The sequence below is a fragment of the Corvus hawaiiensis genome, chromosome 26, assembly GCF_020740725.1.
Source record: "Corvus hawaiiensis isolate bCorHaw1 chromosome 26, bCorHaw1.pri.cur, whole genome shotgun sequence".
NCBI classification, from domain to species: domain Eukaryota; kingdom Metazoa; phylum Chordata; class Aves; order Passeriformes; family Corvidae; genus Corvus; species Corvus hawaiiensis.
Genome location: NC_063238.1, coordinates 5,970,870 through 6,042,958, shown reverse-complemented (window position 1 = coordinate 6,042,958; position 72,089 = coordinate 5,970,870). Strand labels below are relative to the sequence as shown.

Sequence of the window (72,089 nt, the reverse complement as noted above, 5' to 3'; positions counted from 1 at the left end):
AATTACAATAATAGTACAATACAGTAACAGAAATGGTAAGGAGAGGGTGAGAGTAACAGAACCCAAGAGAAACAAGGGGTGCCCAACACAGTTGCTCACCACCCGCTGATCAATGCCCAGACCATACCTTAGCAATGATCATCCACCTTCCAGGTAACTCCCCCAGTTTTTACACTGAGCAAGATGATCTGTGGGAAGGGATACACATTTGGCCAGATCAGGTCAGCTCTCCTGGCCATGCTCCCTCCTGGATTTTTGTGCAGCTCCTCACCAACAAATCATGAGACACTGAAAATTTCTTGTCTTAGGGTAACCAACACTTACGAACAGCCAAAACACCAGGATGTTATCAACATTGTCCTCATACTAAACCCAAAAAACAAAGCACTGTATCAGCTTCTAAGAAGAAAATGAACTCTCTTCCAGGCAAAACCAGGACATATGTACAAACTCAAAACCAATTCTTTTTAAGAAAGGGTTAACTATTATTTCTACGGAATAGCATTTTTAATGCAGCAAGGGTTTATGTTTTGCAACATGAGGTGTGGGGATGACTCTTAACATCTTCCTGCCCTTAGGTTTGCTTCTGTGATGCTGACACACTGATTCATTCCAGAATGAGTGATGGAATCTCTGGTTAGGACTGAAATTAAACGTGTATTCAGTAAAGCCTGCATCAAATTTTCTGAGATTTCTCAGTTCTTTTTCTTCTTTTTTTTTATACTCTACAGAATTTTGGTTATTGTCATCAAAAACTGAGCAGGTTCATAATTTCTAATTAAACTTTGACCACTGCCTCCTTTTTTCAACTTTTTTAAAAATTGCACACTTGTAATTTTCCTGACAAGAATCAAATTAACAATTTTGAATTGCCTTGAGCTAATACCAGTCTCAAAGTCCTGCACACCTACGTGGTCTATTTTGCTTGGGATAACTGGCCTTTCCAGATCAGTTGGAAGATTATTTGTAATGTGGGTTTTACACTTAACTAAATATCAGATACCTTGCTTTTTTACTGAAGCAATTTGAACTCAAATATTCCCTAAGGATTCTGGAGCAGAAAATCATTCTTCTACCTCCCACTTCCAATTATGTTGACTTATTTTCCAAAATTTCAGTTCCTGAGGTAGCCAATGTCACATACACCTTGAAGGAAGAAAAAAGTTCTTTCAAACACAGGGCTTTTATTTTTTTCCCCCCATAAATACTATTTTTTTTATTTTATTTTTCTTTTTCCTGAAAGTTGTCATTAATCGCTGCTGAGAAAGGCTTTAGTTAATCAAAACCTACTTTGACACAATGTCTGAAATTTACCTGTTAATATACAATCTCCTACAGTTACTCTGCTCTTCGTCCATCCATTCAAATTCCCTCTATGTGACTCAGAACTGGAACATGATCTTGGCTTATCCACCTCTCAGGAAAGTAGCTTTGTCAGCAGTTTAGACCATCTGAAACAGGTTTCTCTTAATTTCTTCTTTTGGAGCTCTTCCCTTGGATACACTTAATTAAATATTAATTGTCCCCAGAGGAAAAAAAATGGGGAGGGGGTGACTTCTGTTGGGTGGAAAAGGGAAAGTTCCAGTCCCTGGTCTGAAAAGTATGGAATTACACATGCAAATCAGAGCAGAGGAGGGGTTTTAGAGGGGAAAAAAACCTTCTGGGACTCCCATAGGTGCAACAATTTATCTTTTCACCAGTTTGTCTCTCACTGGACACGTTTTCAAAAATGAAGCAACTGGAAGGTAGAGATGCAGCATTAATAGCATGTCTCCCTGGGATTTTTCTGCAGGACTAAGCATATCCTGAGATTGTTTATCTTGAGACAGCCTTGTACACAAGATGTGGGGACAGAGGTGTGTGCTAGCAAAACTGCAGTAGTTTTTTGCATGTACATAATTTGTGAGAGGCCCATTCAAGGTCCCAGGCACGTATGACTTCATCTCCCTGTGTGAGTAACAGCCCTTCACCCCCACTGAGTAAAGGACGCTGCAGGCACACTGTGAGTGTGGAAATCGGACAGGGAATTTCATGTGTGACAAATGAGATGGGGTTTCCTCACCGGCACTACAGGCAAAGCCACGGATGTCTTCATCACATCTGACCTTAGTCTCTCAGAATGGGGCAATGAGAATTGCAAGACATCTGGACAACAGATGTGAAATACAATCCACCCTTGTCTACTGCGTTTGTACCATGATATTGTAAGCAGAGCCCAGGGACATATATCATCATTGTAAATGACTACACAAAGTGAAGGATGACCGGGACTCCAGAATCCACCTCCAGATGGGCAAGGAGACGTAGAGGATCAGAAAAAGCAGGCAAACAAGAGGATGTAGGAGCAAGTCTGATAATTAATATATGAGAAGGAAAAAAACTGTTACTGTAATAAGACGTAAATTGAGTGCCTTTGGACAAACCTTGCTAAAGTGATCATTGTCCATGATGTTTTGTACTCTTGTTTGTTTCTTTGCTTCTTGCTTCCCCTGGTGGCATAGGTGCAAAATTCATCTTGTTTTGGGGTGCTTGGAAATTTATGCAGTTATATGGCTGGGAGGAAGAACTGTTGCCTCTCACCTGGGGCTGGCTGGGAGCGATGACAAATTCAGTAATGCAGCATGGGAAATTGTGATGCCCTAGCAAGCTAAACTTAACACAGTGTAAAAATTAGGACCTGAAATAGGGCATTTCTAACTCTGGGTTGGAAATCCCAGTCCTTTGTTTCTTTTTAGGTAGGCACGCAAGCCTCAGTAAGAGAACAATACCCCATCTTTCTGTCTGCTATCGAAGCATGTATAGAGAGCTCTGCGTCAGAGATAACAATGGAAACATGAGATAAATGAATAACAGAAAATGCACCAATGAACTCCAGCTGACTCAAATTTTCCCTAGAGCACTTTCCCCACTGGAAAGTATATGGAAAGACTGATTTTGAACCATTTTCTTTTGAGTTTATCTGATTGGCTTGGCCTCCCTAGAACTGAAACACAACTTCAAAACAAGTTAAAATGTGCCAGCTTGTAATTTTGCATTTTTCCCACTTTTTTTCATTCTGAAATACTTTGTTGAATTTTGTTTTTCTTAGACATCAAGGTAAATTCAGGGAACACAAGCCCCTCTTATCACTGTCCTCCTGGAATTACCTGAAAATCCTTTTTTGGACAGAAACTGAGTTTTGTCTTTGTTCAGAACACTTAGAAAGCTGTGGGTTTTTTCCTTTTTTCCTTTTTTTTTTAATACATTAATCTATAAAACTGAAAACTCAGTTGCTTACAGAGCTACAAACCAAGATGACCATGCTTCTACACCCCACAAGCCACCAGCAGCAGCCCAGCAGTGTTGATTGCTTAGCAGGTATCACAGAAGAAATTAGCTTTCAAGAAATCTTAGAAGAAAAGTGATATAGTGACTATGGGGACTTTGGCATGGGAAGCCATGAGAGAACAGGATGGGGATTTAAGGGTTGGCAGGATCATCAGGTAAACAGTTACAGGATATAAATGGATTATTGGAGGCTGTCTCTATGTAGCATCTCTGTTCTCTGCTCCTTAATAGCCTTTGTGTGTTGTCATTGATACCTGTCCTTTCTGAGGAAGACAAGACCTTGAAAAGACTAGAAATTACTGAGTCCATAGACACTTTATAAGAAGATGTAAGATACTTTTGTTATCTCGTAAAAATTTTATGCAGGTATTGAGTATCACAAATGTTCAAGCTTCCATTCTGTCTTCCTATGAGGGGCTTCTGGGGAGGGTCTTTCACAAAATTCTGGAAAGCAAATCAGCAACATAATGAGTTGTAATGTCATGTTTTATTGACTTCCATATGCCAACAGATTCAGCTGAATTCTCACATAGACAGTATTGGGCGATAAAGACCAGAAGTTTTATATGACATGGCCTGTCATGAAATTTTTAGAAATATAGGGTGAAATTCCCTATTTTTTATTATATATACTGCACTTCTAAACAAGCTATTTAAAAGCATTCAAATAGTCTCATTTTTCATTTTAATGTCACATCTCTTCATACTGCTGATGTTATGTGTAATATTAGATCAGGCTTTACTCTCACACAGATTAAGAGTTGGTAGCAGGAGATATCAGAGAGTAGGTAGGAGGTTATCTGCGTTCATTGTGCTTATATCAGTAAAAAGAGTTTGCATTTAGCACCTCAACCAAAGGATAAAGATCAAATGTATCTACTGAACTCAGTGAGTTATTGATCAGCAGATTTAATTCAACATGCTAAGCAAAAAAGTTGTATGAGGAAGGCAGATGTTATCCTGTCTACTACAATATATGTTTTAGGAGGTGAAAAGATAAAGAATTCACCTCCGTCTACCCAAAAAGCCTTTCAACAAGCCACTAGAGGAAAAAAGTTTCAACTTCTAGGCAATTAGGTTTTTATTCACCAAGCAAATTTCCTTATATTATTACCATTCAATAAGCCACCTTTTCTGACTTTCTGCCTCTAGCAGGCACCAATATGGAACTCTGCCAGGAAAAAATTACACAAAAAACTTGTACAGCTATTTTCCCATGCTGTGCTATGAAAGGTGTAGAAATCCTCCCTGACACAGGTTTTTTTTCACTTATATCCAAAAACATACAGCATATTTTCACTTGATAATCTACAGGAGCTTATAATGGACAGAAAACCATGTGAGAATGAATAGAGTGGATGGCAACTCTGCTTCAAAGTCAAGAAAGGCTGATTAGAATTCCCTGTGCAGCTTTCATGAAGCTTCTTTCTGTGCAGTTTTTATGACATTGTCTCTCATTACGTGCTCACATACAGCTCTTTTCACAGGGCACGAGTGCACTCTGTGCCTCGGATGAGCGATGATCACTGACAGAGGAATTACTTCATGCTTTCTGCATTGCTCAGCATGCATAGCACATTTACTGCATCACACCAAGGCAGAAAGCATCTCTTCACTGCTCATTTCAGTCTGTTCTTCTCTGCATCAGATTTCTTATCTCATCCATTCCTGGCCCCACTTTTAGTCTTCCCATCTCAGTCTCAATTTTCCCAGTCAGGCTCAGCCTTATCTGGTCTCCAACTCCTGTACACCCATTCCAGGTTGATTGACACTGCAGTTGCTTCAAGCAGATGGAGCCTTTGTTAAGGTAGAAGAGATAGCTTTAAGCTAATTAACATAGGAAGCATTAAGAGTGAAACCTGCTAAAGCCCTCAGCAAACTCTTCGTAACCCCGTAGGGCTGAGCCCCATGTCACCAGTGTTCAATGCTGGTACAGCAGTGCAGTGCCCAAGGGCTGCCTCACCATTTCCAGGGCCAACTGCTTTCAGCTTCCCTCTTCACATCTGTTTTCTCTTTCAATAATCAAACCAGTTTGGACTACTCTGCATACAAACTGGGATGGATGTCATCATGGGGGGTCCTGAGATGTTATTTTCTAGACAGCAGCAGAAATGGCAGCAATATTGCTATTAATCTCTGTCTCCAAAACAGCTCTGATATCCCTTTATAGCAAGACTTCTACTTTGCCTCAAGAGCAGAAATGTCAGTCTGTTCAGTCTAGGTAATATTCACACATGCTGGGTCCCAGACTCTAGCTCAAAGGCAAAAGCAAAGCTGTTGTGTCACCTTGCCTTGACGTTCTGTGGGACATCAATGCAGAAAGCAGATGCTTACAAAAGTCCATTCATCAGAGAGGAGCTCTGTCTCAAGCTGATTCTGAGCCAGCAGCTCTCAGCATTGCCCAGCTAACAAACATGAACAGGGGCTTTCTGCAAAAATGCAGCGCAAACAGGAATGCTTGGGGCAAAAGAATACATGATAATCAACATCAATGCACTAAATGCTTATATTCAGGATGACATAAGCTCATTTTACATTTGCTTACCCAGGACTTACTGTGTCAAAAGAAATACTGAAAGACGATTTTTTTCCAGCTTTTTCATAAATTTCAGTTTCCAGCTTTTATTATTTTGTAATTAGTCATGCATGATGCTTTCATAAATGCTATACCCAGGGAGAAAAGTCCCTAAATAATCCCTAATGTAGTCCCTCAAAGGGAATTTGGCAATCACCTCAGATAATTAAACGGTGATCAAATGACTGGCTAAAACTGAGATGCTCTGCAGCCTCCCAGGTTTTCTGGTAAAGAGCTGAGACATGTGTTGCCCCTATTACCCAGGGAGGACATCAATCTGCTGGATGGTGTTGAAAATAAGACTCTTCCCTTATCTTCCTACCTTGCAAATACAATGTATGTTTGACTCTATGCTTTATTGCTTCCATTCTCATCCTGTAAGGTGCCCTGAGGCCTTATGCCTCTTCCCTGCCATGTATTACTGCACAGCTGGGGCCAATGCAGTTCAAGGAGAAGGGATTACCCTGGTGGGTTGCCTGAGCCTATTCTCACCCAAAGACTTACTTGAAAAGTTTCCATCCATCTGTTTGTCAGATTTGGGAGTCAATTAGCACTTCCATTTGTAGCACCTGTTTCACTTAAAACTTGGGGTTTTTTGTTTATGTTTTTTCTTGTGGTCACAAAATTTTTTGGCAGGTTTCAGCCAAGCTTTGGGGGAAATTTTTTAGAACCTTCTAGCCAGATATTCATACGTATGTCTAAACCTGCTAGTTCAGGTTCTTATTTTCAGAAGGAAACTGATAATGACTTTTGCATTCAGCAAGACACTGCACGAGTTGAGTTTATGGGTCTTTCCCATCAATTTTTATTCCCACTGGTTTTTTTCTCCATCTCTAATGTGCAAGCTGATATACTGTTAACTGTATTGAGATTGCTGATGTTTACTCCAATTTATGCTTGACCTGATGGAAACCTCCTGTTTCTTCTCTGTCAAAACCACCAGGACTCCATCATGGACTGTCAGCATGAGTTCCAGCTGCATGGATAAGTCACTAAGTGAAATCAGAAACTTCATCCACAAACTGGCTGTGCTCAGTGTGTGGCAGTGCAGCCCCTTCAAGCTGGTGGTGACCATGTCCTCCAAGAACAAACCAGTTCAGAAATATGTTAAAGACACAATCATGCAAAACAAAGCAGCTCAAAGTCCATGATATTCTTTAGGAAGCACGCTGGGAATCACTCAGGAACTCTGTCAGGTTTCACAAGTAGATCAAAATGTCTGCCATGGTGGCAAGTGGAAGTCCTGGAAAAAGACTGTCCTAATGTTTTCTACTGCATTTATTCCTAAGTGTCAAGTTACTTTCTGTACACATATTTGAGCATATGAAATGCCTTGATCCGCCCATTACTCTCTTCAGTAGTTTCATTGTTGGAATACAACAATGTGCACTTAAATTGCAAATAAAATTTCTCTACTAAAGAAAGAAAACACCTTTAAACTGAAAGAGTGGAGGTTTAGATTAAATGTTAGGACAAAATTCTTTACTATGAGAGTGGTGAGAACAGGTTGCCCAGAAAAGCTGTGGATGCCCCATCCCTGAAAGTGTTCAAGGCCAGGTTGGACAGGGTTTTGAGCAATTCTGCTCTAGTGGAAAGTGTCCCTGCCCATGGAAGGGGAGGTGGAACTGGATGATCTTGAAAGTCCATTCTATGATTCTATGATTGATTCTATGATTGATTCTATGATTTAAGAGTTATTTAATAACTGCATGCTGTGAGAGGTTATTTGTGATCTCAGGCACAAGGTCATACAGACAGAAGTATATGTTTATATACATACTTCTATGTAGAAATGAATTCTACTAACAGCTAAATGCTCAAATATCTGTTCATGATTCTTCGAGTTCTATTAAGTGACAATTCTTTTTTCAATTGCTAAACATGAGCTCGCTGTTTTCACACTATGAACTCCCTCTGCAGGGAGATAGAGACTTCCCATACAGTAGGACAGAAAATGTAAACAGTGACTAATGAGGACAACATGCGTTTACAGCAATCTCAAACTCAGTTTCTTTAATTTCCTTTGCATGAACTTTATCTATGCAGGTTCTTCCTGTCTTCAAGCAACGAAAATATTGATCTGAGAAAGAATAAAAGAAGTATTCACATATCAAAGGTCATAGATACAAAGGATTCACAAATGCTCTTTAATCAGACATCAAGCACCTAAAAACCAAATAAGTTTGCTACACCATTTTGACTGAGTATTCTGTTTTTAATCTGGACAGACTTTGTGAGGAAAATCCTTGTGGCCTTGGTTTCTCTGCTGAACTCAGGAACTAAGATATTGTACTGAAGCCAGTTATAATGTTATCATTTTTCACTGCTACCAAGCATGCCAGGCCACTAGACACAAGTCAGAAACATCTGCTAGATAGCATGTAAGTGAACATAATTGAAAGGAAAATATTCTTAGGTATGTGTCCTAGCTCTCTCAAGAAATCTTCCTCTCTTATTCTCATCTGGGATGCGAATGATGCTGGTGTGCTGCTGCGCTGTCTCTGCCTGGGACTGTGGGGACAGCCAGCAGGCACAGCTGGTGGGCAAGGGGAGCAGGTCAGCTGCAAGAAAGGCAGCAAGAGGGGAGGCCAGGGTCAGGGGAATGGCCAGGGGCTGTGACTTCTTTGGGCTTCATGGGAGAAAGGGCCTTCAGCATTTCCAGTCATGTTAGCCCGAATTAGCATGAGTTTAGTTTAGTTTTACTCCTTCTTTGGGGGTTAGAGGTGTACAAAAGAGAATGCAAAACTGAACGAAATGGACCCCGTCTACAAAAATCTACTGAGGAAGGGAAAATTTATTTTTATATCTTTACACTCAGAATGCTTCATCAAGTAGATGAGAAGGTGTTTGCTCTAGTTTAGACTTTGTGTCCTAAAATTCAGCCTGTGGAGACTAAGAATCCTTTGGCCAGCTCCTTCATTAAAAGAGGTGGTGCAGCTTTACCTTAAAGTTCTGGCTGATGCCAGATTGCTCACAGTTTAAATACCTTTTGCTTAATATTGTGAAGGAAAGATACTGAGGCAGTGGGTGGGTACATTTTTCCTTAGGGATGTGGTATAATGTGATCAGAGTACTTTTCAACTGACATTAACTATAAGAGCTAACTTGTCCTCTGTTGCCTGTCTGCTCAATAGAGAAAAACAATTTGCTTGAGAGAACAATTCACTTTATTTTATGAGCAGATAAATGCAACCCAGTGGTTTTTACTCTACTTCCACTGACTATGATAGAGCCTAATTACTGGGATTTACATAGGTAGGTGAGATGAATCCCACAAAAGCTATCTCAACTTGAAAAATGTACATGGGTTTTGTACAGCTCCTCAAATCCAAGATGCATCAGGAGGTGCTTGAAATGAAGCTGCAGGGTGAATATAGGCATGTTCCTGCATTTTTTTAAAAATCCACAGCCACGCTTCCTAGAAAACTGAGTGCAAGATTCTTTCCTTTTATAAAATGTATATGCTTAATTTCCCCAGTAATATATGAAGCTCTCAGTCCTGTCTCTTGCTATGCCCAAAATGCTTGGCATTAGGATAAAGAAAATAAGTGCCATTTGTCTCTGAAACAGTCTTCCATTCCCACAAAGCAGTGTTGGCCTGTGGATTAATGCTGGGCAATTTGGGAGATGTGTGAAAAGTACCAAAGAAAAGCACTCCTTACAGCTGCAATCAGTCATGATGCTTTCAAACACCATAACCCAATAGCAACTTTCAGTCCAGTTCTTCCCATTCCCTTTATAATATCTACCCAGATGCCACTATGCTCTTGTGTGTCCTTTTCTCATCCTTCTGCTCTCCCACCACTATTTTCATCTGCTGTTAGTGGCAGTGCTGGCACAGCCCTGTCCCAAAAAACTTCCTCTTGGCACATGGGAACCCCCTCCTAATGATCTGCTTCCCAGTTGCTTTGGAAAGAGAAAAACTAGAGACTTGGCTGAGCCACACACACCAAGAATTACAGCAGTTTGAGAGTCTCTAAGTAGAAAATATTTCAACAAGACTGTGCTAAGTCTCAAAAACACATCAAACAGAAATGACTTTCTGTAACAGCATAGTCCTGACAGAGTTCGGTTTTGTCTACATGAGACATATCAGCATCTCGTAATACAAATGAGAAAGTTTTACATTACATCAAAATCACATTTTCTAAACTCAAGAGTGTGCTCTGACTGAAGGTGGCATAAATCTCAAGTAATTTCATTGCTATAATTATTCTAGGTTTAAGGCAGTGTAATAGGGAATAAAATATATTCCAGCAAGCATTGCAAGTCCTTACTTTAATACCAAATTTTAATTTTATGGAGAATTTTAACTAACGCAATTGAAAGAGGAAGATGGAACTAGAATGTGGAAATAAGTCACTTTCAAATTAATGTATTTATAATGGCTTCCTCTGAAGCAGCTTGTAAGCAATGCAACCACTCATCCAGAATGGGTTTATTTTTCTAACTTTAGCTATTGTTGATTTAAATACCATTTTAGTAACAGTGAAAGAAAACTAACACTTCATTCCTTTTTATTGTGATTAATTATTCCACTATTTCAATATATTTTCTGAATATTTCCTGTGTTCGATTCTAATATCACTTACATTTTGTTTTCCATTACTTTAATTTCACTAGCCCTAAAGAAATTATTCCAGATATTTGCCAGGATAATTTGGAACATAAGCATTATTTCATTTTAAATAACCATTAAAAAGTTAATTTTTAATAATACCAATGTTATTCCCACCTCCTCTTATTTATTCTGAAAACAGGAAAAACCTAGAGACTCCAAGGAGCTGAACAGCATGCAAAGCATGATTTAAAATGCAGGTCAAAATAGATGATTTTAATGTGGTTGAACAACCAGTCCAAGAGAAGCCATCAGGACAACTCCATTCAAAAGAGTCCTCCAGAAGGCTGGGTTAAGGCTTGACCATCAACCCTGGGATCACATAATGCCATTAACATCTAAAAAAACCCAAAAAACAAAACAAACCCAAAAAACTTTAAATCACAAAAATCTGAAGACAGGACTGAGCATAGTGAATGCTATGGGGTATGCTTGATTCTGCAGCTCTGAGACATCAGCTACTGAGCTAGGAGCCTCCTTCGTCTCAGCAGAGGTGCTGAGTTGAGCCTCTACAAATAAGAATTGTTTTCTCAGGAGTGAAAAACTCTTTTCTCAGGAGTAAGCCTCTCCAAAACGTCCACATGGCAACATTACCTAAGTAACATTCTAGACCCATGCTAAATTTACAAGGTGCTCATGGCAAGGGATATGCAGAGAGACATCCGTGTTTCAATGATACTTCACCAATAGTTAGAATTATCAGCAATAACAAAACCGAAAAAATAATATCTCCTTGCCACAGCCCGTGGTGTAAATCAAATCTCTCCTGATGGGAGAGCGTTTTTGAAGTCCTTGCCAGGAGTTAGTTTGAGAGACAAACAGAGACTTTCAGCCTTCACTGCTGCTAGATAGTTGTTTATTAAGTCTTATCAGAGAAACAGAGTCACTAGCATGACCCAGACATAGCACAGAGCAGAGAATGCAGGAGAAAGCCCAATTATCAAGATTTACACAGCCTTTTAAAGATAATTTAACCAATGGTTACTAAAAATTTATATTATTTTCGCTTTCCTACCAATTATTCAGTAACATGGCCAGGAACTGTGGAATTTTTTGTCCAATCTTCCCAAATTACTTTTGCTGCAGAATATGGAGTAGTAGAAGAAGAAGGTTTGAAGAACAACAACAATCCTCCATTTTGATGTTTGATGTTTTTTGCTCTTATCTATTTACTACAAAGAGAAGCCGAAAACCTCTAAATTTTTCACCCTGTGACAATCTTACATAGTAGTCTATCACCTAATTCACACCATCGTATTTTCTAGTTCTTCTCTGATAGTTAGCAATTTTTTCCATGGACGAAGGTCAAAACAGTGTTGTTCAGGGGGGTAAAAACCCTTCAAAACAGGCAGAGAAATATTCTCTGCACTCTGGGTTCCTACATCCCCTCATGGATATAACTTATATCTCTCACTGATGATATACTGCCATCCAGACTTCATTAAATATACACTCTGTATGCAAGGATGGAGACTCAATGATTTCTTTGGGTAACGTCTTCCAGAATTTGACCACCCTTATAGCAAAAAAAGGTTTTCTTCTGTGCAGTTGGAATATTGTGTGTTCTAGTTTGTGGCCACTACCTCCTGCCCTATCAGTAGTCTTTCAGGTGTGTCAAACGTACCACACAACGTTCATTTATGGAATATTAGAATGCTCAGACCTTCTTTCACAGAATGTCAGAATGCTCAGGCTGTATTTCAAAGAATGTTAGAATGTTTTATCTTCTTTTCCTTACGTTTATTTTCTGGTATGACCTCCAGTTATTCAACACAGACTTATTTCTACGACTGGATTTCTCTGGCAATTCAATTGCCTATCAAATAGAGCTCTTACACACACCATCAACAACCCAGGGCTAGATATGCTGCAAGGTGAAAGAAGCAAATTTATTGAACTGTGGTAACAAAAACCCCCAAAACAAAAGTCTACCTCTTCAGTCTTTTCAGGGACTATCTTTGCTGAAGTCCTACTAATTCACACACAGTGATTCTTTTCTTTTTTGCTAAACCTTCTGCTGCTTGTGGAAGGTTTAAGAATTCACCACAGTACCCAATTGTTAATGTACCCATCTTTTCACTGTTTCCAATCCATCTCACCTATGAGATGCTTCACTGTGAGATGGGATATTCCCACTAACAGCTTCCATTAGTATTGACTGTTGCCCACATCAAATGTTTAATGTGTGCTGTCAGGTTTAATCATGTGTTTGCTTGAACAAGATCCATTATTGTCTCTGCTTGTATTGCAGAGACAACTTAGTAGGGTTTCTCACTTCACGGATTATTGAATCTTTTTTTGATGTACTGTACTGTTTGTAGCCTAATAACTACAAGCTTTTAATTATTAAGGATCTTGGAGAATTCTGAATGGTACAAGATAAAGGTTTTTCAGTCAGCACTTAGGACTAACTTGCTCCAGCATCTCTTGCCTGCCCTGTGGAACAAATCTAAAATACACAACACACGGAAGCATCAATGACTGTCTGTGTAATACATACATACAGAGAGATCCCTGGAGCACCAGCTAAACTAGTTTTGGCTCAGGCAATGTAGTGTGACAAATTTACACATGGACATTTGCTTCAAACACTTTCCAGACAAATTCACCTCTGTTGAGCTCCATCACCAATATGTTAAAGTGCTTGTTAAGATTGCATGCAGCCCTCTGGTTATTGTGTTGATGGATGATAGCTTTCTACTGCAGGAAGAGATTGAGTGCCTAGGGCTGATTCTTTCACGCGCTAGCCTTATTTTTTTGACCAAGAAGTTTTGTTCATATGCCAGTATCTGTTGGGGTCCCTCCCCTGCCATGGAGCCCTGGGAGAGGGGCCCTGAGGGCACAGACACGGGGTTTCCCTGCCCCTGCTCAGCCTCGTTCCCATTGGTTGGTTTGTGTTCCCTGCGCGGGCAGAAGGACCCTTGGTCCCGTGACTGGAACAGTTCCTCGGCAGAGCCCCGGCCATGCGGCTGGAGAAATAAACATCTCTGAAACAGCTAGCAAGAATCTGTCTGTCCATATATATTTCCTTTCCACGGGACTCTTGGTTTGATATATGCGTGTTGCAGTATCCCCACTGCAACAAATGGTGGAGATTTGAGAGCAGAACGATCCCCGATCCCTAAGCGACTGATTTGTGTAAGTAAACCCTGGAAACTTTGGATTCCTCTTCTTGGTTTTGCTTTGCTATTCCGTATCTAAACTATGGAGGAACGGTGGGAAGACTCTTGGCTCTCAGAGCCGCATATGGACATTTATCTTAAACTAAAAATGATTCTTGAACAACGATTTGTGAATTTTAGCTTGATTCAAGCTCAAAAAGAACTGAAACACTTCCTGGCATGGTTGTTTAAGAACTTTTTCTATGTTTCTTGGGATTTAATTCTTACCAAGGGCTTTTGGAAAACCGTTTGGACACAGTTAATATTGGAGTCAAAATATATGCCGATGGAAGAATATTTTCGTGAATATTATTTAATTACTGAGACTGTTGAGCAATGTCAGCTGTGTCCTGGCGAAGGGAAGCCTGGCGCAGGGACCGTGCGGCCCAGGCCACGTGCGCCGAGCGCTCTGCGAGCAGCAGTGAGGCAGCTCCCGCGCGCGGGCGGAGCCACGCGAGCCGCAGTGTCGGTGGCGGAGCGAGGCGCGGCGGGACCCGGCGGTGCCCGCCCGGCCCCGTGCAGCGCGTGGTGGAGCGAGCCCCGTGAATGCCCGGCCGAGAGGGGCGGCGCGCGGGCGGCGGCAGGCGGCGATGGCGGTGGAGCGGAGCCGCACCCAGCCGAGACGCGCGCTGGAGCCGGGCGCGGGGGAGTCGTCGCTCGGGGGCCCGGCCGAGACGTGGGTGCAGCGCCCGGCAGCGGCAGCGAAGCTGCGACCAGAGGAGGCGACGCACGGAGAACTGAGCGGCGCGGCCCGGCCCGGCCCGCACAGCCCCGAACGCGACCCCGGGAAGAGCGCGCAGGCACCAGCAGCCCCGACAATTCCAACACGGGAGCGACCGAAGGAGAGAGCAAAGACGCAGCGAGACAGAAAACAGCAGCCACTCGGAAAAAGGAAAAGATCATAGTAACTAAGATCTTGGGGATAGTAAAATGGTATAATGTTAAGCAAAATTATGGTTTTATAACAAGGTGTGACAACCAGCAGGACATATTCGTGCATAGAACTGCTATTAAAAAGAATAACCCTGAAAAATGCATCCCAAGCTTGGGAGATGGAGAAGTCGTGGAATTCAAAATTGTTCTAGGGAGAAAAGGATTACAAGCATCGCAGGTCACTGGGCCTGATGGTGTTCCTGTAAAAGGCAGTATATATGCAAAAAATCGTAGTCATGTTAGACAATATCTCCATTGTAAGCCCTCCCTACAGTCTCCCTTTCCTAATCCCACCTTTCCCTTTTACCCTATGTCCTATTACCCCCAGTGTATTCCCAATCCATTTTTTCACCCATGGTTTCCCTCACAAAACCATGCTTTTGCCAATTGTTTCCCCAAAAATCCCTTTCCAATGCCGAGTGGGGGATGAAAAGGGGGAGGGAAGAAGTTAAACCCTCTCCTGCCTCAGTTTCCCCACAAAGCATGCTCAGAGTCCTGTCTCCCTTCTGTCAGCCCTAAGATGTTCCACAGAATCTGATTGGACATTTAAAGACTCAGGAGGGTGGCTTGTTTTGTCTTGAAACTGTTCTTGTTATGTTTATCCAGTTGTTTTCATTCTCCTTTTATTAAAATAAAACGGGTGAGGTGTTGGGGTCCCTCCCCTGCCATGGAGCCCTGGGAGAGGGGCCCTGAGGGCACAGACACGGGGTTTCCCTGCCCCTGCTCAGCCTCATTCCCATTGGTTGGTTTGTGTTCCCTGCGCGGGCAGAAGGACCCTTGGTCCCGTGACTGGAACAGTTCCTGGGCAGAGCTCCGGCCATGCGGCTGGAGAAATAAACATCTCTGAAACAGCTATCAAGAATCTGTCTGTCCATATATATTTCCTTTCCACGGGACTCCTGGTTTGATATATGCGTGTTGCAGTACCCCCACTGCAACAAGTATCTTAGCAACAGCAGACAGTCTGATTCTACTAAGTTCACTGTTTCCTCCCTGGGAAATTAATATGATGATGACATCCCAGTTTAACCTTCTATTTGCCTTTTGGGGTATGGAATGTCAGTTTATTTAGTGTTGTCCACTGCAAAGCAACAGCTCCAGGAGCAATCAGCCCAGAAGGGTCTGAATAATGTTCCTGTGATTGGGACAGCAATCATTATACCAGAAATACAGCACCAGTAACACAAGTACTTAGGTAGACTAAGTTAAGTTTGCAACCTAAGAGTTTTAATGTCCTGAAATTAGGGACCAACAATAACAAAGTAACCTGCAACTTCATGAAATATCTTAAAATGCATCAGCAAGAAATTAAAAGTTTCTGGAAATTATATATTACTTAGACTACAGAGGAAGAGACATAAACTCTGTGAGAAATTATATCTGTACAGCAGTAGGACTGCAGTCATGTTCAGCAAGGTACTCTTTGAATTCTTTGGAAGACAGGATTCATATACATATATATCCAAATATTTTGTGCTTAAGCAAAGATTAGAAACCAAGCATAGACTACATTTCCTTCCAATACTGCTGGCTCATCCTTTAAGGTTTTCTCTTATGGTGTGGAAAGGCACTGATAAAGTTAAATGAAAGAATAACATGACCTATTTTAACTAATTATTCCTTTAGGGTCCTGCTTTAAAAAATAGTTTTTTCCCTGCCTCTTTGTCATCAGCATCCGAATGTTCAAGGTTATGCTGCAAGGTATGCACTGAGAGCCCAGCTCTGCAGCCCTTCTTTGCAAGTCATAAGGAAGAAAGCTGAAGAGTATCTGGGTGGCACTGGTCTAATGTACACGAGAAGCAAAAAAAAAAAAACCAAAACACATATTGATTCCAGGGTGATAGGTTCTTTTTCAAACATGAATATGGTGCATAATGCACTTTTAATGTCTGAACAACAGTGTCCGTCTGTCTCCCTTTCTTCTTGTTCAGCTTTTCCAGCTACATCTAGAGCTTGGATCCACGTATTTGGTTGTACTCAGTTCTAGCATACCCTAACACTTTTGTGTGACTTTCAGCACTACTTGTCTCTGATGTTAATGCAAGAATCTGGCTGTTTGGAGACCTGCCCAGTATGTGCACTCGTATGGGAGTGTGAGCCACATCAGCTTCAAGAAAACTAGTGTCCCTCCTTCTGAAACTACAACACACATTTCATGCCTCCCTGGCTGTCAACTTGCTTCAAAACTCGAAACATTTGCACCCTGCGATTGAAGAGCAATCACAAGAGGCCTTCATAGTCAACTGGCAACATTTTAAAATTGGAATTCTGAATGAAATGTGTTCATGGTCATCCTGAGACTACACACTGTAGAAAGGTTTAGCATAAGATGCAGAGTTTTAACAGAGGTGTTCATATAAATATTTTTACTTACAAAAAAAGTGCCTTGCTCATTCACTTGCTGAAAAACAGGAAGAAAGAGGTGGGACTTGCAAGCAAAATCCTTACTGTATTGGATTCAATGTGTTTGAGGCTCTCTAAGTGTCTTGGAAGACTTTAATTTTATTCCAGAGAAATGCTGTCATTAAGAGAACATTGGCAAAATTTTGTTTGCAATTACTCTTAGGAGTAAAAGTCTGATAAACATGGGCCAATTGCAGAAACTAACTAGGACAATAGCAAAATAAGGAATACATTTTTATGAGGACAAAAATAATTTTAAATAGACTTTTCAAGCTCTTAAATGTTAAAATATATGTATCAATCAACAGTATTTTCTTTGACTAGCCAGGAAAAATTGTTTAAGGCATCAAATTTTAGTCTCTAAAAAATTGCACTTACTCATACTGCTCAGGAGAATATTAATAATAGAAATCCATATTTCTGGTCTAAAATATTTTGTGAGGATCATAATTACATGTAAAGATAAAATGCCAGTCTGCAATGTTCAAACAAAATATAGTTATTTTGGAACAATTCTATGATTAACATCTAAAGGTACTTGGGAAAAACATCCACTTGACTGATGCAATTGCTGCATGCAGTTCTACTCTGCTTAACAGAACATTGCATTTGAACACAAAAATATGCTTTTTATGAGCATGAGAACATTGCCTCATATCTGAGAGCACATTTTTTGCTTCTGTGGGAAATGAGATCCTGATTTTGTGCTGCTCCTATCCTTAGCCTACTATTTTCAAAATTATCACGGAACAATGTGTTCACGCTCAAAAAATGACAAAGGAAGGCAGTCCACAGTTTGACTCTGAGAAAAAGAAAAGACAAATAAGAACTCCATTGTTTACATATATTTAACTGACATGAAGCTACATGAAGATAGTGCACGGTTTTCTTTTAGAAACAGGGATCAAGACATTGCCTTCACAATACTAGTAAAAACCAAAAGAACAGCATTCTAGTACATATGGATAATGATTTTACACAAGCAGAAGGATGGCATTTTTAACAGAGTGGATGTTACTTAGGAATGTCACAGTAAAACGTTTGTTGCGACTTCCAATGATAATTACAGGGACAAAAAGTTTCCTATAAATACTTGAGAACAGAACACACTGCTACTTTACACTCATCATTCTTCAGCTAACGTTCTCCTTTCGTCCCACTGCTCCTTTTCATCTGCCTAGTCTAACATTTAGAAAAAGTACTAAAAGGACAAAACAGCAATTATTGTTTCAGTTATGTCTTCCAGGAGAGTCCTTAAATCTCACTTGTAATATCCTAATTTTCCTAAATAAAGTAATACTAAATTATTATTAAAAGTCCATCTTTGAGAATTAAGTATTCTAATCAGGACTATATTAGAAAACAGTGAGACATAAATATTTTTTATCCCTATTGAAGAAGGGGCAGGCCACTCAGGAAGACTACAATGATATCATGAAGTTATGCAGAGAGAAAATTAGAAATGCCAAAGCCTAACTAGAATGAAATCTATTAAGTGAACAAAAGATGACAAAAAGCAAAAAAATGTTTTTAAAAATACATTGGCAACAAAACGAGGGCTAAGGAGTATCTCCATCTTTTTTTCTATGCAAGGGGAAACACAGTGGCAAAGGACAAGGTACAGGCTGAGATACTTAATGCCTTCTTTGCCTCAGTCTTTACTAGTAAAGACCAGTTATCCTCAGGGTACCTAGACCTCTAAGCTGGAAAGCAGAGACAGGGAGCAGAAAGAAGTCCCCATAATCCAAAGGGAAAAGGCCAGTGACCTGCTACACTACTTAAACACACAAAAGTCTATGGGGCTGGACAGGAGCCACCCAAGTGTACTGAGGGAGCTGGTGGAAGCGCTCACCGAACCTCTTTCAATTACTTTTCAGCAATGGGGGATTGCTAATGGGGGATATCCCACATCACTGGAGGTTAATAAATGTGACATCCATCTACAAGAACTGTAGAAGGAGTATCCAGGAAACTACCGGCCTGTCAGACTGAGCTGGGTGCCAGGGAAGGTCACAGAGCAGACCATCCTAAGGGCCACCATGTGGCGCATGCAGGACAACCAGGGGCTCAGGCCCAGCCACCATGGGTTTGTGAAAGGCAGGTCCTGCTTGACCAACCTGATCTATGACAAGGAGAACTTTTTAGTGGAATAGGGAAAGGCTATGGATGATGTCTATCTGGACTTCCTTGAGCCTTTGGCACTGTCTCCCACAGCATTCTCCTAGAGAAAGTGACTGCTCATGGTTTGGATGGGTGCACAGTTCACTGGATAAAAAACTGAGTGGATGGCCAGGCCCAGAGAGTGGTGGTGAGTGGAGTTAACCATGCATGGCTGGTCGCTACTGGTGTTCCCCAGGGCTCAGTACAGTCCTGTTTAATACCTTTATTGATGTCTTGGATGAGGGGATTGAGGGCATCCTCAGTCAGTTTGCAGATGACACCAAAGTGGGTGGGAGTGTTGATCTTCAGGAGGACAGGGAGGCTCTGCAGAGGAATCTGAAGAGGCTGGACCAATATGTCAAGACCAATTGTATGAAGTTCAACAAGGCCAAGTGCCAGTTCCAGCCCCTGGGTCACAATAACCCCTTGCAGCACTACAGGCTGGGGCAGAGTGGCTGGAAAGCAACCCAGCAGAAAAGGACCTGGGGATGTTGATCAACAGCTGGCTGAACATGTGCCAGCGTGTGCCCAGGTGGCCAAAGAGGTCAGTGGCATCCTGGCCTGTATCAGAAACAGTGTGGCCAGCAGGACCAGGGAAGTGACTGTTCCCCTGTACTCGGCACTGGTGAGGTCACACCTCAAATCCTGTGTTCAGTTTTGGGCCCCTCTCTACAAGGACATTGAGGTGCTGGAATGTGTCCAGAGAAGGGCAACAGAGCTGGTGAAGGGTCTAGAGCAGAAATCCTGTGAGGAGCAGCTGACAGAACTGGGGGTGTTTAGCCTGGAGAAAAGGAGGCTCAGGGGAGACTTTCTTGCTCTCTACAACTCCCTGAAAGCAGGTTGTAGCCACCTGAGGGTCAGTCTCTTCTATCAGGTAACAAGCAATCAGACAAGAGGGAATGGTCTCCAGTTGTACCAGGGGAGGTTTAGATTGGATATTAGGAAAAAGTTCTTCCCCAAAAGGTTGTCAAGCATTAAAACAGGCTACCCAGGGAACTGACAGAATTACCACCCCTGAAGTCTTTAAAGAAAATGTGGATATGTCACTTGGGGACAAGGTTTACTGAACATGGCAGTGCTGGGTTAATGGCCAGACTTAGTGATCTTAGAGGTTTTTTCCAACCTGAACAATTCCGTGATTTTACGATTCTGTAATTCTATATATATTTCACATAACACAAAAACCAGCATTATTAATATTAACAACAAGGTGAACCAGTGGCAACTTAATTAAGGGAGCATAGAAGATAAAAACCAAGATATGGGTGTGGCAGAGAGGGAAAAGCCAAAAGCAACTAATTACCATGAGTTTCAAGAAAGGCTAGGGTTCAGAAAACCATACATAAAGCCTACGGTTCCAGGGACACTGGGGCTGCAAAAGGCATGCCAAGTGCACCAATGCAAATTTTGAGGACTTTTGCCAGGAGCGCTGAATCACCCCAGACTTTTAGATTGCCTTCTTCAAATGCACGCTTTATGGGAAGACCTGGGGTTTATTACTTCCTTTTCAGGTAACCACCCTCAGATATTCAAAGAGCACAAGCACTTTTCTTGAGGGTATTCACACTCCTTTGTGAAGCTATACTGGAGCTGCAATAGGAAGCACAGGGGGCAGTTTCACAATGCAGGACAGGGACAACACTTAAAAGCCTTTAAGTGTTCTTGACTCTCAGTCCCAGCCCATGACATGACACGATATCCAGTTCCTTAGGACACAGCAACTTCAATTAGGAAGAAAATCAAATTTGCCATCCAAAAGAGCAGTTTAATACTGAACCTGCATGCTATGCCCAATGTTTTCTGTTTGCTTTGCTGGGTTAGCTTTCAGATGGATGAGCTCCCCAGTCTGCATGGAGGAGGTGGAAACACAGCTGGGGATATGTTGCAGAGAGATCAGGCAGGTTTGGGCTTGTACCAAGCTAAAGAGCTAAAGGTGGGCAGCACCACACAGGGACATAAACCTGCTTCAACTGGCTCAGTTTGCAGAAGAGCTTCATGATTAGCTGTGCTGGTACAACTAGGGGAAGAGGTGTGTGGGACCAGAAATAAGCATGGCAAGAGGAGCAAAAACTCTCTTCAGCTGTGATTGCCACCCAACTGCTGAGGAACTGGTAACATTTACTGTCAATTCTGCAGCTTCCTGCAATTCTGGAAACAAGAGAATATACTGGCTTGTTTTGGGTGGACAGAAAATCTGTGACCACTCTGGGAGGTGCCTCTGTTAACCAGCATGGTGTTAAAATGAACTTCTGCCTAGCTGAGATGGTCTTACCATCACAACCCTTTCTTGAAGGCCCTGTTAGAATCCATCAGCAGTTAAACCTCTCAGGCAATATATAATAGACTTTTAAAGAAGACTCTCCACAAAGCTTTGAAATACAGCTTTTCACAGCCTTGTACTTATATGTCATCAGTTCCTTTATAAAGGGAATGGGTATTTCATGCTAGTGGATATTTACAACTCATATGTAAATGTTGTTCTAATTTGATAGCATTTTTACTTACTTTACATACTTTAACTTCTGCGCACAAGACCAGAAATTACTATCAGGTCATTACTATAATCTCTTTATCTTGGACCCCTAAACTTTACTCCACGCTAAGTTAAGTAATTTATTTGATCAAAGTGTAGGCTGTACTTGACAGCTGCCATAAAATCCCTTATACTCCTGCAGTTTGACGTCTTCCCCATTGCTTTATTGTCAGCACAGCAGTTTCCTTGCTGTCACCAGCAGATTTTTCTGCTTTCCCTGATTTTTATAACACTGTCTCAGACTGCTTTGTACAGCTTCAGTGCAATTCACAAGTGCTGGGCATTTCCTAAGCTGAAATGCATTGTGGTTCAGAGTCTCCACAGCCATGGTGTTCAGTTACCAGTGAAATTACATTTAACTCCCAAGCTGTTTACAATTCAAACAAAAGGATTTCTCTGTATAGCATCCAAAACCAACAAAGTTACCAGCACTTAAGCTTTTTGCACAAAGATCAAATATAAAAGAATCTCCCTCCTCATATATCCTTTGGTGGCAGTCTTCTGCATACCATATAGCTTAGCTTGTATCTACAGAGCCTCTTTTTATGTATCACATAAGTTTCTACCGATAAGCTCACTCTTCTAATCCTCTAAGGGTTCCATACAAATTCAGCCTTTTCCCTTCTAAACTTCTTAATTTCTTACTTATTCAGAAGATATTTCTACACTTCACTTCTTAAAGACTTGGAGATACAATTTTTTTTCAGAATACCTGTTAAGCTTTGTACCTAACTGGCCTATTAACAGATCTATGACTCATAAAAAGAGCTAAATTCCACTCTTTCCCTTTATCCTAAACCAGGTTTGACTGTACCCATAAAATTGCATTAGGTCTTGAAGGAGTACACTAAAAAAAACTGCAGTTAGCTAAGTGCCAATCTGATTTATAAATTATCTGTCCATTAAAATTTGTTCTAAATATTTTGGCTAACCATTTTTCTATCAGATCAAGCAGAAGGTGCCTGTATCAGAATTCCCCAGACCACCCCACAGGTCCCTTCCCACTCCTTGACTCCTGAGCTCACAGCACCTGGCTGCAGCTGCTCCTCTGCAAATCCAGGCTTGGACCCTGCTCCTTCTTTCCAGTCTCACCATAGTCAGCTCTCTTTCCATCACACTTTGCATCTGCTTTCACCTTGGATGCCCTCTCTTCTGTTTTCCCTTAGGCCTTCTCCTGAATCACAGGTATTGCGTTCTATAATCTCGGCACTGCTGCAAAACCAGAACCAAGCCTGGTACAGAGCCAGACTTGCTGTAAGCAGCATTCCCTGGAAACAGCTTAGTGCACTGAGAAACTCATGAGAGTGAGTAGGCAGGAGGGCAAAGCAATCTCTCCTGGCAATCAGACAGTGAGGAGCTTTGCTGCCTTGCTGCTGGCAGAACATCTCAGTATCCATGCTAAGCTGACCTGGAGCAATGCAGGAGACAGGCTTTGCACAGTTCATACCAGGGGACCATGTATGCCCGTGACAGCTCTAGTTCTGTCAGTGTGACCTGCTGCAAGCTCCAGGACTTGGATCCTGTCCTAGTGAGGAATACAGACATAATTCCTACATGGACTGCAGCTTATAGCCCCTTCCTGTATTTATATTTTACAGAATCATACACTTGTTGAAGTTGGAAAAGACCACTGGAGAACATGTAGTCCAACCCCCTCTGCCAAGGCAGAGTCACCCAGAGCAGGTGACACAGGCACAAGTCCAGGTGAGTGAATGTCTCCAGAGAGGGAGGCTCCACAACCTCCCTGGGCAACCTGTTTCACTGCTCTGCCACTCTCAATGTAAAAAAGTTCTTCCTCATGTTGAGGTGTAACTTTGTGTGTTTTAATCTATGGCCATTGCTCCTCTTCCTATCACTGGGCACCACTGGAAAGAGTCTGGCACCATCCACTTGTCACCCACCTTTGGGATATTTACATTCATGAATGAGATCCCTTCTCAGTCTTCTCCTCTCTAGACTAAACAGTCCCAGCTCCCAAAGTCTCTCCTCATCTGAGAGATGCTCCAAACCCGTAATCATCTTTGTGGACCTCCTCTGTACCCTCTCCAGTAGCTCCTTGTCCTCCTTGAACTGTGGAGACCAGAACTGAACACAATACTCCAGGTATGGCCTCACTAGGGCCCAGTAGAGGGGGAGGATCACCTCGACCTGCTGGCCACACTTGTCCCAATGCACCCCATGACATTCTTTGCCCTCCTGGCCACAAGGGCACTGCTGACTCATGGTCAGCTTGTCATTCACTAAGACTCCCAGTTCTCTGCAGAGCTGCTCTCCAGTAGGTCAGCCCCAGCCTGTCCTGGGGTTATTCCTCCTCAAGTGCAGGACCCTACACTTACCCTTGCTGAATTTCATTAGTTTCTCTCTGTCCAACTTTCCAGCCAACCAAGATTCCACTGAATGGCAGCCCAGCTTTTAGGTGAATTTGGAGCCATTCCTTCTCCACAAAGGAAAAGGAAGCATCCACAACAAAGGAGCACACTGCTGTGGGAAGGAAACCTTTGAGAAAAGTTGGACTATAGATACCTAGGAACTCTTCAGTTGGGATGCACTCTAAAATAGAAACATTCATGCACCTTTTTTTGCCTTGTTTGGTCATCATGCTTCACACACTTTTTAACATTCTGCTTTTATTTTACATACTAATTTAAATAAAGCCCTTAACAATACCCCTAAGTTTGGTATGTCTCTGCACAACCCTCCTGAGGCTCTCAGCTCTTCACAGTCAGGATATAAGAAAGAGCTATCCATAACTGGCACTGCTGCTGCGAACAGGATTGGATGAGGTGGTATCACAAACAAAGCAACCAGGAAAGAACAGAAAATGTAAGAAAAGAGAGAGAAATGAGGAAGAACTTGATTGCATAAACCAAATGACAACTATTCATAGCTGTCCATACATACACACTACATCAATCAAATGCTCTGTGCAAAGGAAAGCTACCCCACACTATGAAAGACCTTGTATGGGACTCTGTCATGGACTACCTTCCCAGCACTGACAGGGAAATGCAGTGGCTGCAGCTGGGGCTGGCACTTCCACAGCAGGTTCCCCTCAGGTACTCTGGTACCATCCAACAGCCATCTGCCCTCTCAGCCTCTCAGAAGCACAGACAGCGCAGATCTTTTCCATGCGCTGCAGATCGAACTCATCTCCGAGCCTGAGGGACTCCTCGTCTTTTCCACAGACACACTGCAACTGCAGACACAAAAACTGAGCGGGAAGGTTGCCCATGAATGGTTTCATAAACGGTCAGAGCCACAGAGAAACAACAACCTCTTGCAACACAGCACTTCTGTGGCTGCTGACAGACCCTGTTAACCTGCTTGCGTGGCTGGGGCTGTGGAGGATGTGGGCACTGCCTGCTTTTCCACGAGTCAGCAACGACGCTGGCAAAGCAGCCGTGACAATATACTGCACTGTAAAGTACTGCTGACAAAACACTGCTAGCCTGGACAAGGATGGGAGCTCACTAGTTTATACATTCTTGCCACAGACTCTAAAAGTCAGACACGAAACTCCCTGTGTTCTGGCATGCTCCCCATTTTCAAAAGGAACATTTCCATTAGAATTTTTCCTCACCCCTCATGTAAAGGAATAAATTTGCTTCTGCTAATAATGAACACAGATACTTTTTTATCCTCGTTGATTTCATTTTATGCCTACACCATGGTCTCTGGAAACTCATCTTACAGGTTGAAGCAATAAAGAAACCCTGCCAAAACTATCTTTATACCATCTGCCAAGAGCACTTTGCAAAGATCTCTGTGGTGTTCTGGAGCCCAGGAGAAGTCAATAGCACCCTGGATAAACATGAGGAACCCGATTTTACAGATCTTGGGAGAATAGCATGGAAGATGCCAAACTGCAACCTTTAAAAATTATATTAGTAATTACAGAATAAGATTGCTACAGAGAAACAGGCTGCCAGCATATTGTCTACTGGTTGTGTGATCGCATTCGGTACTGACCAGACTCTTCTAAAACCTGGCACAGATGGTACATACAGTATCACAGAAATAAGGAGCCCTCTGTGCACTGTCCTCTTCACAGCTTACATTACTGTTAATATTTTCTGTCTATGTTTACTGCAGGCATAAAAATGTAAGTAACAAGTAATAAATCCATTAATTTTCTACACCTCTGTAAGGTCTTTGCAAACTTCAGTGGGACAAAAAGCCTAGTATTTCACTTTCTTTCAGTTAAGAAACCAGTTCATAAAGTTGCGGGTTTTCTTCCTTCTTCTGGGTTTCCTCCACGATAGTGGACTTTTGAACAGTTCCTGTTTACTGAACACACACAAACTGTTACTGATAGCATCAGGCAGCACTACTGTTGGCTATTCTGCCCAGTATTTTTAAAAGGGCACATATAAAAACTATGCATGTTTGTAAAGTCTTGCATTCATTGCTCATTACTGACACAAGTCTACTTTGTCTAACGTGAACCCTGTATTGCTGCATAGCTTCTTACCATTAATCATTATATGAAATGCTGAACTGTGAAATCAATATTAAGGAACGTGATCAGTGTATCCTTTCAAGCTCCCACTCTGCCAGAGAAGCAACTGCAGAGGAAAATAACAAACAATAAAACCATCAACTTGTGCCTCAAAAGGAACGGGAAGCTGGAAAATGTGGATGTTCTAGTTTTTGCCTAATAGCACATAAAGTTTAACTTCAGCATAGTTGGAGTAAAATCCAACTCCTGAATCCCATTTCAAATGAAATGCTTTCTCATTCTACGATCCTTTAATTTTCACTCCCGGCACATACATGTGCACTTCAGAGAGGGTGTGATCCTGCAGGACACTGGACATATAATCAGGTAATTGTAGGCCCCATTAAAATGGAAATGCAGAGGAGATGATATAGCAACTTCAGCTTTCAAGGCTGATCTTAATTTTGGTCTTTATAGTTTTCACATTCTTGATTTCCTGAGTTTAACACTTAAAAAAATTTAAATGCAACATCCCAAGCAAAGAGTTATAATGATCCCTAGTAATTACTTCTTCCCACAATCACTACCAAGTTTTGTTTCTACAACCTGTGTATCGACAAGAACATTGCTCTCGAGTAAAAAATACTAATTCAAACAATGCTGAATTAACATAGTTCTTCTGTTTGTAACTTACTGAAAACTACTAAAAAGAATCAGAAACAAGAACAGAAAGAAATCAGAGACTCTTCTCAGTTCATACCCCAGATGTCCATCCTGGCTATGAAGTTTCACACTCCCTCAAAACAACTGAGGTGCAAAGAAAAAGTATAAATTAAGACAGGCAGGCCTTTATCACACCACTTGGCTAAGGAAATAGTGGATTTGCTTCATTTTACTGAATGAGAGGAATTCTTCGAGGAACGGGGTGGCAGAAAGTCCCGAACTTTCCGAACCAGTATGACAAAACCAAGAGATGCTCAGAAGTGACGCTCAGCACCGCTAACAGTGCATCTTCAGAAATTTAGCGGCAATTTATGCCAACAGCGATTTCCATCAGAAAACCCCTTCCCAGCGTGCCGGGCGGGCTTCGGTTCAGGCTCCGGCTCCGGCTCCGGCTCCGGCTCCGGCTCCGGCTCCTGCCCGCGAGCGGCAGCAGCTCCCTCGCCGCTGCAGGTTCCTGGAGCACCTAGAGGGAGATAAGGAAAAAATCACCCCAAACCACCGAGCTCAGGAGAACCAGCGGGCGGTGGACGGTGTGGGCTGCCATGGATGTGCACAACGGGCAGCCGGCACCCCCCAGGCTCCCGCCGGACGCCCGGCGAACGCCGCGGTCCCGGGCAGCGGGACATGCTCAGTGCGCGCGGCGGGCTCCGCCTCCGCCTGACCCGGATACAGACAGCGCTGCCTCGGCCGCGAGCGTGGAGCCGGCGCGGCGCCGCTGCAGCAGCGGGAGCGGAGCGCTCCGGCCGTGCCATGGGATTGTGGTGACTGCCCGGCCCCGCCGCCCGCCCACCCTGCGGCCATGGCCCCCATGGGCATCCGCCTCTCGCCGCTCGGCATGGCTGTGTTCTGCCTGCTGGGGCTGGGCGTCCTCTACCACCTCTATTCCGGCTTCCTGGCCGGCCGCTTCGCCTTCTTCATGCTGAGCGAGCCGGCGGCCGGCGGGCCCGAGACGCCCCACGGCTCCGCGGCCGGCGGCGCCGTGGACCTGCGGGAGCTGCTGGCCGTGTCCGTGCTGGCCGCCGTCAGGGGCGGGGAGGAGGTGAAGCGGGTCCGCCAGGGGAACGTCCTCAACGCCAAGGCGAAGGGGAAGACGCGGGAGGGGGCCGAGGAGCAGCTGACCACCGGCGACCTCCTCTCCAACCGCAGGATGTTCTACCTGCTGAAGGGCGCCTTCCCCGCCGTGCAGGTGGGTGCCAGGCCCCTCCGTGGGGCGGGGGCTGCCGCGGGCCCGGCGCTGGGACCCCGGCGTGGAGCCCCGGCGCTGGGCTGCTGCACACCGGCGCCTCTGCGGTCTGTGACCGCCGGCGGGAAGCGCTGCCCTCCTTTGCGCTGTTCCTGCCCCTCCCGCTGAAGTTGTGGCAGTGCCACCTTATGCTTGTTGCCCTGGGTGTTGGGTTGCAGGGGAAGGAGTTGGAGCGTGTTGCAAGCGAAGCCACGCGAGGTGAAACAGTATCAAATAGTACGGGCATGGAGGGGTGGGGGAAGCACCGAGTCTCGCTCGAGTGGATCGTGAGCTCTGTGGTTAAAGATACGGGTAATTGCACAGCGCAGATTCCGCGTACGCTTAAGATAAAGAGATCAGGAATGCCGTTGTTTTTGTAATTATCCTTCCTGCTAGTTGTCCTTCCTGCCGTCAGTTATGGGGAGAGCCAGGAGTGCGGAGCAGCGATCGAGAATTCGAGGCTTAGGAACATAGCGCTGCAATAATCGAGTGTTTAGCGCTCGTGGCTGTGGGACAGCAGATAAGCACAGCTGTGTTAATACTGTGGACCACTGCCTACCTGAGCAGAATGAGTTTACTTTGCTTTCAGAGGTGTACACCCCTTCCTGCTCTCCCTCACTTCTGAAATCTGGGTCTAGTTTTTAAGGTTGTGCCCTAACCTTTGAACTATACTTTGAGGCTTTTTGGGGTTTGTTGGCATCGTTTCTGCTTTCACTTCAGTAAATCGGAACTTCTGTCTCTTGATGTTAAATTCCTTTATAAATTCCTGTTAAATAGCTTTTTACGGCCATTTAAAATGGGTAGAAAGCCCTAAATTTGGATCTCAGAGGTGTTGATCATATGCTTCTGCTGGACAGGTTGACAGAAAAAGTAGCTAAGTCTGGTTTTTGGTTGGTGAGTTACTATTCAATTTTTAGTAGTTGTTTTGAAAGTTCCACAGGATAAAGTGTAGTTTTTTGTTTGTTGGCTTTTTGGGCTTTTTTTTGTTTGTTTCTTTGTTTTGGTGGAGTTTTAAAGTGTTGTAAAGAACTTACTGCATGTGAAATCTAGAGGAAACGACAAATTCTTCAGTGTTTGAAGTAAACTTGATATGTGACTAATCTTCCTCTACAGAAAGATTATGCAGATTCTGTTCTGAAGATTTCCTGGATTGTCTGTCGGTGACAAGCCACCTTCAGAGGCCCAGTGTTAAAGGAAGAAAAAGTATTGACCCCTGTTCTCTTGCATTATTCGGTGTCCTCATGGAGCTTGGCTTTACAGCTTAGCTGGCTTGAAACCTCTATGCTTTCTCCCCTTTCACAGATGGAAGGACTTCATTAATCTAGATGTAAGAGTTGCCTGTGCTTCTAAAGAAGGCTGGGAGTTTGGTCTGGGCTTGAAGAGTACAGTAAACTGTGTGTTGCCTGTTCTGTGGTCATGTGTAAACTCTGCTCTGGAGCCTGGAATTCTTAGCAGTGACAGTCTGACTTGTGTCTTTCACAAGTTTTTCAGGTGATCTGGAGTTATTCAGTCTGACAGATCAGCTGTGGGATGTTTAGTATTCTAAGAATATGATGGGGATAATAACAGCTTATCTTATGTGGTGTTAAAAAAATACTCGCTAAGCTATGCATACACTGGTAAGGCATTTTGTCTCTTAAAGTCTGTGATGAAGATGTATTCATTAAACTTTTGTCCAAACTAAAATAAAAGCTTTCTTTTACTACTATATACATACATGTGGTTCTCAGGTGTGAAGACAAAGTATCATCTCAATCTACTAATCCATCAAGGGTAACTTCAGAACAGCCCATCTAAGACTGCAGCTCTTTCGTAAAACAGACCTGCTGAGTTTTGGTGTGAATATAAGGATTATAGAGGATTTTCTGAGGCAGTATAAAATTGCATAATGTAAGAAATATCTTATTTTATATCTGTAATCTTATCCCCCTGTACAGAGTGACACTCCAGAATAAAAGATGCTGCTGAAGTCAAATAAACCTCCTCTCCTTGCTAGAGATGATGCTAATAAAAGCTGTCAAACAAAAACTGTAATAATTCCAAGAGTAAGCTTATGCAAAATGCTGATTTTCTCACATCGTGAAGTTGTTGAGCTTAACAGGGGTACCTCAGTATTTAAATTGTTGCCAAATGCTGCAGCACAAAAACTAGGTGCTAAGATATGCTTGTAAAGCAAAGGAAATGGAGTTGTTCAGTCTGGAGAAGGCTTCTGCAAGACATTACAGCGGCCTTTCAGTACCTGAAGGGGGCTGTAGGAGAGCTGGAGACGAACTTTGTACAAGGGCATGCATTGACAGGACAAGGAGAATGGCTTTCATCTGAAAGAGGGCAGGTTAAGATGGGACATTAGGACAAAATTCTTTACTGTGGGAGTGGTGAGGCACTGGAGCAGGTTGCTCAGAGAAGTTGTGGATAACTCCTCCCTGGAAGTGTTCAAGGCCAGGCGGGAGGCTTTGAGCAGCCTGGTTTAGTGGAAGGTGTCCCACCACATGGCAGGGGGGTTGGAGTGACATGAGCTGGAAGGTCCCTTCCAGCCCAAACCATTATATTACTCCATGATTCTCTAAGAATAACCATGGCTTTCCAATGTTTCAAAATAACCAAGGGGCGAAGTCATGCAACTGAAATAAACAAAAGTAAGTGAGCTGCGTTGCATTCCCTGTTTTGTGCTGCTGGACATAAAAAGGGAAAGCATGAAAACAGTCTGTCTGAAGCAGATCAGAGTCTCTTAAAGTGTGGTTATTAAGAGAAGATAGAAGAGTTAGGCTTCTCACTTGCAGAAGCTGAAATAAATCTGGAAAAAGTCTTATAATACTAAGAGTTGAGATTTATAAAAAAAGCCCTTTCAAAATCTGAGGGGGAAAAAATCCCACAGAAAATGTTTGCCTTTGTTCTGTTAAGTAAAGGTATTGTCTGTACAGAGGAACTCCACTGCTGACATCAGCTGCTCTGTTTGATATAAATAGATGCATTTGCATCAGTTAAGACTTCTCAAGCTATGTTAGGTAAGACCGAAGAGGTGCAGCTCAATTGTGTTTTATCACTGTGAAGTAGATTTAGTGGTGGTGTTTTTATATCCCTCAGAACCAAGCGTGAGAAAGATAAGGGACAAAGAGGCAAGTCACTTACTGCTCCCTTGGGTATTACCCAGTGTTGTCTGATTGCACTCAACATCCAGCAATAAATATTTGCATGTGTATTCCATGAAGCATCTTTGTACAGTTGATTTTGAAATATACTTAATGCTAAAATACATGCATCACTTTCTCTTGGTGAGGTTCTCAACTGCAGTTACAGGCTCCTGCATTACCAATATGTTTCCCTCATTTATTTGTCTTGCTAAGAACAAGTTAAAGCTCTGATCCAGCTGTAATCATCCCCTCTGCTTCTTTCATTTTTTATTTACTGTTTATCTTTTCTGGGTTACTGCTCTTCTTTCCTGGTTGATTCTCCATGCAGCCCTATTTATTCCTTGTGCTGACACAGTGGTAGTGTGATAAGGACTGGGGTGGGAGTTAGGTGAGGAGATTAAGGAGATGTTTAAGGCCCTGCTGCTGGGGTAGTAGTGGACTGGGGCGGCATTCTTTCCAAATTCAGTGGTAGACTAGCCGGAAACACTGGTATGTTCTGCTCAGAAGAGCTTCTGTGAAGAAATGATCTCATCATTCCAGAGTTTCAGCAGCATTACCTGCTAAAAGATCCCTCTCAGCATCATGCCTTAGGGTCTTATTTCTTTTAATGTGGCCTGACCAGGGATCAATGTCAGGACCTTGATAACTGAATGTATCCCGAGTAAAAATTTAAAATAAAAGTTATTTAAAAGAAAGGTTATTTAGGAATACCATGGTTCACTTCCCATTACAGCCCATCTTCAGCACATCTGAAGGAGCAGCCCTGCTTGGTCACAAAGGCAGGAATGATTGACAGAGTGTTCCTTAAGCTTTCACTTTGACCACGTTACCTCTTGTCCTCTGACTGAAAAAGGCAATTTTAAAGTGATCCACACAATTCTGCTGTTTTGTTGCTGCTATACTAGAGTTATTTTCACAGGATGCAGACTTCAGTCTTACTGGTCAGATTTTATTCTGCCCTACATTCCCATTTTGAGCTGTTTTGGCTTATTTTTGTTCTAGAGTTGCATCAGCTCTATGTCTTGTTTTCTAGTGTAAATACTGAATAGAGTTTCATCTTGTTTGGTCCCTCTTTTTTTTTATTGTGACTGTGGTGGAAATCAAGTCTTCCTCTGTCCCAGTCTTTCTCTTTGAGCATCTTTTTATGAGTCTTGACACTGTTCTGAATACAAATGTTCTTCTATCTCTTTCCCAATTAAGACTGATGATAAATACTGCATTTCAAGCTTATGCATGATAATGCTGGAATCAGCGTTTGGAATGAAAATTTAAGAACATGTCACTTTTACTTTGATTTTCTTCTAAATTAATCTGGCTTTCGAAGATTAGTGACTCCGAGCACTCCTTTTTTGTCAGGCTATCTGAAGTACTGTCTAGGTTTAAACTCACTGTTTACAAGCTTCTGACCACAGTGCCAACATACCTAAAAAACTGAAATTTCATCTGGGATGGCACACTCTGCAACTGATACTGATTCTGTGTGAAAGATAGATATGTTAAAGAAGTAGGTTTAAAAACCAAAATACTACTTAAGCTTCAGAAATATTGCACTTTAGTGAAGAAGTTCAGTAATTTGTCGTTTCATGTTGTGAGAGGCCTCCTCAGTCTTAGGGCTTTTAATAAAATTAATGTTCTTCTGACCCGGATGATCTTTGCAACTGTCAGTGGGTTTCTAAGTAAAACAAGAAGTGTGAATGTCAATCTGAAATCTCAGTAATAGGTGTCTGGAGATGCATCTCCTAACACGGGTTCCAAATGATGCCAGATGACTTATGCCTACTCTCTTTGCATAAAAATGAACTTAAAGACTGTAACTTTATGCTAATGAGTTCCGTGATTTTCTTTTCAGATGCAATTAGAAGCGTTCATTTGGCTTGTTTGTACACTGGGGGTGTTTAATCTATCAGCTGAGCATCTAGAGAGTTGAATTTCTTAGTGTAGCCACTCACAAACAGTGGAAGTTTTCTGGGTATTATCTGTTTTACTGGTAGATTTCTAATCTGTCCTTATTTGGATGTTTTCTTAAAATGACGAGAAGTGTTGCAACTCTTGTGATGAGCAAGTCATCCCTTTCTCTTTACTAGACTTGGGTCTGTATAGAACTGTAATAGAGAATTTTGCCATCTACTGAAACTACTTGTGTGAGCTAATGAGCAAGTGGCTCTATTTTCCTGGTCTAAAATTCTAGTTGTTTCTGCAGATTACTGGTGGAAACAGTGAATTCTGTGATCCATGCTGATTCCCTCAATTCCACTTTTGTTGTTTTTACCAATCTCTATTCATCGTAAGGCCACAGAAGCAGAGTTGTCATCGGATATGTCTTTATCATTTATTAAATCCTGTTTCTTTCAGTGTGCTTCCTGCTGGCTTAATGGCCAAAGTTACCAAACGAGTTTTGATAAGCACTAATTGAGCTTCTGGACATTTAGGCTTGTCTAGATTCTTCTTTGCACATTCTGTCACCTTATTCCTGCATTAAGTGACTTCTTGTTGCTAAAATAAACAAAGATGTAGTTGATGGTAGAGGGAAACCTCTGTCTGTCTGGACTTAGGTGCCTTGAAAAATGTATGTGTCCATTTTCAGTGTTGTGGTATAATTATAGAAATATTTGTTTTCTGATCAAATGAATGATAACATGAGACCAGTGGGTTTATACCTCTTATTATTTCATACATTTGTATGATTTTATACCTTACATATTTATATACAAATACATTTTATAGTTTTAAACTTAATTAAAATTTAGTACTTTAAACTTACAGTTTTTAAACTTAATTACCTTTTAATAAGTTTGGGGTTTTTTTTTTTTTAGAAAACCATGTGATTCAGCAAGGTCTTCTCTCCTTTCATAACAAAATCTGCCTTGCTAAAACTCTTTGTAAATTGAACCTTGGCAAGAGGAACATTTTTGAAAGGCACGAAGATCACCTGTAAAAGCTTATTTTTCCTTTCTAATATGTTGTGGTAATCTAAGGAGGAAAAGAACCTTTTCAAAAGCAAGCAGCTGGCTTTAAAAATGTCAGTGTATTGAATAAAATTAAGGGGTTTTTTTCCTATGCTGGTAAGGCTACTAGTCAAATTTTTTAAAGCTTAAAGGTATTTTAAATTTACAAAAAGAAGTGGTACTTTGATTTCCCAGTTTGCATTCTTTTCAGAGTTAAGTAACCTAAACTTTCAAGAAGCAGCTTTCATTCACAGTGAAAACTCTTATTCACTACCCCCAAATTTAAAAGTTGGAAGGGAGGGATCATGAATGGTCCTGGGTGCAGGTGAGCTAAGTCTTGGTGTGAATGCACACTGGTCCCTTTGTAACAGATTTTGTAACCAGGGTAGGTTAGATACTTTCCTCAGATACTGGAAATACGGTGCTTTGTGCTCTCCTGGAGCGTTCTCTCCTTTTGAGCATATTTATATGTCCTGACTTGTCAAGTGGGTGTTTACATTCACAAGTTTTGGCATCTGATTCCTTCACACGATTTGTGGATGTACAGATGCTGTGAGAAGCTGAGACAGCTTTCACCTCTGATACATTTGAGGAGAAAAACAGAGAAGCAGAGCCAATGGAGGTAAAACAGTCTGACTTGTAGTGCAGGAGGTATAGGGCTGCTCTTTGGAGCAGTGCAGCAGCAGTGATTGAAGGGGTCTCTAAGTGGGGGAAGTACCAAAGACTGCTGGTCGAACCGCTCTCCCCTGAGCTGTGACATCTCTGAAACACAGTCAAATAAGAGCAAATCAAGTACAGTCCCATGCAGCCACCTCATAGGTACTGACCTTCACACCTTCCAAGGTGTGTAGTTGTGGGTATCCTAGAGCCATAAAATGACTTGTGTTGGAAGGAACCTTAAAGATCATCTTGTTCCAACTACCCTGCTGTGGGCAGGAATGCCTTCCACTAGACAAAGTTGCTCAAAGCCCCATCCAGTCTGGCCTTGAACACTTTGAAGGCTGAGGCATTGTAGCGGGTTGGGTTTGTAACCGGGCGGAAACACCAATTTCGTGTAGTGGTTTGACCCAAAATACTCATTACTGCTTATCTTATGTGAGATAAGAATTAGGAGAAGCGCAAAGCAGGCACCAAACTTGAAAGAATATAAAGAAGTTTATTAACAGACCTAAAAGAGGGGGAAAAAAAATTATATCATACCTTCAGAACTCTCCTCCTCCCCCCGCCTTCCTCCCTTCTCCCACTGACAATGTAAAAAGACAACTCTTGAGATGTTCAGTCTGTTTACCGCTTCCATAATAACCTTGTTCAGTCCATTTAGAAAGAGAAGTCTCTTCTTGCTCATGCTATGAAAACATTATCACAACGAGACAGCCGCCCACTTCCAAATATTGTTCAGTCCATTTAGGAAGAGGAGTTTCTCTGCTTGCATGTGAGTCCCTTCACCTGACTTGCAGCTTTTCCCACAACTGCTTTCGAGGGTCCACTCTTGAAGTTTTTTGGGGTACAATTTTAAGGTTGAGCCGTTCAGAAACAAGAACAGAGGCCCTTCTCCTTCCCTGGGAGCAAAGGGTCTTCCTCATCTTCATCTTTAGGACTATCTCTGGGAGCATCTCTAGGAACTGAGGTTTTCTCCTTTCCCATTTGGAGCAAAAGTCCTCATCTGGTCCATCTCTCCCTGTCCAAACTTCTCATGAAATTACAGCTGCATCAGCATCTGCCTATCTCAGGTGCTTTTGCTTACGAGTTGAACACTCCACCCCCCATATCTTCATGAAATTACAACGGGATACTCTGATATATCATAGCTTCACAACAGACTTTCAGCTTTAAGCATCTCCTCTTTCTCTTCCCTCAGGTTTTCAGCTCTTCACAGCACTAAAAGGGTTAATCTAACCTAGGCTTTGCAGCTGGAATGTGGCTTATCGCTGTTGGTCACCTGGCCTCTGCCGGACAGCAGTGCCGCTTTTGCTGAAATCTTGGCCTCAGTGGAGGTGGGGGGTGCGTTCCGAGCCGCTCTGGCTGCCCACAGCCCTGCTGGGGGGGTCATCCTGGAGCTGTGGCCTGGCCCGGCCTGGCCCAAGAGGGGACTGGGCCCACTGCCCCCCGCTCGGGCCCCGCAGCCACCTGTCCCAGCGCCGGAAACGAGAGAGAGCTTGAGGGGGGGGTTTGTCTATTCTTAAGTGTGGATCGAAGAGGCGGTCACACCTTTAAGTGGCTTAAAGAATTGTCCATATTCAAACTGGCCAGCTGATAGGTTCTATCCGGTCATAGAGGAAGCTGTAAGGAGAACATCACTTCCGAGACTCAGCTTGCTAACCTATGACAGGCATCCACAGCTTCTCTGGGCAACCTGTTCCAGTGCCTCACCACCCTCACAGTAAAGAATTTCTTCCTAAAATCTAAGCCAAATCTCTCCTCTTTTAGCTTAAAACCATTCTCCCTTGTCCTATCCCTATCTGCCCATGTAAAAAGTTTTTCTCCCTATTTTTATAAGCACCCTTTAAGCATTGGAATGCTGCCTTAAGGTCTCACAGCAGCCTTCTCTTTTCCAGGCTTAATAAACCCAGCTCTCAGCCATTCTTCATAGGAGAGGTGTTCATCCCTCTCATCATCTTTGTGGCCCTTCTCTGGACTCACTCTTAACAGGTCCACGTCATTATCATGCTGAGGACTCCATACCTGGTTGCAGCACTCCAGGTGGGGTCTCACCAGGGCAGAGTAGAGGGGGAGAATCGCTTCCCTCCTCCTGCCGGCCATGCTGCTTTTTTTCATGCATCCCAGGAGGTAGTTGGCTGTCTGGACTGTGAGCACACATCCATGATAAACCCCAAGTCCGGCTACGTTATGCTGCTCTCAGTGGGTTCTCCCAGACTGTACTCATGCCTGGGATTGCCAGGTGCACCATCTTGTGCTTGGACTTGTTGAACTTCATGAGGTTCTTGTGAGCCAACTTCTCAAGTTTGTCCAGGTCCCTCAGGATGGTGTCCCTTCCTTCTGTTTTGTCACATGCACTCCTTGGCTTCATGTCATCTGGAAACTTGCTGAGGGTCCATTTGATCTTACTGTTGTAAGGACATAATTATCAGATGGGGATATTGATGCTCTCTGGAATAAAGTGCTGTGCTACCTCATGTTTTTCAATATACTGGATTATTTGCATATTAAAATATAAAATGAGTATTGAGCTGGAGAATTCTGTGGGGAAGGAGAGGGAGTACTAAATTAAAAAAAAAAATTCACATGCCACCAAACACTTTCTAAGAAAAGCATTGCATTTTCATGTACTGATGTGTGATTTTAAAAATAGAAGCTTCTGTTTTGGGATGGGGGGTGGTGGTGTTTGCATATATTTTTTCACTTTAATTTACCTTCGATGGGTGAATTCAAAGGCATAACTACAGTTGTGTTCCACTCTTTCAGACCAGGAAAAAACCTGAAGTTGTGCACCATGCCAGGGACAGCTAGCTGGTATTCAAGTAGGCTTTTTGAGTGAAGAGCTGCCACAAAGACAGCATGAAGTGCTGGTAGGGACTAAACCAGGACAGGACAAAGAGCCACTGTTAGTTTCCCTGAAGTCTTTAAGTGGTCAGGACTGTTGGCTGTTTGTTAGAGCACTGCATTTATCCAGACAAGTTCATAGTATATTGGAGTTGCTTCCTGTGTTCCTGAGCAGATCTGTGTTCCCATCACCAGTGTGCTGGAGGGGAGTGTTCTCTGTGCAGAGGTTTCTGAAGGCTGGAAACACCTGGGTGTTTTGGAAGGCACACCATGGACTGATCCTGGTATTGGTGTTGGACCTCTGCTGCTGGCTTCCGTGAGCAGCATCCCTCATTTGTTATGGAATTCCTGCACCTTACAGGCTGGTTTTGAGGAAGCTCCGTACTGGTCAGATGCAGCCTGACTGCCTTGTTTATGAAATAATGGTTTTTGGTTTTTTATTTTACTTTCCAGCAGTATTCCATGCACTGATTTACATATATTTTATTAAATCTCTGTGTTTGATGCAGTTCTTTGTGAGGAGGGCTTTTAATTCAAGCGTAACTGGGGAAATTTGCCAAAATGTAGTTAAGCATCGTGTCAGTGCTTCCAGAACTTCCCCAGGTGGGCTTTTACACCTTACAGCTATTAGGCAATTAACCCCAGAGCATCTTGCTGAGATAAGGTCTAGTGTCTGAAATATTTGGCCTTGTCACTATCTTTCTACCATAGCTACTCCTAATTTATGAGTGAGGGTTTGGGATTGCAGTGAACTACATATCCATATCGCTTGAGAAAAGTTTAAACTGTGAGGTCATGGCCTCTGGAGGCTGCCAGCAAATGAGAATGACAAATAGGAACATGGAATTAACACAGAGGCATGTTTTCCAGGTATATTTTCCTGCATTAAAAAAAAAGAAAAAAAGCAGGAATAAAAGAAGCTTTCAGTTTTAAGGGTTGGTGAGCCCCTCTCAGGCAAATATTTAGCCAAGGCTACAGAGTAAATGGTCATTTGAATGGAAGTAGTGACCTGGTTGGAGGGGATGGGATTTGTGGGGTTTTGTTTTGGTTTTGGGGGGTTTTGTTTGTTTGTTTTGGTTTGGTTTTATTTGGGGGTTTTGGTCTGGTTTGGTTTTTGGGGTTTTGTTTGTTTGTTTGTTTTACTTTCTCCAGATGGCTGTGCAACCTTCTCACTCTTTCCCCAGTTTTTTTCTAGTGGAATAATCATGTCTGTTGAGAGACAATCATTAAAAATGCTGCACAAAATCTGAACTAGTAGGTGGTGTTTCTCTGAAAACAGTACCTTTCAGGTGGTTTCAGGCTTTAAATTCTAGTGTACTCTAACAACAGGTTTAACAAGATATTCTTCCTTTTGAGCATGGGTTCCAACCCTTTAACTTTTTGGAGGCCCCTTTCTTCTGTTGAGGAAATGGTTTTTTATGATGGTATGTCATGTGCTGCAGTGGAACTTTGACTGCCCAGGGGCTGTGTTGAGACTGCCAAGTCTGTGGAACTACTCATCTTCACTTTGCAGGACTGTTTTCCCTAGGGGAAAATGCAATTGTCAGGTTTATTGGACAGTGACAGATGTTTAATTTGTAAATGTCACAGCAACTTCAAGAGCTCCATGTTTGGCATATAATGCTTCAAATACTGGTTTTATGTGAGAAGACAGCTATGATGTATGGCTGGAGTTGCTGCAGTTCTGCTTCCTTTTACTTTTTGAATTCTCTTGGAGAAAATGGCCCTTAACTCTTGGCTAATAACTTGTTGCAGTTGAGGTCTGTCACATTCAAATGTTGTTTGATAGCTCCTTCATTTTCCTTGTCTTTCCATGTCACTTGCCTCCAATTTTTGGGACAGCTGCATCTCTGGTCATCCAAAAATATTGTGCTACTGCAGTCACAAGGACGTTGTGTTGGGTTTTGCAGATCATTACTCCATTCAACAGATTGGTGCTGTGTGCTCCCCTACTGGGCCAAACTCCACTTGATGTACTGAAATGCCCTCTGGTGTGAAGTAAAGTTCATTAAGCTGGGCAGCAAGTGACAATAGGCTTACATGTGACTTTTGACTGCTGTTTATAAATGTTCTTCATGGGCTATCCTTAGGACCTTACCCCAACCTACCCTAAAAATGAGTATGGGTTGTTACTTACTTGTTTGTGAAATAAATTTGTCTGACAGTTGTGTAGTGGTTAAATTCAACTGAGCTGCTAAAATTTCTAGTTGTAACTCAATGCCGGCAGCAGAAATATATGTACTAAGATTTCTTCTTGTCCAAGTCATGCAGAATCTTCACAATATCTGGTGGTAGTATATCTGTACATTTCCATGTGCATCTACTGGTCTGTATAAATTGAGTATTAGACCCCCTACTGTCTGTGTACTGTATGATTCTCCAGAGTCAAATTGTCTGCTGGCAGTCCTTAAAGCAACTGCATTTAAATATTGATTTAAAAAAATGCGATTCATGCTGTGGGAATGTTCAGTAGGGAGAGCTGCAGCCAAAGCAAGTGTCCAGCTGTGGTGTGGTTCACAGTAAAATTCTGGATTGTGGTTTTGCATTGCTTGTCACATGACCATAATAGCCTGTGAGCTGCTGAAAAATGACTAATTCCTGCATTTGAGGTGAAGGAAGAAAGAGAAAATGTGAGCAAACCTGTAATTTTTCCAAGTGCTTCAGTTGCAGTATCTGATATGTTAGTGCAACTACTTTGTTGTCTCACCACAGATAAATTCTGAGGAGCATGTTGACACAGCTGATCAGGAGACAGTCTCCTGGGATCGCAGTATTCCTGAAGACATAAAGCAAAAAATACAGCCTAAAGAGGTGCCAGCAGAAAGTGTCACTGTCTGGATCGATCCATTAGATGCTACACAAGAATACACAGGTAGCTGATTCTTGTTGACAAATCATGTGTGTAATTCTGATGTTTGCCTTTTACCCTGGAGACAAAATAGTAAGTACCTAAAATGACGTCTCTTGTTAAAGTGTCTTATGTCAAAGCTATTTGTGATTTAATTGAACAAATTGCATAATGAAATTTCTGTGGTTCTTAAATTACAACATTTATATATTCCAACTCTGAAATTACTTTGGTATCCTTGCAACTAAGTAATTGCCATAATAAATGGTGACTGTCAATTATGGATTGTACTGGAATTTCATGTTTCTTTATTTCAGTCATTACTGTGACAACATTAAGTATTTTATATTTTCAGTTTTGCTTATTTAAGGGAAATGCTAAGTAAATATCCTATTTAACTTGATATAAGAAAATTTGTGTTGTAATTTTTCAAAAAAGCATGCATAATTCAGTCTTCCCCCTTTTCCATTGTTTTTGGATGTCACATAAGCAGTTCAAGGCAATCCAACTAAACTCCTTGCTGATAAGTACTAAGGAACAACTGAAAAAATGGGATTGTTTTGGTGACTATTTCATTGATACAATTATCCTTTCCAGTGAATCTTCTTTGGGTTTTTAATTACCATTTTTGAACTGATAGAGAATACGAGGTGAGGCAGAGAAGGGAGAATGCAGGGGCACAGATTTCCATGAAAACATGTGTTGCATAAGACACAGGTGTTAGCATTAGATCTGGTGGCAGTATAGGTTACATCTACTGAACAGGAAAAATTGCTGGAAAGCTGAAAAGTCTTTAAAGTCTTTTGAAAACTGAAAGGTTATTTGAAGATACATCAAAGTTACATAACTGTAAAGAGGCAGAATGTAAACTGGTCTTCAGAGAACAATCTGAATCATCTCCTGTCTGTTTTCCTTTTGTGTTCTGACATCTGATTGTAAACTTGCTCACTTTGTTGTTTTGTCCACAGAGGATCTTCGACAGTACGTCACAACGATGGTTTGTGTGGCTGTAAATGGTAAACCAGTAATAGGAGTGATACACAAGCCCTTCTCATCATATACAGGTACCTTCATGCCTTCACATATTTCCATCATGGTCAGTCATAGTGTTAATCAAAATTTGGTGTTTCAGGGGACATCTGTAGGTATAAATGAGAAAATAGTACTGGGGCAAAAGGGCACTTCAGACCTCACAATTAGAGCTGCAGATGTGTTCTGTGCTGTGAAACCACAAAGGAAAATGCTGCCCTTGTTCAACCTAAAAATTATGCATTTAGAACAAACTAACTGAAAATATGTTTAAGAGCTAAGATCTCTTCAATCAGAGTGCTTATAGCAAACAAAAAAAAAGTTAAACCTGCAAATACCGATCAGTTTCATGTGTGCTTTTAGTCTTTAGCAAAAAAGAGTACTTTTCTCATTTAGCAGAATAACTTGGGTCTGTGATAAATATACCCAGGACCTGCTGTTTATTCAGTGTGAATAAAAAAAGATTGAATTGAGATCTTAATGGCAACTCTTTGTATGTAACAGGCAAGACTGTCTAGCATAGCCTTATTGATTATCTGACATGCTTTAATGACACAACTGTGAAGTAATTAATTCTTTAGTATTAATGATGTATCAGCAAGCATTGCTGCAAGTTTGTCAATTTGCATGCACTTATGAAAGCTTCAAAGCAGTTTAAGTATTCATGGCTTACTGTGTACTTAAAACAGGAATTTCTGTTTACATTTTCTCTTAGGCAATACTGACCTCTAGAGTGCTGAAGTTCTGCAGTAGCTCTGGCACAAAAACTAAGTCTAAATAAAGGCATTTTGTATTTGTTCTCCTTTTTTGGCCCGCTGAGCACTCAACATTTTGTGCTAAATATTTTGCTGTCTATAAATATGGGTTTAATTACCAGTCACTTAAGTATGTGATATATTTGAATATGCTTCAAGAATCTTGGAGGTTTTGGAACACAGTTTTTTTAGGTATCAATACTCATCTCAAGAAATGGGGTTTTAGCATTGCAATGTTGAGAATTTCTCTGCTTTAATAATAGTGAAGTGTGCAATGTTCAGACAAGAAATCAGATGAGATGCAATGAATTCTGTGTGACAAGTATTCATTTTCCAAGCTGGAAATACCAATATGTTTTGAGTCAGATTGTTCCTAATACTACCACACAAATACAGAGCAATAAAGGGCAGTCAGCATTGTTATTACACACAGCTCAGTCTGTTGCCAAACAACCTGGCTCTCTACTGAGATGAAATTGCTGGGTAGTTTACTAAGTAAATGTCAGATTAATGGTTAGGGGATGCCACCTACCAAGCCTGGCTTTGAACATCATGATGAAACAAGTGGGAAGTTGTGTATTCTAAATGCAGTTGTCTGAAGCACAACATCAAATATCTTTCTTTGTAGCACTATCCTCCTGAGCTATTTCCTTCCTTAGCATTAGTATCCTTCTGAACAAAATGACTCCATAGCATTTTTGGTATCTGCTTTAAAGGGTAGTGGGGCTTTTTGTTCTTACATAAAAACATTTTTTGAGGAAATTTCTGATGAGGAGATATCCTTTTAACTTTGGTTAAAAGGTTTCCAATTGCAAGTTCTGAATATTAACTACTTGGGATTTTTCCCTCTTACTCTGTTCTTTGGAAGTATCACACAAGAACAGTCAGGCTTGGGATAATGGCATATGCACCAATGTGTGTGTGGCCTGTTTGTCTTCCCTTGTGTGCACATGTGGATATGCACCGCATCCTCTGTCAGCCCTAACTTTCTCTGTTACAGTAGTGAGAGATATTAAGTCAGAGGTATCGATTACATACTCTTAGATAAGTACCCTTTTATCTTCACACTTAACAGAGATTGGTTTTTGTTAATCTTAGCAGAATTTTTGTTTCTTTTGTAGCCTGGGCAATGGTGGATGGTGGGTCGAATGTAAAAGCTCGTTCCTCCTACAATGAGAAGACTCCAAGGATTATTGTGTCCCGCTCCCATGCAGGAAAAGTTGAGCAGGTTGCACGGCAGACATTTGGAAATAAAACTGTGATAATCCCCGCTGGTGGAGCAGGTTTGGTTCTTTAAGCATCCTATCCAGTTTATTGCTTCTGAATGTTTTAATGGTGCAGCTGTTACTAGGCAAAAGGATGTAACTGTGATGCCTCCTCTTTTTCCTCTTGCTTTTTCATCTTCACATCACTGAAAGCAAGTGCTTGACCCTAGGGACACAGTTTTTCCTGTGTTCGGGAACCTGCATGCAAACTTGGTTCAGACTTCAGGCTGTTCACAAGTCAGTATGTTACTGAAACTAGGCCTGGGGCAGCAGTGTTGTTGTGGTCCTTTCATTGAAACATGCTGATGTATGTTCACTTAAGGCACTGATGCCTCAGTGGGAGAGAAAGGGTTGTGTGACCACAGGCAGAATCATGGAAGAGAATCTGTTGGTTATTAGCTGATAGTATGGTTGATTAAAAAAAAATTAAGAAAAAAGCCATTAAAGTTTGGTACTATTTATTGCATTTATGTCAAAAGAGAAAATTAGTGTCACTAAAGTCCATTTTTATCTGCCTCATACTCATTGAAGGAAGTTTTAGAATACTTTTTACTTATGTGATGTCCTTGTGCATGTTACTGACAGAATGTAAATGTGAGGCACTAGTCTAAAGCAGCAGAAGTTTTAAAGTCCCAGAAAGGCCATGTAAAATTTTATTTTTACAGAAATGTATCTTTCTGTGTCTTTAATACGAAAAGCCAGAGCTCCCTTACAGATTTTTTAGTCAAGGTCTTGCATTGCTTCTTTAGATAATGAATCTAAATGACAAAGAAAGGGAAAGTGTAGCTAATTATAGCAGCTCTTGTCCAGGGCTTGACTCTGTTTAAGAAGATAAAGAAATTAACAGATTAATGAAACAAGAATATTGGTCAAAGAGTTGAAAAACTCAAAAAATTCCATAAAAGAAAGAACACTTTTTGAGCAATTATTTTGTGCTGCATAATGAATAATAAAGGACTGCTTTGCTTTATTAAAGAGTGGTGTATACATCTTCCTTGTATTGTAATAAAAAGCCAGGGAGAAAAAGATAGACTTGAGCAGGGGGTCCAATGCTGGTCAGCACTGGTGTGCCACGACCTTCCTAGAGAGTGTCCTACAAAGAGCAACTCTTCGAGGAGTGATGGCAGGCCTCCCTGGGCAGCAGGTGATCTCAGCAAGTGTAGCAACTTCTCTGCTACAAGTGATTCCAGCTCTTGTGATTCAGCTCTTTGTGAAATCACCCAAGGCGAACTCGGGGACCGAGAGACAGGAGCCTCGTTTGGCAATTCCACAGAGGCAGCTTTTATTGTCCAGCAGCCCCTGTGAAGGGGAGGCCAGGGACAAGGCTCCCTCTTGAGGGGCAGAAACAGGGGCCTTTTATGGGAAAGGCAGGGGGTGGGGTAGAAACCAATTAGCCAACTGGGTACAGGCTATTACCATATAGAAACAAGACATGCTGGGGGTGGTCACTTTGTCACCATGATCCGAGGAAGGTTGCTTATCTCTGGGGGGAGTCTTTTTGCCCTCAAGCCTCTCTCCTCCAAGGGAGTGCAGAGGGCTCTTGTGCCAAGGGCTCACAGCCCCTGCACATAAGCATGATACAGGGATTGAGAAATGAGTGAATAAACATAAGAGCAGAACTATATTTTAGTTTCTGGTCTTGTTCTTTTAATGCGTTTCAACAGGAAAGCTTGGTTTAATTTTTTTTGTTTACCTCTGCCTATTTCTTCTAGGCTATAAAGTGTTGGCCCTCCTTGATGTGCCTGAAAAGAATCAAGAAGAAGCTGATGTGTATATCCATGTCACCTACATTAAGAAATGGGACATATGTGCTGGAAATGCAGTGTTGAGAGCGTTGGGTGGCCATATGACTACCCTGACTGGTGAAGAAATTAGTTACACTGGCTCAGATGGCAATGAAGGAGGACTTATAGCCAGTATCAACATGAACCATAAAGCACTAATTGAAAGACTTCCAGATCTGGAAAAAACGTCACACAAATAAACATGACTGATGGAGACGTACAAGTTGTGCTTTTGGAGCCTCCAGATGCTCTGTCTGAAGAAGCAGCCGTGAAAACCTGCTAGAAAAGATGCACAGCAAAGCAAAGCAGTTTGGTGTGGGTTTGGGGACTATATTTTGCATTGGGTTTTATCAGTGGTGGTATTTAAAAAGAATAAAATAATAATAATCAGAAGTAGGAAGGGGACCGATGGTCTCACACATCAGTTTCCATGTTTTATTTTTTTCAGACTGTTTTCATGCAGTTCTTATACTCAAGGTGCGTTTACCATATATATTGGGGAACATAGGTAAACTAAAGAAAAATCCAAGTTTTTTCATAAAATAACTTGAGTATTTCTCACAGGAGTCTCTTGAAATCTTTTACATCTTACTGTAGTTTTAGCAATTCCATAATAAATTAGGTAGGAAAAAAAGCTTGATTTATATAGGGATCTGATAACTGTAAACAGTCTATCAGGAATCATGACCTCATGTTTTGTATCCCCTGAATGGAAAGCACAAGAAGGTTGATTCAAATCTATATGCAGCAACAGATTATCTTTGACAGTGTGGCACTCTTTCTGCTTTTTAAGAGAAAAAAAGAAATGTTCTGTATTATTTTGACTTCTTTCCTGAAGATGTAAACCAGTTTTAGTTCAGGTGGGTTGTGAATATCGGTGTTTTATTAATCAGTGTAATTATTTCCTTATACCTTTTTAAAAGAAGGCAGCATTTCCTTGTATAGTTTTTAGCAGTTACTTCTTGTCCTTGATTTCTGCAAACAGTGTTGAAGATGCATGCTAAATTTTTCTCTAATGCTTGTTCATCATGTGGTGTTTGTGCCTATAGAAGCAGCCTCTTCCTTCATTACCTTCAGTTATTTTGTTTGTTTGGGTTTTCTTTCCATTGGACAGAGGGAATGAGTTTATCAGAAATAGTAGGTTGACTGGTTATTTCCATTTCCAACACAAGATACAAACTAGCAATTTTTCTACAACCCCAGGAATAGCTTTGTCATTTTAGCTTGCGGCGCACTCTTTTCTGCAGAAAGCTCTTCAGCCATTCCAAACAGCTTGTGCTTATTTGGTTTGTGGTAATTTACAGAGAGAGAGAGACCATTTGAATTTGAATCTGCTTAAGCAAGTTTGAAGAACATGTGGCACTTGAAGTACAGCAGGGTCTGCAAAACTTTACTGAAAAATGTTCTTTGCAATCCAGTACATAGAGAACAGAACGTGGGTCCTTTGATATCAAATGACAGTTTGTTGTACCTCTGTCTCCAAACATGTAGCCATCTGCATTGTTGTTCTCTGCATCCCCCCCAAGGGTTTCAGAAGGTTCAAATATACCTGTTATTTGAATTATCAGAAAATAAGCTGCCCATCTGTCCTCAAGAATGCTAAAATTCTTAGTTACTATAAGATCTTTTCTGTTTAAAGTTTATTCAATGTAGACCTGCGCTGCCTGATCAAAACCCTTAATTCTTTAACTTCTTTCATACTGTTAATGAGACCTGCTCTTCTGATTAAAAAGAAGTTTTTCTCCTTAGGTCAGTAGTGGAGAATGTTTAGATACTGCTTTCAACTTCTAGCTGAAGTTCACATTTCCAAAAGACCTCCCAGATGTTGCGTAACTACAGATACAGACTTCTATTTCTTGAACTCACTGGCAAAGGAGACTGAAGCTTAGTCCTGTGAGCCTTTTGGTGCAGGTAGTTTTTGGAGAACTTCTTTTCCAACATGGACACTATTGCTGCTCTTTGAAAATAACTTTGACACATGTAGATAATTCACAAAGCAATTTAACTTTCAATTCTTAAATTTAATAAATGCTGTATGCTATGACAAATAAGTGATCATGCCCTTTTTAAAAAGGATCTGATCTATTTCAGAAACTTGTTGAGCTTTCAAACTTCAGTGAAAAATAAAAATAACATTTATCAAGGTTTTAGTAATATTTTACAAGAAGACTGCAGCTTTTTGAGACTGATTTTAATGTCTTAAAGGCTAGGTTTTTTTAAAGAAAGCTCTTCTTATATTTATTTGTTAGAGAACATGGATTAAAATTTAAATATGAAAAATAACTGTAGTTAGCCTAGTATAAAAACCTGATTGTGTCACAGAGATCAAATGCACAATATTTAAATGGGCAATTAAGATAAAATGTTGCAGTTTTAGAACCAGCTTGAAATCTTAGGTAAACATACTTTATGAAAATGGGACTGCTTTTATTTTGGGGAATGCTTCTATCACTTCCTTGCATAAGCTGTGATCAGCCTTTCTTTATGGGAAATGAAAAATGGTATGTTATGTACAAGGGCTTATTTGTATCTTAGTTGAAGGCATAGAATAGTGAACAAAAGTATTTCCATAAGTTATTTTTTCTTAAGAAAATGAGGTACCTTAGGAAAAGCCCTCTTATCCTTCCTCCCTCATGCTGGCTAAAATGCCTAGCCTTCCATTAGGAAGACTTGTGCTTGTTTAGACACATTAATATCCTAAATTGCTTTGTTGCAGTGGATCACAATGTTCAGTACCTTTCAAAGGGGACCATTATTGGCCTAATCTCACTCCTGATGAAACTGAGGAGGTGAGAGTGTGCTGCCCAGTTAATTACTCGTAGAGCCTGAGCTCGTAGAGCTTTCCCACAGTTGAGGGCCAAGGTAGTGCTTGTGATCTCCTGGTGTAATTTAAAGAGCAGCTGCTTTGGTGTGAGAACAGGTGAGCAGCTGGTGAGTATCAGTTTCAGATGTCATTTTGCAATAAATGTAACTCTTATGCAGACCAGCAAGTATTCACAAGTGCTTGCTTAGTGCACACGTCTCAGTGCACTTTGTTTGTACAGTGTTAACACTCAGTATATCATTTCTTTGACTGTGTTTACACTCCATTCTAAAACGTTCTGCTGTTCTGGCTTAAATATTTGTTTGGTTTCATCAGTGTGGATGTGACTTAACCTTATGCCCAGAGAGGTAGGAAATCATACCATACCCACATCTCACTGCTGGGCTACAACAGCGTTCTTCACATCTTAGCATTTTCCGCATAAAGCTGTCACACACCATTTTTAGAGATGCTGCTTAAAACAATTGCATGTTGTAGGTGGGTCCTACAAAAGTATATGTTTTTTAAAGATTTTAATTAAAAAAAAAAAAAGTATCATTCTAGCTCCAAATAAAGGGATTAAGAGAATGTATTATTTTAGCATTGGTTTTCCAATGGTGGATTTTTTTGAGTGGCTATTATGATTAAGGTAGTTGCAAGTGAAATTATTCTAAAACTGTATGTATTTTTTCTTTTTCATTCTGCTAAAAAGAGTGTATGGTAGCATAGATAATACCTGGTACTGTACCAAGAGTCCTAGCTTTCATTCCTTGAATGAATGTTTTTTAAATAAATGGACACAGAAATAAATGGGTTGAATATTGTATTTAACTGGTTTTGAGATTAACTTGCTTGCCAGACTTTTACAGATGGATTTAAGAGTTATTTGTTCTGGTCTACAGAGCATGTAATGACAATGAAAATACTTAGTAGATATGGCTTACTTGGATAGTGAATTAACCATATAGGTGAAGCTGCAAAATCATCTAGTGATATTTTTTCATACATTTACTTTTACTCCATGGTTGTTAGAGGGGGCATGTTTTCTAATTGGCTTCAGGTGTGAGAAAAGGTTTGATTTTTTTTTTTTTTTTTATTTAATTTTTTTTAATGGCCAGTGGCTGGAGATCAGGGGTGGGGAGGGGAGTCAGTACTGGAGTTCATCTCTGCTTTTTTATTTATAAATAAGTGTATTCCAATGTCTTTGTAGCATCCTGTTGTCTGTTGGAGTTCTACAACAGTGGTGCAGTATTGTATAATTCTAATTTAATGTGTAAAACAAGGAGTGCACATCTCCCAAGAGCTGTGCAGTGAGAAGTGACTAAGTGTTGCTCTGGGCCTCTGCTGTGTTATGCCAGCAGAGAATGGCTGCTTCGTTGTCTCATGGATGTCATTCCAGTAGCAGTTTCTTTCATAGAAAACTGCTTTTCTAGGCTACTGCCTCTCCAGTTATGCCCAACCTCTTTGTTTTCTGAAGTAAACTAGAGTAGTGGAAAGAATCAGATGGCTGTGCTGGAAAAGTTACAACAGAGGACACTTACTTCTGTTTCTTTATTTTTAAATTGCATTGATTGTTTAATTTCTCTTGTCTTTCAGGGGTTAGATAATGATACAGATAAGATTCAATGGACCACAAATAAATGGCTGTGGGATTTTAAGCCCAAGCAAGAGGAGGGCAGGAAGGACTGCCTCTAACCAAGGCGAAGCTGAATGGATGGTTTTCTGTCAGGCCACTCATGCTGAGCCTTTCTTCAGTGTTTTAGTGGTTTAGGCCCTTTCACGCAAACAGTTACAGATTTGATTTTGCCAAAATATCATTGATAGTCTTATCTTCTAATCTGCTGTCCTCGGTGAAACTGCACTATAGCCACTTCACTGTAATGTAACTCACTGCGACAAGAATATGGTAGCTCCAAGGATTGTGAACCGCACCTTCTGTATGGCATCTCTTGCAGTGATGTCCTAGTACCTGCTGTGAGTGTCTTCCCACCCCACAAGGAGGTCATGCACCCACGTTTCATACTGAGAATCTGTTTTAGCCTTATACGCCGTGGTTTTCAGATGCCACCTCAGCTCTTTCAGCTCTTCTGTGAGAAGTGCTCATCCAGTTTCCTTCTGAGGCTCCCTCTGGAGCCAGTAATTAATGGCCACTTTTCCCTCTTTGCTCTTCCTCTCTGTTCCCTTCTGATCCTTGATCCTTTCTTAGTCGATGTGGACAAGAAAAATGAGAGATCAGAGGTGAAAACAGTCCCAGAATGAGAGAGCCCCAGCAGTCAACTATCCAATTTATCCTGAAACTGTTAATGTTTAGGACTAAGGTCTAAGGTACTGACTGTTTCTACCACAAGTGCAATAGTTGCCAACAAAATAGTTGGAATGTGGAGAAGTTAATGCAATTAGGGGTACTGAACATACAGAAAAGATGCAGGTGGACTAAGGAGAAATTAAACACCCAAAAAGAAGGAGAAAACGGTTTTTCAGTATAATGTTGCAAGCATTTGGCATTTGTGGCCCCTCTGGGTGCAGAGCTTCATTGCTTATGAAAGAGGCTGCATTGGCCCTCTGTGAAAGGCCTGATTTTGTTGAACTCAATAGCAGTATTCCCACTGAACTCAATGTGAGCAGAACCAAGCCAGATAAAACAGGAACAGTAAATTAAGCTAAATTCTGAAAAGCTCAACTTCTTTCAGGAGAGCAAACAACCTGGGTTGTGTTAAAAGTTGCCTCTGACAGCTTCAGTCTACATTTGGAAATGTCATCCCACTGTCTCAAGGTTCTAAGTCTTTCAGGTTTTTGTTATAGTCTACAGGTAACATTGTTTTCTACCCCAGTTGTTCCTTATTTGTGATTCACATTTCATTTTTTCTCTCCAAAGGATCAGCAACACTCCAGCATTTTTCCTGTTGTCCCACCAAATTGTATTAGCATTTTCCAATTGTGTGCCAAATTGAAATAACAATTCTATAAATAAATTCTCCAAAAATACTGATCTCTGAGGGTGTTTTTCTATATTTTGTCTTTCTGGAGGGTATTTATTGTTTCTTTGTGCTCCAGATACTATTTTTTTTTTACAGTAATGCATGCCATGTTGCTTCAGTTGTGCTCTGCCCGTCATGTGTGTGAGACTTCCTGCCTGAGGAGTTATTGGTAAGTCCAGCCAAGTTTATGATAAGTATAGTTCAAGATCCCTGGTTTTGTTTTCATACCTGTGTTGGTGTAAAAGTCGGTCAGTTTGTGAAAGTGAGTGCTTAGAAATCCCCTTAGAAAAAAGAGATTAGAAAAGATAGTATTGCTCTTTGGATCTGAAGAAGTTTTCCTTCCAACATCATTTCCACATCTCTTCCTAATTGTGTGACTTCATTCTGCTCAAGTCTCTTGTTTCCATGAGAATAGTAGTAGCAGGGTAGTAACTACCATTATTTGCCCTTATTCTATTAATGCCCCACTCTTCATAAGTGAAACCATGGAGCAAGTTGAAAGATCCTTTAATGTCCCATAACAATATGGCATTTTGGGCTGTTCTTGGATGCAGCTTCAAATATGTTTCTTCTCACGCCTACCGATGTGTGCAAGACTGGGTGTACAATGAAATTGTCTGTCATCCTGGACTTAGGCAACACATGCCACAGAGCTGTACACAGATGTTCTGAAAACCCTTGATCATACGTGATCTAACAAGACAAGGAAATTGGAGTCTGTTGCAATGCTCTGAAATGCATCTTCAGAGGAGATGCAACCCAGAGGAGGCAGGGTTCTTTCCATCTTGCAAAGCGAGGAAGTGCATGTCTGTGTGCATGTGGTGCATGGCTTGTTGAAAACAGTTGTATGCTTTGGGAAGCCTGAATGGTCCAGTTAGAGGCAAATGTGTGCTCTTTGCTGTCAGCCATTTACATGAGGCTCTCAAACGTGCCTTTGTCACACCTGATCTATCATGTCCTATCCTAGGGCCAGAGTTTTGCAGGTTTCATTATTTAGAGCAGTGTGAAAGGTAATGTGTAAGACTACAAAAACTATACAGCCCATGGTGACATCCTGCTCCTTAACAACATAAACCAAATTTATGGCTCCCGTTTGTCTGTTGGGTCAGCTTCTTGCATATATTGTGTTCCACACCTTCTTGGTTTTGTTTATTCTCTTCAGACAATCATGCTGTCCATATGCAATTCATAATTGTGAGCTAAGCTTGTTGAAAATGCAGTAAGTTTAGTTTATGTTGTGCGTGCCTGAGAGCACTTGTATGTTTCTTTCTTTGTACAGTAGTAAGACTGTCCTGAGTAGCCTTCTCATCTCTTGGCACACTGGCACCCTGAGCACTAAGTCTAGTCAGAGAATATTCTGAGCTGGAAGGGGCCCACAAAGATCATTGAGTCCAGCTCTTAAGTGAATGGCCCATACAGGGATCAAACCCACAACCTTGGCATCATTTGCAGAGCTGTGCTCTAACCAGCTGAGCTGAAGGCTTTTCAGTCACTAAAAGCCCTCCTACTCCAAATGTAATTTCATTTGTGTTGCTACAATAATTAAACTGTTTTTCAGGATAATGCTGCACAGCACTGTTTTGACTTGGTCTGGACCCTAACTGAGTTGCTTAAAGGTATTCTAGGAGTCTGTCAGTCAAAGAGGATTTCTGATCCCCAGGCAAAGGGCTGAACTTCTGCTGCAGAGAATGGAAGTTTGACCTGGCACCAGCAGTGGGTACGGAAGCAGAGATTGTACAGTCGGGAAGCTGGGAAGGGGCTATGGGAATGCTTTGCAATCAGGGCAGTCAAAATAATGTCTTCCCATCATCTCTGCTGTAGGCCCTTTACCTGTCATGTCCCTTAAGTAAAAAGACTCCAAATTACAGGAATTCTTCCAAATTAAGTGCTGTGATCTAAATGAAAAGCACAACAAGCATTGTGCTAAGAGATAATAATTCTGTTAGGGTATGCACAGAGGTGAAACTATACCGATTTGGCTTTTACATTTTAAAACTGCTCATTTTTCTTCCAAAGGGATGTATTCATTGTAGAATTAAGGATGTGTCAAGTTTGCAGTCCTCTCAGCTGAACTCCAGCTGGGCTGGGTGGGTATGGGGCGTTTGTATTGCAGAGGGCCAATAACATCATGCACATTCTACTTCTGCAAGGGGATAGTGTTCAACTAAAATAAATAAAGCAGATAAAATATATTTGAAATCCGTACTAGGGGAAAGGCAAGTGCTTTAACCTGCTTCCCATAATATTCTGGAATCTTAATACCTGAACCTGTTGGAAATACTTGTATCAGCAGTAAAGATTTTAGTTATGTTAGCAAAAATAAAGTATTTCTTGTATATAAAATTTTCTACTGAAACTGAACTGAATGAACCCAGATCTCCTTGCTGCTCTGATAAGATCCTAATCTTCTCTTACAAAAACAGTTTTATGCAGGTGCAACAATGGCTTTTGGAACCCAAATTGCTCTCCATCCTAATTTAGATCAAGAACACTATGTATGGCAGAAAAGCTTTTAGGGCTGTCACTGGGATCTCTAAAGGGCTTGGAACAGGGGGGAGCAGAGGCCAGTAGAGGGCTCTGTCTTTTCATGAATACCCTGAAGAGCCAAAAAGATCTCGGTGGCTATGAGTTTACATGGCTGTTTCATTTTTTACAAAGCAGAGTCTTTCACCATTTTTTTTCCTCACTTGTGGCGTGACTTCAGCTAAGAGGGCACAACTGATCCAATTAGATCTTCCTTCAAGATAGCAAAGAACAGGTTTCTTTTCTGGCCTTTCTTCCACATGAGAGCAATTGTAACCGTCTTTATCTGGAAATGTTACATCTTGAAGCAGCTCCATCATACCTTTCCAGGCTCTTTTGGGCTATTGTGCCAGCAAGAACACATTAATTGTAAACACACTAATATTTTACCAGCTTCTTGCTACTGAAGTTGTTTGGAGTTTATTTTTCTTATCTCTGTCACTGGAATTGTTTTCCTTTGTGCTTATTTCGCATATGGAGGAAAAAAAAGAAGTCATTTTCCCTTTCACCCTTTTGCAGGAAGCTTGCTGTGCTTTCCTCCACAATTGTCTTTCATTAAAAATGTGATATTATTGCTTTGCATTGCCTTTAATTTGCACGGCATGGACTTCTACTGACTGTCACCTCCAGGCCTGTGGAACAGAGAAAAAAAGAAAGATCCGTGTGCCCCATGCTCCAGCTGCCCAGCTAAAGCAGGTGTGCATTGTTCTACACAGATGCTCATTTAGTCAAACCTGAGGCAAGATGAGAGAGAGAAGTGGCTCTGAAAAACATCCATTTGCTGCAACCCAAACTTCATTCTCCCACCAGGATTGTTGCTCCCCTGGTGAAAGCCAACGTAAAAGTGTCTTTGCCTGCCAGGGGGATGGTGCAGATACCAGAAAGTCTAACAACAACAGCAGAAAAAAGAGCTGGGGAAAGATAGGCATCCTAATTTTAAACAGCTAATTTGGGAGTTGTCATTTATGTGTGCAAGTAATTCCTTCTGTTAATTATAGATGGCTGCATATTTAAGTGCAATACTTAAAATGTGAAAATGAAGTTCCTTAGCTACTTTGCAAGATGAAAGGGAATTAAGAAGAGAAAGCTAGTGTTAAGAAAAAGGAAAGGAAAGGAAAGGAAAGGAAAGGAAAGGAAAGGAAAGGAAAGGAAAGGAAAGGAAAGGAAAGGAAAGGAAAGGAAAGGAAAGGAAAGGAAAGGAAAGGAAAGGAAAGGAAAGGAAAGGAAAGGAAAGGAAAGGAAAGGAAAGGAAAGGAAAGGAAAGGAAAGGAAAGGAAAGGAAAGGAAAGGAAAGGAAAGGAAAAGGAAAAAGGAAAAGGAAAAAGGAAAAGGAAAAAGGAAAAGGAAAAAGGAAAAGGAAAAAGGAAAAGGAAAAAGGAAAAGGAAAAAGGAAAAGGAAAAAGGAAAAGGAAAAGGAAAAAGGAAAAGGAAAAAGGAAAAGGAAAAAGGAAAAAGGAAAAGGAAAAAGGAAAAGGAAAAAGGAAAAGGAAAAAGGAAAAGGGAAAAGGAAAAAGGAAAAGGAAAAAGGAAAAAGGAAAAAGGAAAAAGGAAAAGGGAAAAGGAAAAGGGAAAAGGAAAAGGGAAAAGGAAAAGGGAAAAGGAAAAAGGAAAAGGAAAAAGGAAAAGGAAAAAGGAAAAGGAAAAGCTGTTTGTTTGAGCAGCTATCCTCACTACAAATTGAAATGCTTTGAATCACTGAGACTTTCTTGGTCCATGTTCATCACAGGTACTTTCTTCAGTGCAGTGTCTCTGCTTCAGGACTTGGCTGAGTTTTGCTGTGTGTCTGGGGGTGGGCTGAGGGTGGTGGTTCATTGTCTCATGCATTGGCTGGGGTCATAAGAGGCAAGGTCATCTGCAAATTTGCTGAGGGTGCACTCAACCCCACTGTGCCACTGATGAAGGTATTGAACAGCACTGGTCTCAATGTGGGCCCCTGAAGGACATCACTCATCACCAAACTCAATCGGACTTCTGCCCTCTGGATGGGACCATCCAGCCAATTCCTCATCCACTGAGCAGTCCAACCAGCAATTCCATACTTCTCCAGCTTAGAGAGAAGGATGATGTGGGGAACTCAAGTGTTCCAAGTGTCAAAGGTCACGCAAATCAAATATTTAGTCTGAAAATTTCATATCAAAATGACATGAAAAATCATGATGATGACATATTGACAGCCAAGAAGAAAATTTCTATCACTGGTATTTAATAAATCTTACTTTTAAGCCAAAATGGTAAAATTGCTTCGATTAGTTACTTAGGTTTTGGTTTTGTTTTTTTTTTCTTTTGTTTGTTGTGGTTATTTACAAACTAACATCTATGTAAGACCGAAATGAATTAAAAATACAAAGTTCATTCTTTTATGCTTCAGTATTTCAGTATTATATTGCAAATGCCTAACAGACAAAGCGCAGGGAGTTTGCTGGGAGTGGTAATGAACAATTAATACTTCAAAGATGTTTTCAGTGTTGGAGAACCCCCTCATCTGCGTTTGTCTGCCATGCTCTAGTTTGTGAGTGACACTATTGAAAAATGGGACAAATAATGTAAGAAAAGATTTTCAGGATCAACAGTGCAGTCTTTTCAACATCTCTAGAAATATTTTTCTCTTAATGGGAGAACTTTTTATTTCACTATACTGAATATTAAAATTCTTGACAGTAACAGACTGTTCCTGTGTCCTCCCTTTTTAAGCTATCAAGGGATTTGGGGTTTTCTTTACGTTTTCAAAGACAGAGATCTGAGCAATATTACAAATATCATATTCTTTGCCTTTTGTTAAGACTTCAACCTTCACAAGTGTGGAATAAAAATGGCAAGGGACTAAGATCAATATTATCATATGCTTCTGGTTTTAAGTGGTTCATTGTAGTAATCCTTCTCCTATGTCACCATTATGGTGCCCTTAGTTACAGAGTGGCCAGAACATCTGAGGCTCTTCAGATGATGAATTACATCCATTTCCTGCTGCTTCAGTACAGCCATTTTTCCCTAAAAGTTTTGAGCATTAGCCAAAGGGCATAACTGTATTACTGTAGGTAGAAATTCAGATCATCCTCTCTGTAAGGACATGAGGTGGACTCAGACTCTGTTTCCTCCTTGCAGCCCTATACAGAAACCCTTGATATTTACACAGGTGACAGTAGTTTTGTCTCAGCAGTTTTTTATGTCTTGAAGACTCTCCAAAGCATTTTATGATGGGGTTTGACTTAAATCCAAACGGCATTATTCAGCTGATTACTACAATGGAAGGGTTTGTGAGTGCTTAATCAGAACTGCAAATACTTGAGTGCTTTGAAAACCCTTCCAGGGTGAATTCCCACAGAATTCCCTCATAAGAAAACTCAGGATGGGAATTTAAAGGAAAACTAAATCATGACGTTCTAGTTTTTGTCTCAGATGTATGACTGGTTTTTGGCAAGAAAAAACTTTTGAATTTACCTTTGTGTGGATGCTAGAATAGGTATATTTCTGACCAGTTTTTGTCAATAAAGATATTAGATATCTGAAACTTCAGAGACAATGCTGCTTTTCTATTTTCTCTTAGAGCCCTTGGTTGGCTCCAAATACTTTGTGCATAAAAAGGAAAAGGAACAAGTCTGCGGAACAATTTCTGCAATGGTGGAAGAAGATTTGAAGACAAAATCTGGTTTCAATTTCTCTCTTGTTATAAGGCATTAAATGATTTATATCTGATCTAAAAATCGAAACCTTTCCAAATTGCCACTTCCTTTCTTTCCTTCTCAGTTCATGGTACATGACTGCATCCTAGTCAAGCAGAAACTTGTGCTGGGAGATTAACTAGGAGAGGATTGGGCTGATGTTAGGTGAATTTGAGCAGTTCAAGGAAATTTCAGCACCTCTGTGCTATAGAAAGTAGAAGTAGAGGCAGGAGTGCATTTATCTAGAGGTACAGAGTGTCCTCCACTTTGCACTGAAAGGGCTAAATTGTAGGGAATTAGCAACTATTCCTCTTTGGGCTATATGTCTGGAGTCTGGGACAGATTTGGTTTGTGAGCTCATAGAACAATTTGTTCTCCCCTCTCTCCATTTTGATTTAGAAAATTTTGAATAACATTTAGAAAATTTCTTTTAGAATGCAGAATAATGGCAACTTTAAAAATGAGCATGAGTTTATACTTATGTCAATCTTACTAAGCTCATTGTCTTGGCCTGGCAAAGAGGTTAAGGTTTACCTACATTTTTCCTGTTGCACTTTACTCATTTTGAGAGTGCTAAGGTATCACACAGTCACTCAATAAGTGCATGTTCCAATGCTTTTTTTTTCTGGTGAGGTGAAAGAATAATCCTTTTTATAGAAAAGTAAGCTCGGGATGGACATCATAAAATGAGCCAGGATCCCTGGACAAAACACATACAAGATGTATCATGGCCGGTAGGTCAAAAGAAATTATGGCTATTAAAAAATGATGTCTGTCCTTACTATTATTACTGTTACTTGGGCTTATAGCAGGGAGAAGAGAAAGCTAAGAGGTAATTTAATAGCATCTTGAAGCATAGCTACCAAGATATCAGGGTTACACTCTTCTTGCAAGTTGCAAATGGTATAACAAGAGACTTTTGAAAAAACTTCTTTTCTGTGAGAGTAGGATGTGGTTGTGGAGTTTCCAGACTTGGAGGTTTTCAACATCAGCCTGGACAAAACTATAAACAACCAGATCTAGAGCTGGTGATAATCGTGTTTGAGCAACCTCTGAGATGGTTGGACTACTGACCTTTAGAAATTGCTTCCTCTCAACATTTCTTGAGCAGTTAAGATTAAAATGTTCTGAATAGTTGTGGGGAAAGCCCTCTGGCAGGACTTTTATATCCCCTAGTATTACAGAAGAACTCACATGGTTACCACATGGGTTTCACTGCCTCTTTCAAGCTCCTCAAAAGCTGTGAGCGTCCAGCATTTCTGCACATCCTGGTCAGATCATCAGAGGATGTCTGTGGAAGTAGGCAGCTCTCATTTAATGCAAGACAAAAAGAGGTCTGAAACAAAACTGAATTCTAGCACTTTTACTGCTTTTTTTTTTTTTACTGGATTACTAATTGCCTTGTTTGCTGATATTTTTTATTGCAAATTTCTCATCAGTTATTTAAACTGTTCATAAAACATGGCAAGGATCAGTATACATGGACTTCAGCCTCTTTCAGAGATAAACCCTCTAGTGAGAGTCTCTGCAGCGCTGAGTTACTGCCATAAACGGTAGCTAAGCCAAGTCAAGCAGGGCAAACAAATCAATGAGGAAGGAGAACAGGCAAAACTGGGGTTATTTCCAAATTCAGCTGTTTCTTGGTGGAAAAGAATGACATTTAGTAGACCTTTTTGTGTTGTGCAGAAAATATGTCCTGGGCAGAATAGCTCCATATGTTCAGGCACAGGCTTGAGGAGGAAAATGTCCCTGCAGCTGAGGGTCTGCTAGGCTGATATTCATAGGAATATTTGCTCCGTTTTTTCTCTCTCCATTTCTATCAGGCAGATGTAACAGAGAAAACCTTCAGGAAACTGTCCTCAGAGATATCTCCAAATTCTTCAGGTCAGCTCCTAGTCACATAGAGGAAAAGATAGTTTCAGACCCCCTCTTTTCACTCATTACCTCCTCCCCTCTATTCCTTACTCTAACCTTGGTACCAAGCACTGCTCTGCTGTGGATTCACTCTTATTGTCACAGCAGAACAAACCCATCTGGCAACATCTGCTGCTACTGCCCTTCTCTGGCTTCTTGCTGCCTCGAGCACTCTCCTGACCCTGTGCAGAGCTGTTTAATCTCTCTAAGGCAACACAACAACTCACCTGGCAAAAAAACAGGGAAACATTTCAGATCTGAGTGAGGCAGTCACTCAGAAGGAGGACGCAGGAGGCAGCAGCTGAATTGCACTTGCTTGACACAAAACTGCCAGCACGACTCTGACCCACTGTCACTTTGTGCTCATAGCTCCTGAATGCAGTTGTATAATCATATTACTTTTCTATTTCCAGTGAGGTGAAGAAGCCATGTGTATTCTGGCACCTGTGTTATGTCAGTTTTGGAAAATGTTTCACCTTCATATTGCTTGACAGCAGAGTTCAATATACTAAAATTAGCAAAGGACCATGGATCATTTTTATGGCTTCATAACTAGTCTCATAAAAAGACTTATGGAAGATGCTTGTGTGAGGAGGCTTCTGCAACCCTCACAGAGTGGTGCTTTGGAAAAATCCCAGGCTGGCTGGCTGCTCCTAGAACATGCTGCTCTGTTGTTCCAAGATTTGTATTGTGATGTGGCAGCATTGGTGCCAGAAGGATCAAAGAAAGAAGCCTGGACTGCCCCTTCTCTCTCAGCTTCTACTGTAACACTGGTATGATCCTGGGTACTGACCAAAATTCTGATTTTCATAGAGAAATCAAAACATGAACACTGTGAGTTGCAGCTCTAGAGATTCAAATTCATGCCCCTGCTTTGTGATTTTGGGCAAGTCTGCTACCCAGTACAACCAGTAATAATTTCCTGTTCACCTCTCCCACCTCTGCAACATTGAGGGTGCCCAATTTGTCAGAATATTTTCTACATTTTACTATTGCTGATGAGTTCAAATCTTTATTCCTCTGCTCTGTGACAGTCAATTTTAAGCGCTGCTTTTAAATCCATCCATATACTGAGTGTGCGGAGTACCATCCTGACCAACTACTTATATACAGGTCAGTCCAGACAGAACTTCAGCGTAGAAGAGTAGCCAGGAATGTCCCAAAATGTCACCTTTTAGTTATCATAAACCACAGTATTTCTGATGTCCCAGATTTTCTAATTTCTGGCTAGGCTGTACAAACGTGCCCACTGTACTTTCTCAGTCTCATTTCCCACCATGCAGAAATAAAAATCAAGCCTCTCCTCCTCTCCTTTCACATCAGTTAGTGATTTCTTTAGCCAACGATAACAGCTGCCTCTCCTGTTGCAACAGCAATGCAAATGTGGTCTATTCTGGTCTGACAGATCCGTGGTCTATTCTGGTCTGACAGATCCATGGTCTGACTGGTTTTCAGGTTATCATTCCACCTGTTCAGATATGTGTCCACATTGGGATTTAAGTAAGAAATGAAAGCAATAACAGATGAAACAACACATATTATTTTGGAAATACTGAATCTAGTGCAGATAAGACCAAAAAAAAAGTGAAAATGGACAATTTTCACTGTTTACAGAAGAGTAAGAAATTAAGAGGTTATCTGTATGGCAACAAAAACCATTCTATAAATCACTGTAATAAAGGCAATAAAATTTCAGAGATTCACTGGTCAATAGTTTGAAAGCTTAGTTTTTAATTCTGTACTTGCATTCTTTAAAATACCAATTTATTATCTTTCTTGAGATAATGTAACAATTAGCTTTTAAGATATGGTCATATGCATTGTCTGGAGACATGGACTGCTTTCAGATTAATAAGAGAAATTTGATTTAATAAATTTTAGAGAATCTCCCCACCCCTCCAAAAAATTGTAGAGTCAGAGCCATAAGAGAGCAATGAAATTAAAATTCCATTTTTTACATGTAAAAGAAATAAATAGAGGTCATACAAATGCATCATTTATTTACCTAAAGCTTAACACTAGAAACAACAAAAAATAAGCGGACAGCTGTTGCCAATGTGTTTGTTTGGGGTCCTACATAATTACAGTATTTTTGGTCATCAGCTTTTACTCTGCCTTCTGTCTGTGGGTTGTTGGAGATTTCCTTATAAAGATGAGTTGGTTGTTTGAAAGATTCAGCTGCCCCTGGAAAACATTGACTCATATTCCTGGGACCTGGTTCCCTTGTGTGAAAAGGCCACTGCACAGCTGGCTGGACCTCCTATCAAACACTTCAGCACAGACCCTGAAAAGCATCCTCGGGGCTGCCTCCTTTTTCCTTCTGCTTATGGTTTTGGCAGAGGACTAAGGTGAGGAGCTGCACCAGGGCAGGGAGCTGGGGGTGGCTGTCCCACCCATGGGGTCCAGCTGTCCCCTCCTGCTGGCACGGCCATGTCGCAGCGGGACGTCGCACGGATGTCCTTGCCTGGGCTCCACAGTGGCACACAGGGACAGCAGTGCGCAAGTCAGCTGCCAAGATGGCAGTGATGCTCCTTGCAGCCCCACACGTGCCTGGTGCAAGATGAGGCGGGCTGAAGTCCCCCAGCCGCAGGGCAAACCCTGCACCCCACCGTTTCTCTTCCACACAGCTGCGAGCCTCAAGTCTGGAAGTACAGTAACGGGGAGATTTTAAGGATACCTTGCATTGCAATCCATGGTGACAAAAACAGTCTTGAAACAGGTGGAAGATGGATATAAAAATGAATTACTGTAATGAAAGGATGAACACCATTGAAACTGTTTCTGATAATCATCCCTAATTTCCTTTTTATTTTCTTTCTCATTCAAATTTTTTAATAAGAAGTACAAACCTTCATTCCTTTCTATGTTGCTGCATGACTGGTGAGCTACCAAACTCTGCCACAGAGGGGAAGCAGAGTATTATTGTAAATCCATGCTGGTGCAAGCAGCTGCTCCAAATTTCTGATGGAATTAAAGCTGTGTGAGTAAAAGACGAAATTTTGAACCTTTTTCTGCACCAACTTTTTTGCAGTGTTTTCCTCTCCTTATTATTTGTTATGAACGATGAAAAACTACCTGGAAACAGGATGCTTGCATGTTGGTTCCTCTTTTGGACTGTAATGTACTGTTTGGCTTCAGAATCCCTTCGTTAGCCTTGTGCTGGGATGTCAGGATTGTGGCTTAAAATGAAAACGGTTATTTTAGAAGGTACTGATTACCTGTTAAGCAGGTTTCTTTTCTGAAATGGCTGACGAGGAACACAGAAGTTTAATGTCAGTGGAATAGAAGCATGATTAATGTCACACGAACAGGCTGAAAACTGTGACGTCATTATTGCATTATATTTTTTATAGTCAGACCTTTGGGTGAGTATTTGCTAGAACAGTCATCTACAGAGGTGAATGTGACCTAGACCAAGTTCTCTCCATGCAGAGCTTCTCTTAAATAAATCTTTGAGGTAGTGGAGGAACCTGAAAGTTCCTTTAGCTTTAGGGTGATGAGCAAAGGGGTTGTGACAATGTTGAGTCCCAGGTATGTTTGAGCTTGTTGCTTTCCCTTTCTAATATTTATGTGTGCATGCTTCAGAGAGATTGAAAACCATCAAGGATATGAACAGGCTGGAATGTTACAAAATGGAGCTCATTTGCCTTTTCCAAAGAAGAGGAAACTAAAAATACACGCATGGCAAGAGGGATGAATAGAAAAGATAAAAATTACGTAAGTTGTTTCAAGTGATATCTGCTAGGAGGAAGCTGAATTTGGAAACTTGGTCCTACTAATGCCATCAGATTTACTGACGCCATCAGATTAATGTTATTATTCTTTTAGAATTACATGTGTATTGGCATGGAAAGCTAATAATAGCCCTGCTGCCTCTTTAGGAACTGTTGTGTGCTCTCAGATAAGTACAACAAAATCAGTGCTGCAGCCCAAAGAAAATCTCATGTGTAAAACTGTCCCCACTGAAGTGAGTGGAAAGGATTGGGTTTGCACAGATGTTAACATGGCAGGACACTGTCCTCTGACTCAGGCTTGCTGCTGAGGGGTTTGCTAATAGGCATCAAAAGCATGCCCTGAAAATTCTGTTTTATAATTTGTTGTCTGGTGAAGGCTAATGAGAAAAGCCCAAATGTTGATCTGGGTAAGGCATTAATTACTTGCTTTTTTCTTCCTGACTGATATCAAATTTTGGAGTGCTTTGAGAGTCCAAGGAGAAGAAAATTCATCTTAACAGAACAAAAAAGGAGTTAGAACACAGCATCTGCAATAGTGAGATAGCAGATGGACTGCACTCCAAGCCTTGAGTCTCCCAGGACTGTACCACCCAGGTCCTTGATTTGAGCTGCGTTCTTTTCCCAGGCAGGATACAGGACAGGGGCTCGTGGCAGATCAGCACCTGGTCAGGACTGAGGTGCTTCATTTCAGATGCAAGAATTAGGGTTTGTTCCTGTAATGCCCAGAGTATCTGAAGAGGGAATTGCCACTGTACCATTCAGTGAAAACCATCTTAGTTGCTGACCTGTAGGCCTCAGGGATGTTAAATTCACCTATTTAGTTCCCTTCAGCTGGCTCTGTTTCCACTACTTTTCTTGATTGCTTCCTGCCCAAACTCTAATGCAGAATTTAGCATGAATTTGAAAAGGGATTGCAAAATCCCACAAATCTTTAGAAATAGAAGCTTGGGGTTCATTTTTCTCAGAAAATACTAAAGATTATTTTAATGCAATAAATTATTTAATGGAATAATTTAGTCATAGCATGGGAAAGTTTTTATTTTGGGGGGGACGTTTGGAGTGGTGGTTGTCTTTGTTTTAAAAGGACAGCTTTTATTCAATGGAACTAAATTCTTTAACTTCACTATAGTTAGATTTTAAAAATTTTTCTTAATGCAGACAAGCTGTTAGAAGAACTGGGATGTAAAAATAGAATGTAAAATCAACTCTTTTTACAGTATTGGAAATGCCGTGAACTTCCTAAAGTAAAATTATTACAAAGGCAGCAGTTTTGCATAACTGTGGTTCCAAAAGATAGCATATATCAGATTTATTATGTATTTTATGAAAGTGATAAAATACAGATGACAATAGTTGTTTTGAATCTTCTTAGCTTCATTATGATTCTAAATCAAATTAGTGAAAACTTTCATTCCTGTATGTCAGTTATTGAGTTTTTGTTTCTCTAGATCAACACCCATTTCCAGCAGAGCAGGTGGCAGAACGTCCAGATGTCAAATGGATTTGTTTGGAGTCAGGGGTGACAAGGGTGTCTTAAAACCGAAATGCCAAACTGTGAGGCATGCCAGACCATGGAAACAGCATCCTTGACATCTAATCTACCTGCCATAAATTACCTCTGTTCAAGTCAGACACACCAGAAAGGTGACTTCCCCATAGTTAGAAGGCAAGAGAATGGCTCTGGGACTGGAAAAAATAATGATGTTCTATCTGTATTTGTTTACTGCATAGAAATATTACTAATTAGTATGTTTGTTTCTCTATTGCCTGTCACCTTTGCCCAGGGGCTGCATTAATGCAGTGATTTCAAACAGACATGTTTGTATATATGCTTGGTCAAGATTCTGTTTCACAGATAGCATTTCAGCTGGTAATGTTCATTTCTCTGCCACTTAGAGTGACCAATGCAGAAGAGCACTGGGAGAAAAAAATGGACATATTCAACTACTACGTATTTTCATTTCTTGGAAAAACAGTACAAAATTGTCTCTGTAATTTTCATTGCTGCTACAAATTTTCAGGGAGAACTAACACTCTTTATTTTTGAGGCCTTCTCTGTCACCTTTTGGTTGGTCATGATGATTTGGACATCAGCTCCAAGTTTACAGGTGGCAAAGCTTTTACTGGAGGAGCCCCAGAGGTGCATAACTGCCTGTTCCCTAAAATTTATCTCCACCTTTTTTTTTTCCATTCTGTCCTTGTTTTAACGAACATTTAAATTTTTAAAATATTGTTATTTCTTATTTTATATTTTTATCTTTCTGTATTTTGGGGTATTTTTAAAAGAGGAAAACTGTAGGAGTTTTGGGGGGGGGGGGGGGTTGTGCATTACGGGGGAAAGTGGTCTTTTATACTCTTGGAGGAAAGTAATTTGTGGTATTCAAGGTATTTGAGGAAGACATCAGACATTCAAGGTAATACATCAGTGAAGTCTCTCTAATAAGGATAACCAGTAAGCACTGCAAAAGATCCAATTGATTAATTCAGTGAAGAACAGGCCAAGAAAAAATGCTGCTGCTATGATGCCCCTTGTACCTGCACCAGCATATGGAGCTGCAGGAAGAGCTTCTGCACTGGGTGCTCATCCCAGGCAGTGCAGCAGGACTGCACCAAAGCATGAGGAAGGAGCAAGTTTTTTCTGCTGAGTTCTAAGGGTGTGGGACCTTTGTCCAGCTGTGCAGGATTTCTAAGAAAACAGGCTAGAAATACTTTTTATACCACCTGCAAAGACCTGAGTCTGCTCTTTAGAGATTGTCACCTGCTGACCTGTAGGTGAATAGATGCTGCTTCAGGGCCAGAGGAAGTTCTGCTCCCTCCATCCTCCATCCTCAGTGCCTAGAAGCATATTCCAGCTTTCCCAGGGAGACCACTGCTGTATAAATTATAACAGGCAGGACTGAACGATGGTGAGGATGGGCACAAAGCAGGGATATCTAATGTGGGACATGCACCTTAGGAGGAAATAACACTCCTTTTTGTTTGTCTCAGGCTGATGAAGGCTAGCAGAATAACAAATGGCAAGCTTCAGTCTCTAGATATAAAGCAGATATAAAGACTTTCAAATAAGTACCAAAAGTGAAAGAAAACCAACCAAAACTACTCCCAAAAAAATACCCATCTAGCCTTTTCCAGAGCAGGTGCAATTATAGCACCCGGTCCAAAATTACTCCAGATATTCAGTTAAACCAATGTCAAGTCACTTATAAATTGAACTAAAGAAAATGTGCATTATTTTATTATTATTTTTAATAATAATATCACTATTTTATTATTGTTATTTTTCTCCCTGAGGCAACAACAGGATTTGGGAAGTATTTCAAGCAGGCATTTGAAATCCTGCTCTTTAAACCTTCACCAGTATTGTCATTTGCCTGGAAGCATCTATGCAAAAAAAAGTTTCCATGGGAAGAGTAGGTGATTCTGTCGTGCCTTTAACCTTTCTAATCCCAGAGGTGGGAGATTGAACCAGAGTCTTCAACTCTGGCAATTTTACTTTTACTGGTGGTTTCCAGTCCAGAAGGGAATGTATTCAACAGGAAAAAGGTGATTCACATATATTAATAAAGTAAGGTTTACCTTGAGCAATCATTTCCTGAAAAGCACCACCCTGCTTTACCAAAAAGGGCCAAAGATACACATTAGGACCCAGATTAGGAAGTCATTTGAAAAAAATACATATGTAAGAAAAAAAGGAAAAAAATTATTCTACTAGGATTAAACTGGCTTGTGTTTCCAACCTGAGCTCCTGCAATTAGTCTTGATTAACAGATGATTAATTACTCTCAGTTAACATTGAGAAAGTGTATTTGTATCTCCTCATTACTTCTTTATTTAGATCTGGTTCTTTAAAGAAAGTTTCTGTTTAAGTCCAAAGTACTTTGAACATACATTATAGGAATGATATCCAATGGAATAAAGGCTCATGCTCTAATTCTGCTATTTAACAATCAAGTGAGAAAACAGAAAATAGAAAAAACTCGGTTTGAAGATAAATGCTTCACAATCAGCTCCATGTCTGATAAAAGAAATATACTATTTTTTGTTTCAATAACAATGAGGAGATCAAATGTGTTATTAAACCTCAGTCACCGATATTTTCTATAGAAGTCTTGAAAGAAAACAAGATAAAACTGGGTAAACACAGAATTTCATCATTAATTTGGAAATATCTTGACTATAGTACACATTTATTTTATTTTAAAATACTCTGACAAAGAAAAAGCTTCAGTAGGATGAAGAAAGTCTTGTGTCTTTTTAAATCAGTATGTTAAAACAAAAGAGGTTCTCAGAAAAAACCTCTGTAAAAAAACCCCATGTCACTAAATAACATAACAAAAAAATCTTTTTCAATTGCAAAGCCAAAATGAGCATTTGGAAATTACACTCTCTTTCAGTCTCACCAGCGCTTGCAAACCATGATCTGTGCTCTCTGGCTAATATTGGAAAGTCCAAGTTGCTTATTATTTTCTTTCCTCTGAAAGGATGCTAAATACATATCCTCTGAGCTGAAAGGAGCTAATCATACTGTGTTTAGTCAGTCCTGGATGAAAGGACAGCTCAGAAGTGTGGAATGATGTATATCTCAAAAGAGTGGGTGGAAAAAGAGACATTTCAAGTGGATCATGGTCTTTTTTTGTTCTTCCTACATCATTAGTGGTTTATTAGGTCAATAATTTTGGTCTTTTAAATACTAAAACACATGTATTTTGCCTTTGCACAGAATTTTCTATGGCACTCATATTATTTTGTACCCAATTAGTCTCAGATATACTGCAGTAAAGTGCCCCGGTAGGAAATATGCACAAGAGGCGCAAAAGAATTACTGAGGCCCAGACACAAACAGCTTCCCAGAGCATAGAGACCTCAGGTAGAGTGGATTGATTACAAAAGATGACACGAATAAAGTAGACCGAAGCAGGTCAATATTAGCTGAAGAAACACAGAACAATTTACAACTCCAGCTCAGTCAGGTCTAGTAGGGACTTTAGAAATGATCAGGTCTGTGTGAAATCTTGACTCATAGATGGTCCAAAGAATTGCTTGGACATGAAGTTTGAGTTTAGGTTAATAGTATTTCTCCTGCATTATCTTTAGCTGCATTAAAACCCTGCTTCATCAGTCTGCCTTCCTTCCTTGGGTGACATTATTCAGCTTGTTAGAGGATCAGTGTGCTCAGGGGTGTGGTTACCTACTAGGAAACAAGGCTTTTGGGAAAAGCATCCCAGGTTCTCTCAGAGCTTATGATCTAGCAACAACCAGGCCTGTACCTATGCATACACACAGGCTTGTATATGCATATATATAAGTATATATCTATACATACATACACACACACACACATGCACATGTATAATCCTAAATTTGGAGCTATACAAATTAGGAACTTAAACATGAAAAATCAAGAAAAAAAAAGGTGACTGTATCCAATACAAGCTTACCCAGCTGGTGTCTCTACTACCAGGGCACTTTTTACCTGCTATCATGTTACTTTATGGTGCAAAAAGTTCTCTACTGACCCCCTGGTCACCTGGCATATTTTTGGCATGTCAGGATTCCCTCCAGTGGCTTCAAAACACCCACATTCTGGGCACGGCGGGAGTTATTTTGCATCCCACCACCTTATATGTACCAGGGCTATTGGAGCACTAAGCTACAACCTTCTCTGAATCTTGCCAAAGTAAATGCACCATGATATTCCACAGGGGTTCTGGAGGCTGGGAGTATTCCTATGGACACAGCATTTCTTGGAAGAAGTAGCATAATTCTCCTCATTTGGGAACTGGAAAATAAAGTACTGGTCTCCCCTATTATTTCAAGGAGGAGATTTTGAAGCTCTCAAATCAGAAAGAGGCAAAAGTAGAAATTCCCTTCCTTTTCTTGATCTTATTTTTCATTGAGTAAGTACATATCATTTGGACACAGAATACATGAATTTTCTTAGAGTGCTGATTCATTATATTTCCCACAAAAGTTTCAAACAGAGAAAATCACGAGAAGTAGCAAATAAATACCAAAGCAATGAACTTTGGCTCCTTTTATGATCAAAGAATAAAGTGAAGACGAAAGTTTGTCCAAGAGCAATAATCATGATGATACACTCCGAATAGCAAGATTGCTAGAACTAGCCTCTCCTCTGAGGAAAGACTGACAGCTGGGCTTGTTCAGGCTGGAGAAGAGAAGACTTTATTGCAGCCTGCTGTAATAACTAACAGTCCTGGCTTGTCCTCTTTTTCCCTCTGACTACGTATCCTTGCACAAACAATCTTAAAAATATCATTAGTTAAGTACAACAATCTTATTAGTCTCTATTAATGATATTACTTGTTTCTATTTTTTTGTCACTGATTTTATTAAATCTTCAGGGGAAAAGTCAGTAAATATGAGTCCTCTGACTAAAACAGGTGGGAAAAGCGGTTCTTACACTCTCCTGCATTTATACCATCTGTATAATGGGAAAAAGCATAATAAGAGGAAAAATCTGAAAGGCTAGGGAAGGATAAGGGAATTATTTTTTGGTGTCCAGCCTATTATTGCATTGAAATCCAGCCTCTGAGTTCAGTGACCTTCTGCATGGGCTGATTTTCAGGCCCATCCTGATGGCCAGTATAAGCACTTGTTGGAAGAAAAAATTTGCCTGACTGATGGTGATTTAGTGTAAGGAAAGATTCAAAAAGGCTTCCTTAAATTGTGCTGACAATCATTTTGATCAATGCCAGGATCAAGAAAACAAATTTTTAATCCTCATTTCTTTCCTCTTTTTCTAACTGAATTTGCCACCAATAAATTGACTCATCTTGGGAATGGACTTTGTGTTCAAACCTGGGAAATTGTGCTCTTTAAGCCCATGGTTGCAGTCAAGGCTCTGTGTCTACAGTGAGTGGCACAGCAGGAGCTGGCAATTTTTCTCAAAATTGTGGGAGTATTTTGAAAACAAGCGCTATTATTTCCTTTTGAGAAACAGCTCTCAGGAGATAATGGAATGTTTATGAACATTGTTTTAAACTCATGATCTGTTTATTAAATTATTTTTGTTGAGAACAGGTTTTGTTGTTTTCTGTGTATGGAGGTTGACAATTTCTGTCACCTGTGTTTGCATATACACAAATCCAAGTGATATGAATACACTGTACTACACTGCAAAATGCAACCATTTTTGTGTGAACATGGGAACATATTTTCAAAGAAATGGTCAGAAGATTGACATGACACACAGAAGTGAATAAAACTTTGCAGCTCAACCTTGACATTCAAAGCCACTTGCTTTACTCTTCATTTGCTGCTGTAGAAATATGAAATGCAAATACAATACAAGCAAACTATGCTCAGAAGTGAAGTTTGCTATAATTTTGAACATATCAGTCAAGGGGTCAGATTAAATGAGGCATGTCTTTTTCTGTTCTTGATCTGTTTTTCCATTTGAGCCAAGAGGCTGGTGTATCTTTACAGAAGTAGGATGCAATAGAAAATCCATACATAACTTCCCAACCCATTGCAATATTGTATTATAGTTAGTAGTTTCCAAAAGTTACTCACATATGAGTTCAAAATATGTTCTTGCATCCCAGTTGCACTCTTGGCAGACATTTATCTGCATAAGCACTTACTTCTCATGAAAAATGTATGATCTGTATTGTGAGAATAAATGAAGAGAAGCGAAGCAAAGAAGTTCCATTTTCAGCTAGTTGCTGTCTGTCAGAGAGCACGCTATTTCAGCTCTCAATTGTTCTTTGGTATCTGTCAGTGATAATACTCATTTTTCCAAACATCCTTAAGCTTCACTGTGCACATTCAACCTGTCTGAGATGAACATGATAGGGGCCTTGCCCTCAAAAATTTTGCTGAAGTCAACATGACTTTGTGCAACTAAGAAAGCAGCACTGGGTGACTCTATTGTATCTTCTTGAATGGAGTGGGGATTAAACTGGGCTTTTTCAACCTACCTAATCAGCTCCTCTCTGGGCACTGCCACCCTAACAGTGTCATGGCTCAACAGGTCTGTCAGCTCCAGAGCTGTCCAGGTCATAGTCAGTGAAGCAAAACTAACCAAAACCATTGCCAGTTAACTTTAGACAACCTCCTACAGGAACAGCCATCTCAGAGGAGAGGCAGAAATCATAAATGTGAACTACTTCTGCCTTCCATGTTCCACATGTGAGCCCACGTCCACAGAGTTTGTTAGGAGGTAAGTACACAACACGGACTTCAAGTTTGTGCATGAGAAAGCATAATGTCTCACTACAGGATAATTTAATCTCCAATTTGCTTATTTTCTCCTTTTTCTCTTCAATAGTACAGGGGATTCCATTCCACTGACAATGCCGGTTTTTTTAAACTTCTCTTTATTTAGTTTGTAGTAGTAACAAGAACCTTGGAAAACCGGAGGTGAAACATTGCAACATACTAGAATATGTAAAGTGTTCCCCGTTAAAAGAGATATTGAGTAATGGATGTAAAGACATATATCTACATAAACCATAGGTGAAACCTCACCCATTTCCTCTGTTTTCCATTCCACCACATCCAGATATCTTAACGTCCACATCGTGAAGTTGTGCCTCTATGGTACAGGTAAGGACAATGTGTCAGGATGTGGCCAGTGGCTGTCAAGGAGGGACTCCAGGAGGTGCAGAGAGAGCCCTCTCACCAGTAAGTTGCATGTCAGTCAGAAACCTTTCTTTACCTTCAGCCCACACAGTTATTTCTTTTAATACCTTATATTGTTTGAAGGATAAATAGTTTCATATGCCAGGTATTATGTTCACAGACCTGAACAGCACTTTGTTTAAAAGGAGAATTGAGGCACCCTGCCCCAACCTTTAATTGCTGCTCAAATAAGGGAGTGCATTTTCATCTCTTCCCCCTTCCACAGAAAGACCATAAGATTTTTTGATAATTGTGTCCTGATGTCTTCAAAATGCCCCACAGCTTTGGGGAATAGTTACTTTCCATGCAGTTTTCACACTATATTCCTAAGGAATTGTTTTGGTGCTATGTAGAAGGTTGTGGAGAAGCTCTATTCCGGGCAATTTTTTGATATTTTGCTGAATGATATGCATGATAGCCCAAATGGATTTATTGTACTGTTATTGTTGTACCATCCAGTACTCATTTGGCTGCTTCATTAATG

At 40.9% G+C, this 72,089-nt stretch overlaps 1 protein-coding gene and 1 long non-coding RNA gene across 3 annotated transcripts; both read left to right on the top strand.

Moving 5' to 3' along the window:
• Positions 1 to 21,199: 21,199 nt before the first annotated feature.
• On the top strand, positions 21,200 to 24,177 carry LOC125316943. Of its 2 annotated transcripts, XR_007199920.1 has the most exons (4): positions 21,200 to 21,288; positions 23,309 to 23,414; positions 23,652 to 23,813; positions 24,089 to 24,177. It is a non-coding gene; the product is annotated as an uncharacterized LOC125316943 (long non-coding RNA). The 2 variants fall into 2 exon arrangements; XR_007199919.1 differs by lacking the exon at positions 23,652 to 23,813 and having other exon boundaries at positions 24,089 to 24,172.
• A 3,350-nt stretch (positions 24,178 to 27,527) lies between these two features.
• BPNT2 (3'(2'), 5'-bisphosphate nucleotidase 2) lies at positions 27,528 to 51,143 on the top strand. Its single transcript, XM_048286373.1, has 5 exons — positions 27,528 to 28,057; positions 40,383 to 40,542; positions 41,487 to 41,582; positions 43,424 to 43,585; positions 45,280 to 51,143. The coding sequence occupies exons 1-5, from the start codon at positions 27,671 to 27,673 to the stop codon at positions 45,549 to 45,551; spliced, it is 1,077 nt and encodes a 358-aa protein (XP_048142330.1). The 5' UTR covers positions 27,528 to 27,670; the 3' UTR covers positions 45,552 to 51,143.
• The last annotated feature ends 20,946 nt before the right edge of the window (positions 51,144 to 72,089 follow it).

Excerpts from the sequence above, each read along its gene's own strand:
- BPNT2 (XM_048286373.1), top strand. The coding sequence starts at position 27,671 with ATGGCCCCCATGGGCATCCGCCTCTCGCCGCTCGGCATGGCTGTGTTC. Across the intron at positions 28,058-40,382 it reads GCGCCTTCCCCGCCGTGCAG|ATAAATTCTGAGGAGCATGT; the intron begins GTGGGTGCCAGG and ends GTCTCACCACAG. Across the intron at positions 43,586-45,279 it reads AATCCCCGCTGGTGGAGCAG|GCTATAAAGTGTTGGCCCTC; the intron begins GTTTGGTTCTTT and ends TATTTCTTCTAG.